Source organism: Nicotiana tabacum, chromosome 18 (genome assembly GCF_000715075.1).
Source record: "Nicotiana tabacum cultivar K326 chromosome 18, ASM71507v2, whole genome shotgun sequence".
NCBI classification, from domain to species: domain Eukaryota; kingdom Viridiplantae; phylum Streptophyta; class Magnoliopsida; order Solanales; family Solanaceae; genus Nicotiana; species Nicotiana tabacum.
This window is the reverse complement of record NC_134097.1, coordinates 123476748-123548836: the sequence shown is the minus strand read 5'-3', so window position 1 is coordinate 123548836 and position 72089 is coordinate 123476748. Positions and strand designations below refer to the sequence as shown.

Sequence of the window (72089 nt, the reverse complement as noted above, 5' to 3'; positions counted from 1 at the left end):
CACAACTCCACTCTAGATAGACACCCGACTCCAACTTCTAGCTCCCTGTGTAAATAGATCCCGGCCTTAATCAGGTAAAAGCTTCTTCGACCTCTCTCGCTACTCAATAGTAGTGCATGGTTGGCCTCGATCAGCATGCCACCGAAAAGGGATGTTGATTTTTGTATTGACCTGGTGCCGGGTACTCAGCCCATTTCTATTCCGTCGTATCATATGGCATCAGCGGAGTTGAAGGAGTTAAAGGAGTAGCTTCAGGAACTCCTTGATAAGGGGTTCATTCGGCCTAGTATATCACCTTGGGGTGCGCCAATTCTATTTGTGAAGAAGAAGGATGGCACTATGAGGATGTGCATTGATTATAGGCAACTGAACAAGGTAACAATTAAGAACAAGTATCCTTTGCCTCGCACTGATGATTTATTCGACCAGCTTCAGGGAGCGAGAGTGTTCTCCAAGATTGATCTCCATTTAGGTTATCACCAGTTGAAGATCAGGGACTCGGATATTCTTAAGATAACTTTCAGGACCGGATATGGTCATTATGAGTTCTTGGTGATGTCTTTTGGGCTGACCAATGCCCCAACAACATTCATGCATTTGATGAACAACGTGTTCCGGCCTTATCTTGATTTGTTTGTCATAGTCTTCATTGATGATATTCTGGTGTATTCGCGTAGTCAGAAGGAGCACGCGGAGCATTTGAGAGTTGTGTTGCAGAGATTGAGGGAGGAGAAGCTTTATGAAAAATTCTCCAAGTGTGAGTTTTGGCTAGGTTCAGTGGCTTTCTTGGGGCATGTGGTGTCCAGCAAGGGTATTCAAGTTGATCCGAAGAAGATAGAGGTGGTTCAGAGTTGGCCCAGACCATCCTCAGCCACAGAGATTCGTAGCTTTCTCAGTTTGGCGGGTTATTATCGCCGGTTTGTTCAGGGATTTTCATCCATCGCATCACCCTTGACCAAGTTGACTCATAAGGGTGCTTCATTTGTATGGTCGGATGAGTGTGAGGAGGGCTTTTAGAAGCTCAAGACAGCCTTGACTACAACTCCAGTGTTAGTTTTGCCATCAGCTTCAGGTTCATATACCGTGTATTGTGATGCTTTGAGAGTTGGTATTAGGTGTGTATTGATGTAGGAGGGTAGAGTTATTGCTTATGCTTCTCGTCAGTTGAAGCCCCATGAGAAGAACTACCATTTTCATGATTTGGAGTTGGTTGCCATAGTTTACGCATTGAAGATTTGGAAGCATTACTTGTATGGTGTGTCTTGTGAGGTGTTTACTAATCATCATAGCCTCCAGCACTTGTTCAAGAAAAATGATCTTAATTTGAGGCAGCAGAGATGGTTGGAGTTGCTAATGGATTATGATATCACTATATTGTACCATCCGTGGAAGGCCAATATGGTGGCCGATGCTTTGAGCCGAAAGGCAGTGAGTATGGGGAGTTGGCATATATTCCAGTTAGGGAGAGACCTCTTGCAGTTGATGTTCAGGCCTTGGCCAATCGGTTTGTGAGGTTAGATATTTTGGAGCCCAGTCGAGTATTGGCTTGTGTGGTTTCTCGGTCTTCCTTATATGATCGCATCAGAGAGCGCCAGTATGATGGTTCACATTTGCTTGTCCTTAAGGATAGAGTCAACATGATGATGCCAGAGATGTGACCATTGGTGATGATGGGGTGTTGAGGATGCAGGGCCGAATATGTGTGTCCAATGTGGATGGGCTTCGGGAGTTGATTCTGGAGGAGGCCCATAGCTTGCGATATTCCATTCATCCGTGTGTTGCGAAGATGTATCAGGATTTGAGGTAGCATTATTGGTGAAGGAGAATGAAGAAAGACATTGTGGGATTTGTAGCTCGGTTTCTCAATTGTCAGTAGGTGAAATATGAGCATCAGAGACTGGGTGGCTTGCTTCAGCGGATGGATATTCCAGAGTGGAAGTGGGAGCGGATCACTATGGACTTTGTAGTTGGACTCCCACGAACGTTGAAGAAGTTCGATGCTATTTGGGTGATTGTGGATCGACTAACTAAGTTTGCACACTTTATTCTTGTGTGTACTACCTATTCTTCAGAGCGGTTGGCAGAGATCTATATCTGGGAGATTGTTCGTTTTCATAGTGTCCCAGTTTCCATTATCTCAGATAGGGGCACTCAGTTTACTTCACAGTTTTGGAGGTCTGTGCAGTGAGAGTTGGGTACTCAGGTTGAGTTAAGCACAGCTTTTCACCCTCAGATGGATGGGCAGCCCGAGCGCACTATTCAGATATTGGAGGACATGTTGCGTGCCTATGTCATTGATTTCGGAGGGTCATTGGATCAGTTTCTACCGCTTGCAGAGTTTGCTTATAACAACAGCTACCAGTCGAGTATTCAGATGGCTCCGTATGAGGCCTTGTATGGGAGGCGATATAGATCTCCAGTTGGTTGGTTTGAGTCGGGCAAGGCTAGGCTATTGGGGACACATTTGGTGCAGGATGCTTTAGAAAAGGTGAAGGTGATTCAAGAGAGGCTTCGTACAGCGCATTTGAGGCAAACGAGTTATGCTGACACAAGGTTCGGGATGTGTCCCACGTGGTTGATGAGAAGGTTCTGCTGAAGGTTTCGCCCATAAAGGGTGTTATGAGGTTTGGTAAGAAAGGTAAATTGAGTCCTTGGTTCATTGGGCTTTTTGAGGTGCTTCAGAGGATTGGGGAGGTGGCCTATGAGTTTTCTTTGCCACCTAGCTTATTGAGTATGCACCCGGTATTTCATGTTTCTATGCTCCGGAAGTATATTGTGGATCCGTCTCATGTTCTGGATTTCAGCACGGTTCAATTGGATGGTGATTTGACTTATGATGTGGAGCCAGTAGCTATTTTGGAGCGTCAGGTTCGAAAGTTGAGGTTAAAGGATATAGCTTCAGTGAAGGTGCAGTGGAGAGGTCGGCCCGTGGAGGAGGCTACCTGGGAGACCGAGCGGGAGATGCGAAGCAGATATCCTCACCTGTTTGAGGTTTGAGGTTTCAGGTATGTTTCTTGACTCATTCGAGGACGAACATTTGTTTAAGTTGGGGAGGATGTGACGAACCGGCCAGTCGTCTCATGAGTTACCGCTCCGTTTCCCCCATTTTTGCTTCTTATTGCTTTGTTTATCGGTTCTAGGAGTGATCGGGTTGGTTGGCTCGGTTTCGGAAAGGATTTGGTAAGGTTTGAGACACTTAGTCTCTTTTGAGGAAGCTTAAGTTGGAAAAAGTCAACAGGATGTTGGCTTATGAGTTAGAGGGCTCGGATGTGAGTTCTGATGGTTCAAATAGCATCGGGATGTGATTTGAGACTTAGGAGAGTGATCAGAATGTATTTTGGAGGTACGGAGTAGATTTAGGCATGAATTGGCGAAATTAGATTTTTGGCGTTTACCGGTTGATGGGTGAGATTTTGATATAGAGGTCGTACTGGAATTCCGAGAGTTACAGTAATTCTGTGGTGTTATTTAGGATGTGTGTGAAAAATTTCAGGTTATTCAGACATGGTTTGGTTAGGTTTTTGATCAAAAGTGGAATTCGGAAGATTTTGGAAACTTAGGCTTGAATCCAATGTGTTTTGGTTGATTCGGTGTTGTTTGAGGTGTTTTGAAGATTGGTATAAGTTTGAATAAGGTCTTGGGATATGTTGGTGCTTTTGATTAAGGTCCCGGGGGCCTCAGGGTGATTTCGGATGGTTGACGGAGAGTTTGGAATGTTTGACGAGCAACAGATTTTTCTGCTTCTGGTATTTCCGCACCTGCGGATTGGGGACCGCAGGTGCGATGCCGCAGATGCGAGAAAGGGAGCAACAAAAGCGGAAAGGATCTAGGGAGGCAGAAACCGTAGAAGCGGTAAGGAGGACCGCACCTATGATGGCGCAGGTGCGGATATTGAATCACAGATGTGAAAAATGGGAACTTAAGTGAGGATCGCAGATGCGGTGGATTGACCGCAGATGCGAAAATGCCTGGGTCAGAACATATAAATTGTTTCCTTCACGATTTTTGAGCTATTTCACCATTTCTAAGTCGGCTTTGGAGCTTTTTGGACGATTTTGAAGGAGGATTTCAAGGGAACTTCATTGAGGTAAGGATTTTGGACCTAAAACTCGTTTTTATGGTATTATTTCACAGATTGGGCTTGTAAATAATGGAATTTAAGGATCAAAGTTTGGGGAAACTAGGGCTTGGAACTTAGACCTTTGATTGAGAACTTAGACCATTTGGGGTCGGATTTAAGAACTTTTGATATGTATGAACTCGTGGGGAGATAACGAATCTATTGATGTAAAAATTATCGAATTCCGAGATGTGGTCCCAGGGGTCGGGTTTTGGTAATTTCGGGATTTATCTTGTAAATTAATCATTTTCGCTTGGGCTTCGTTCCTTTAACATATTTTGACGCTGTGATTCTGATTTTGGATAGATTCGACGCGAGTGGAGGCCGATTCGAGGGGCAAAGGCATCGCGGGCTAGAGATTTGACCGGTTTGAGGTGAGTAATGATTGTAAATGATGCTCTGAGGGTATGAAACCCCGGATTGCACATCTTTGTGCTATATTAAGGTGACACACACGCTTGATGACGAGCGTGGGGTCGTGCATTGTTGGGGATTGTGACTTAGTCCATCCCGATTGACTATTTTATCGTGTATTTGACTGAAATCTATTTGCTATCATCTTGTTTTGGGGTGAATGCCATATTTGGACTTCGTGCCAACTATTTGAACCCTTAGGGGATTTTTATTGATATTTCCTCACTGTTTTGACTTTATATTTAAACTCAGTCATGTTATATTCCACTATTTTCATAACTCAGTCATGTTTACTTTGTTTTAACACTGAAATGATCTTTTAAATGACATTTTGAGCTGAAAATCATGTTTGCTATTGCCCGAGTGGCTTGTGAGGATTTTGACTGAGTAAGGCCGAGGCCTAATTGTGAGGAAACCCTGATTATGATTATGAGGCCGAGGGCCTGAGATATGTACGCCACGAGATGGCTTGTTGATATGAGGTCGAGAGCCTAGTGATGATGCCACGAGATGGCACGATATTGTGCTTGGGCTGAAAGGGGCCCCTCCAGGAGTCTGCACACCCCCAGTGAGCGCGAGTACCCATTCCGATGTGAGATATAGCCCGAGGGGCTGGTATTGTTGACATTGTGCCCGAGGGGCAATCCTTTATGTGCTTATCTATCTTATTTGTCTGTCATTTACCTGTTTAATTGTTGAATAGGCATTTCTTGAGGTTTAAACCAAACTTATACGATTTTACCTATCTTTACTGAACATTGTTCTTACCTGTTTTATTGCTTCATTATAGCCTATAATGTGCCTTATGTGATTTCATGCTTTCAGTCTTTATTTATGATTATTACTCACTGAGTTGGAGTACTTACTTTACTCCCTGCACCCTGTGTGCAGATTCAGGCGTATCTGGTTCCGCTCCCGAGTGTTGATCTTTCCAGCAAGCGGATCCGAAGATTCTCTATGTAGCTGCAGATATTCGCAGCCCAGAGCTTCTTCCCTATCTTATTTCTCCTTGTTTTAGTTTATGTATTAAACTATGTAGATTTTTTCTGAGTATTCTAGATTTTTAGATGCTCATGACTAGTGACACCCCGGTATCGGGCTGTGTTGGGTTGTATTCCGCAAATTATGCTATTATCTGCTACTTTGAGATTCTATTTATTATGCTTTAGACTTATTCCTTATGGTTTAACTTTTAAAAATTGAAGTGGGAAGTGTCGGCTGGCCTTGTCTTCACGAGAAGCGTCATCACGATCAGGTCCAGATTTAGGGTCATGACAAGATTCCTTTGCTAATTAGTTGATGTAAAGACTTAGTTATTTATTCTCAATATTAAAGGAAATAATTTATATTTTATGTGATTCAAATTTTTAATATTAGCTCATCCTGAATTTTAAATATTTCATTTTTATTATAATTTTATCGATCCAATAAGAATTATATTTTCAAATAGTTGAAAATTCAATCACTATTTCACTTTTGGATTTTTGTGTGTCACTTGTTTTAAAATAAAATTCTACGTTCCGAAGCCTTAAAAATCTCTCTTAGCATTACCTCAATTTGCGTGCATAGTTCGGGCCTAGCTGGAAAGCCTAAATGTGAAAATCTGTGAAAAAATAATAAATTTTGACTATAAAATGAATTAATTTGACTTCGGTCAATTTTTTGGGTAAACGGACCTGGACCCATAATTTGATGGTCCCGGAGGGTCCGTAGGAAAATATGGGATTTGGGCGTATGCCCGGAATCGGATTCCGGGGTCCCAAACCCGAGAAATGAATTTTTGAAGAAAATTATTTTTTGAAATTGTTTATAAGGTTTGGGAATGAATCTTGATTAGAACAAGTTGGTATTGGGCCCGTATTTTGGTTACGGCGCCTGGTACAGGGCTTATATATGATTTAAGATAATTCTGTGAAGTTTGGTAAGAAACGAAATCCGTTTGACGTGATTCGGACCTTAAATGCAAAATTTGATGTTTAAAGAAGTTTTGAGAAATTTCATTGATCTTGAGGTTTAATTTGATGTTCATGATGTTATTTTGGTGATTTTATTACACGAATAAGTCTGTAGGATGTTTTTGAGGTTGTGTGTATATTTGATTTGGAGCCCCGAGGGCTCGGGTGAGTTTTGGATAGGCCACGGGGTGGATTTTTAGACTTAGAAAGTTGCAGATTTTAGCTGGTGTGCCTAGGCCTGCAGGCTTCGCACTGGCTCGCAAATGCGAAGGCTGGATCGCAAATACGAAACCAGCCCAGGCCTGTCTTGCTCGCAAATGCGAGGCTTCGATCGCAAATGCGAAATTCCCATGTTTAGCCTTGGGTCGCAAATGCGACCCTTTCTTTGCAATTCCCAGCTCGCAAATGCGAGCCTCCCTTCGCATTTCCCAACCCAGCAGAGGTCGGGGTTAGCAATTGCGAACCCCTGTTCGCAATTCCCATATCTGAGGCCTGCAACTTTTATATTTAGACTATTTTCAACCCATTTTTCACATCTTTTCAAAACCCAAACTCCTTAGGTCAATTTTCCAAGAACAACTCTTCTTCCAACTCGATTGTAAGTTAATTTTAACTCATTTTCTTCAATCATTAACATCTTTTAACATAATTTCAACTCAAAATCAATGATTTTCATGGAGAAATTGGGTGTTTTGGGTAGAACCTAGGTTTTTCAAAAATTGGGGATTTAGACCTCGATTTGAGGTCCGATTTAAAAAAAATCATATATTTGGGTTCGTGGGGGAATGGATAATCGGGTTTTGGTTCGAACCTCGAGTTTTTACCATGTGGGCCCAGGGGCGATTTTTGGCTTTTTGGGTAAAACTTTGGAAAACTCATTTTCATGCATTGGGGTTTATTCATTTAGCATTTATTGATGTAATTAAGTAACTTGTGGCTAGATTCGAGCGAATTGGTGGTGGAATCAAGGGGTAAAGCTATAATTGAAACGTGAATTGTATTCGTAGCATCGAGGTAAGTGTTTGGTCTAACCTTAGCTTGAGGAATTAGGAGTTGTGTCTATTTGCTAAGTGTTAATTATGGAGTACGACGTATAGGCATGGTGACGGGTATCTATACGTCGGTGTCAAGCATGTCCATGAGTCTTGTGTTATAAATTGTTATGACTCGGTTGTGGTTTATTGTGTCTCATATGTTATTATCATCATTGTTCCCTTGCTGAGATATTTGTTTGATATTATTGTTCCCTTGCCGGGATTCCTTGTGATTATAGTTGGTTTGTAAATGGGAGCGGGTGGTACGCCTACCACAAGATATAATGAAATAGGAGCGGGCAATGCATCAACCACAAGATATAATAAAATGGGAGCGGGTGGTACGCCTACCACAAGATAAATAAAATGGAAGCGGGTGGCACGCCTGCCACGAGATAGGTGAAATGGGAGCGGGTGGCACACCTGCCACGAGATAAATGGAATGGGAGTGGGTGGCACGCCTGCCACGAGATACAGGAAATGGGATGGGGTTGCACGCCTGCAAGAAGATGTGAAAAGAAAGTGAAATCTGCCTTTGTTTTCCTTATTCTTGTTAGTGGTTGGATTTTGATTCCTTTATAATTCTCTTGATATTCTGTTTTTACCTGTTATTCCCCGAAGCATGTTTCTCCTTCCCATCTTTGCTTGTTTATTCCTGCTTTACTTTCTACTATATATTATATAACTGCACAGGTTTATTTGGTAGTCTGGTCCTAAGTCACTACTTCGCCAAGGTTAGGCTAGACACTTATTAGCACATGAAGTCGGTTGTGCTGATACTACACTCTACACTATGTGCAGATCCTAGAGTAGCTCTTGGACCATAGTTGGTACCTTCATTCCACACGGAGATTCAAGGTAGACCTGCATGCGTCCGCAGGCCCTGGCGTCTCCCTCTATCCCTATTACCTTTTTCATTTTCCCTTATTTTAGAAACAGTGTATTGTTATTTCTTCAGACTTTGTATGCAATAAATCTTAGACCGCCTGTGACACTGTGACACCAGATTTTGGGTGATTAAGGCTTGAGTAATTGTAATAGACATTGATTTCAGATATTTTATTATTGTCTTCCGCTTAAATTTAAAGTTCCGCTGTTTATACGTTATCGCCTTATATTTGTTAAAAAGGAAATAATTGGTTAATGAAGTAATTAGTTTGAAGGTTTGGCTTACCTAGCTCACATTAATAGGCGCCATCACGACTCCCGAGAGTGAAAAATTCGGATCGTGACATTGTGTTTGCAGGTTGTTAGTATTATTGACTTTTGACAATCACCTCTCTCTCTCATATATTTTTAGTTATTTGTTCTAATTGTTGAGTGTAGTTTTCAAATATTATAAAAATATCAATGAACTATTTGAGTAGAAAGGAGTTCAAACATAATATAAAAATATATTATGGTTTATATATTAAATTTAAAATCAATATGGAAGAAATTGTTGTTACGTTATATTGTTCAAATAAAAAATAGTTATATAAAATAAAATTTTAGTTGATTTTAACGTCCTAAATATTAAATCACTATTTCTACGTAATTCAAATAGGAGGGATTGGATGATTTATCATGATTTTGTGAATGATAAAATATAAAATCATACTATTACATTATACAACTCAAAGACGTAAAACCCCAATTTAATATAATTGACATAATTCAAGAAAATCCTAGCGTTATTTAATCTTCATAACTCAACAAAGATGTGTAATATAATAAAACGTTATATTTTGGAGAAACTTTACTATAATAGTCATGAATGTAAAAAAGGAAAGAAGGAAATAAACATAAATTTGCATTCTCAAATAAGATCAAATAAAAAAGTGAAGTAGTAATGTAGAACTTTACAAAGAAATCTAAATCACATTTCTTAACTATTTTAAAATCCTCATTATTTCTATCTTCCTCTTTGCCGTTTCGACTTTTCCTTGTTTTTACTATAATTAAGTTATAATGTTCAGTAATGAAAGACTTTATATAAGGTAGAGTTTTAATTGATTTTGAAGTCCTAACAATTAGGATTTTCTATATACTTTGAATAAGGAAAGATGTGATAAGAAATAATTTAAAATCTTAAATATTAGAAAAATAATTTAAATGACCACTTTGTCTAATATGAAATCTAATTTTAAAGGGTAAAAAAAGCAAATGACATTTCGTTAATGTAATGACCCAAGAGGTCATCACTTGTTTTAAAATAAAATTCTGCGTTCTAAGGCTTTAAAACCCTCTTTTAGTATCCCCTCGATTTGCGTGCACAATCCGAGCGCGTAACCGAAAAGCTTATATGTGAAAATCTGTGAAAAATGATAAATTTTGACTATAAAATGAATTAATTTGACTTCGGTCAATGTTTTGGGTAAACAGACCCGGACCCATGATTTGACGGTCTCGGAGGATCCGTAGGAAAATATAGGACTTGGGTGTATGCCCGGAATCGAATTCCGAGGTCTCAAGCCCGAGAAATAAAGTTTTAAAGAAAATTATTTTCTGAAATTTGTTTAAAGAGTTTGGAAAAAAATTTGATTAGAACATGTTGGTATCGGGCCCGTATTTTTGTTTCGGCGCCCGGTACAGGTCTTATATGTGACTTAAGATAATTCTGTGAAATTTGGTAAGAAACGGAATCTGTTTGACGTGATTCGGACCTTAAATGCAAAATTTAATGTTTTAAGAAGTTTTGAAATATTTCATTGATTTTGAGGTTTAATTCGTTGTTTAAGGGGTTAATTTGGCGATTTGATCGCACGGATAAGTCATACGATGTTTTTGAGTTAGTACGTATGTTTGGTTGGGAGCCCCGAGGGCTCGGATGTGTTTCGGAAGGTTTTTGAACTCATAAAAATTGTAGGTTTTTCAGTTTCTGGTGTGCTGGTATTTTCTCCTTTGCATTCATGAGGGTCACGCGAACGCGATGAGTTATTCTTGCTGAAGGAAATTTCCTTCTACGCAAATGCGAGACCCAGGTCGCGAACGCGAAGCTTTGGGGGGTCTTCCCTTCGCGACCGCGGGCCTGGTATCGCGAACGCGAAGGCTTATGAGTCTGAGCAGGGGGAGGGGTATTATACCTACGCAAACGCGATCCCCTGGATGCGAATACGAAGGCTCGAGGAGTTAGTACCCCGAGAACGCGAGCCCATTTACGCGAACGCGAAGGTCTCTCAGGTCTAGCTCATCGCGAACGCGATGAGCCTGTCGCGAACGCATAGACCAAATTCACCCAGTTATTTTTAAGTCCAAAAATAGAATGTATTACGGGAATTCCACCATTTTTCATAAACTTCATCTTCTCCACACCACTTGGGCGATTTTTGAAGAGGAACTTCACCATAGCTTCATAGGTATGTAATCCTAAGCTCGTTTTCTTCCATTTTTATCAACACCCACTAGATTTTTAAACCTAAAATATGAGATTAAGGGTAGAAAATTAGGGATTTGGGTAGAGTTAGGGCTTTTTGATCATTTGGGAATTTGACCTCGTTTTGGAGTCGGGTTTCAAAACAAAATATATATTCGAGCTCGTGGGTGAATGGGTGATGAGATTTTGGTCCGAACCTCGTATTTTGACCAAGCGGGCCCGGGGTCAATTTTTGACTTTTTGGGAAGAATGATGGGAAAGCTATAATTAAGCATTGGAATTGGATTGTTTAGCGTTTATTGATGTTATTAGGTCGATTATGTCTAGATACAATTGATTTGGAGTCAAATTCAAAAGGAAAGGCGATGTTTGAGGCTTGAGTTGGACGTGGAAGTTCGAGGTAAGTGTTCGGTCTAACCTTAGCTTGAGGGATTAGGAGTTGTGTCCTATTTGCTATTTGCTTCTTGTTGAGTACGACGTATAGGCATGGTGACGAGTATCTATACGTTGGTGTCGAGCATGACCGTGAGTCTTAAATTGCAATTTATTTTGTGTTCTTAAATAGTACTACAAATGCTTTAATTGATGATTCTTGATATTGAGCAAGGATTAAGTTTGTTTTCGTGGAAATTACTTATGATTGAGTATTGGTGTTAGCTGAGATGAGTAGAAGTTGGGTTAAGATTGGTTATAGCTGTTTTTCCCTTGTCGGGACATAATTACTTTTACTGTCGAATCCCTTGCCGGGATAGTGTAGTTTATTGTTGATCCCTTGCCGTGACTCTTGGTATGGTTGTTGCTAAAGGTATATAAATGTTCTGTTGGATGGGTTGCATGCCGCAACAATACTATATATGGAACGGGTTGCACGCCGCAACAATGTTATGTTGGATCGGGTTGCACGCCGCAACAATACTATATATGGAACGGGTTGCACGCCGCAACAATGTTATGTTGGATCGGGTTGCACGCCGCAACAATACTATATATGGAACGGGTTGCACGCCGCAACAGTGATATAAATGGATCAGGTTGCACGCCGCAACAGTGTTAAATGATAGGGATCGGGTTGCACGCCGCAACATTGTTATTATGGTTTTGTTGTAAATCTTGAATTGTTCTCTATATTTCTCTTAAGTTTCTGCTGGATTCGATATTTCCCCCGTAGTATGTACCCCCTCCCATGTTAATTGTTTATTCCTATTTATTTTTCCGTTGTATATTATATAACTGCATAGGTTTATCCGGAGTCTGATCCTAGCCTCGTCACCACCTCGCCAGGGTTAGGCCAGGCACTTACCAGCACTTGGGGTCGGTTGTGCTGATGCTACACTTTGCACTATGTGCAAATTCCGGAGCAACTTTTGGACAGTAGCACTTGGGGAGCCTACCTTCAGTCTAGCTAGAGATCCCGAGGTAGTCCTACAAGTGTCCACAAGCCTAGTGTTCTCTTCTACTTTATTATGTACTCTGTTTTCATTAGATTTCAAGACAGATTGTATTTCTTTCAGACATTTGTTGTAGTAATAGTAGTCTGTCCGTGATATTGTAACACCGGATTCCGGGTAGAGATGTGTGTTGTGATTATCGTACTGGTTTCGGTTATTATATTAGATTAAGTCTTCCGCTTGATTTCAGTTATCGTTAATATCTAAATGTTGGATACCTGTTAAATTCAGATTGTTAAAAAGGGTTAAAAATGAAAGAGTTAGAAATTTCTATGTTTAGTGGCTTACCTAACTTCTACGAGTAGGCGCCATCACGACTCACGAGGGTGGGAAATCCGGGTCGTGACAAGTTGGTATAAGAGCTCTAGGTTGCATAGGTCTCACAATTCACGGACAAGCTTAGTAGAGTCTGAGGGATCGATACAGAGACGTCTGTATTTATCCCCTAGTGGCTACAAAGTTAGGAAAAACTTCACATTTATTCTTTCCTGTCGTGCAGTTTGGTTTCGCAATGTTAATTGAATTTCTACTCTGTCCTTTCGCAGATAGCTAGAACACGCGCTTCCTCATCCAATAACCAGCAGCCAGAGCCCCCAGCAGCAGCTCCCACGAGGGGCAGAGGGCAAGGCCGAGACCGTGCTAGAGACTGAGGTAGGGGTAGAGCTCAGCCCCGAGCAGCATCACCAGTAGCGGAGCCTCAGGTTGACTTTGATAATGAGGTTCCGGCCCCAGTAGTTTCGGTAGGCCTAACTCAGGTCCCAGAGGGGTTTATTGCTACCCCAGTTCTCCAGGATGCTCTGGTCCGTCTAGTAGGCCTTATGGAGAGTGTTACCCGAGCAGGTTTGCTTCCTGTAGCACCAGCCGTATCTCAGGCTGGAGGGAGACCAGACTCCTACCACTCGCACTCCGGAGCAGGTAGATCCCCAGTTCCAGACTCCAGCAGTTCAGCCAGTTGAAGCAGTTCATCCGGGTGTGGTAGCTCAAGCCGGTGATGGAGCAGCTATGTCTGTCGATGCCTTGTGGAGGTTGGATAGGTTCACCAAGCTCTTTACTACTACTTTCAGCGGTGCAATTACTGAGGATCCCCAGGATTATCTAGACAGCTATTATGAGGTTCTCGGGAACATGGGGATAGTTGAGACCAATGGGGCTGATTTTGCTACTTTTCGCTTGTCGGGATCCACCAAGATTTGGTGGAGGGATTTTTGTTTGGCTAGACCAGCCGGATCGCCAACTTTGACTTGGGAGCAGTTTACTAGCTATTTCTGGAGAAGTTTTTCCCCATCACTCAGAGAGAGGCCTATCGGAGGCAGTTTGAGCGTCTCTAGTAGGGTTCCATGACTATTACCCAGTATGAGACCAGATTCATCGACTTGGATCGTCATGCTCTTGTCATACTTCCCACCGAGAGAGAGAGGGTGAGGAGGTTTATTGATGGACCTATTCAGTCGATTTGTCTTTAGATGGCTAGGGAGACTGGGAGTGAGATTACTTTCCAGGAGGCGACCAATGTGGCCAGGAGAGTGGAGATGGTTCTATCGCAGGGAGGTGGTCATGGGTCGGACAAGAGGCCCCATCATTCAGGTAGATTTAGTGGTGCCTCGTCTAGAGGCAGGGATTCGTATGGTAGAGGCCATCCTCCTAGGCCTTTTCAGTCTGCACTTCAGGTTTCTCACGGTGCTTCAGGTGGCCGTGGTTCTCACATGCAGTATCCTGATTAGCAGCCCTACAGTGCACCACCAGCTTCTATCAATGCACCACCACTCCAGAGTTTTCAGGGTGGTCATTCAGGTCGCCAGGTTCAGTCTTAGTTTCCTCAGCCGCAACAGTCAGGTGGATTTTTTGAGTGTGGTGAGTATGGTCATATCAGGAGGGCTTGTCCGAGGTTGGTGGGTACTTAGTCGCAACAGCAGGGTTCCCGTGCTATGGTTCAGGCACCAGGTGTTCCACAGGCCGCCCAGCCAGCTAGAGATGGGGGTAGAGGTGCTAGAGGTGGAGGTAGAGGTGCTAGAGGTGGAGCTCAGATTGCTAGAGGTGGAGGCCAACCAGCAGTAGGCCATCCCAGGGATGTAGTTTAGGGCGGTGGGGCCCAGCCCCGATGTTATTCTCTCCCAGCCAGGCCCAAGGCTGAGGCTTCAGATGCAGTTGTTATAGGTACGGTTCTGGTTTGTGATAGAGATGCCTCAGTGTTATTTGATCCAGGGTCTACGTACTCCTATGTGTCATCTTATTTTGCACCGTATCTGGTTATGCCTAGTGATCCCTTGAGTGCCCCTGTATATGTGTCTACATCGGTAGGTGATTCTGTTATGGTAGATCGAGTCCATCGCTCTTGTATAGTCATGATTGGGGGTCTTGAGACTCGTGTAGATTTGTTGCTTCTGGACATGGTTGATTTCGATGTTATATTAGGGATAGACTGGTTATTACCTTACCATGCTATCTTAGACTGTCATGCCAAGACTGTGATCTTAGCCTTACCGGGTTTACCTCGTTTAGAGTGGAGAGGGACTCCTGGTCATTCTACCCGTAGTGTTATTTCTTATGTGAAGGCTCGGTGTATGGTCGAGAAGGGGTGTTTGGCCTATTTGGCATATGTTCGTGATCCTAGTGCTGAGGTTCCTTCTATTGATTATGTGCCCGTTGTTCGTGAGTTTCCTGAGGTTTTCCTTTTAGACCTGCCGGGTATGCCACCCGACAGGGATATTGTTTTCTGCATTGATTTGGTTCCGGGCACTCAGCCCATTTCTATCCCGCCATATCGTATGGCCTCGCCTGAGTTGAAAGAGTTGAAGGAGTGGTTGCAAGACTTGCTTGAAAAGGGTTTCATTAGGCCGAGTGTTTCACCTTGGGGTGCGCCAGTGTTGTTTGTTAAGAAGAAAGGATAGATCGATGAGAATGTGTATTTATTACCGATAGTTGAACAAGGTTACAATCAAGAATAAGTATCCATTGCCGAGGATTGATGATTTGTTTGATCAACTTCAGGGTGCTAAGGTATTTTCGAAGATTGATTTGAGATCTGGCTACCATCAGTTGAGGATTAGGGCATCCGATGTCCTTAAGACAGCCTTTCGCACTCGGTATGGGCATTATGAGTTCTTGGTGATGTCATTTGGGTTGACAAATGCTCTAGCAAATTTTATGGATTTGATGAACCAAGTGTCCAGGCCTTATTTGGACTCGTTCGTGATAGTCTTCATGGATGATATTTTGATATATTCCCGCAGCCGGGAGGAGCACGAGCAGCATCTCAGAGTGGTTCTTCAAACTCTTAGGGATAGTCAGTTATATGCTAAGTTCTCGAAGTGTGAGTTTTGGTTGAGTTCAGTTGCATTCCTGGGTCATGTTGTATCGACAAAGGGTATTCAGGTTGATCCGAAGAAGATTGAGGCAGTCAAGAACTGGCCTAGACCAGCATCAGCTACAGAGATTCAGAGTTTCTTGGGATTGGCAGGCTACTATCGTCGGTTCGTGGAGGGATTTTCATCTATCGCAACCCCGATAACCAGGTTGACCCAGAAAGGTGCTCAGTTCAGATGGTCGGACGAGTGTGAGGCGAGCTTTCAGAAGCTCAAGACAGCTCTGACTACGGCACCGATGTTGGTTTTGCCCACAGGTTCAGGGTCTTATACAGTTTATTGTGATGCATCTCGTATTATACTTGGTGCAATGTTGATGCAGGATGGCAAGGTCATTGCCTATGCTTCGCGGCAGTTAAAGATTCATGAGAAGAACTACTCAGTTCATGATTTGGAGTTGGCAGCCATTGTTCACGCATTGAAGATTTGGAGGCATTATCTGTATGGCGTGGCATGTGAGGTGTTCACGGATCACAAGAGTCTTCAGTATTTGTTCAAGCAAAAGGAGTTGAATTTGAGGCAGAGGAGGTGATTGGAGTTGTTGAAGGACTATGATATCACCATCTTAAATCATCCGGGAAAGGCCAATGTGGTGGCTGATGCTTTGAGTAGGAAGTCAGCCAGTATGGGCAGTCTTGCTTTTATTCTGGTTAGTGAGAGACCGCTTGCTTTGGATATTCAGACTTTGGCCAATCAGTTCGTGAGGTTGGATGTTTCTGAGCCTAGCCATGTGTTAGCTTGCACAGTCGCTCGTTCTTCATTATTGGAGCGTATCCGTGATCGGAAGTATGATGATCCCCATTTGTGTGTCCTTAGAGACACCCTGCAGCACGGAGGTGCCAAACATGTTACCTTAGGTGACGATGGAGTTTTGAGACTGCAGGGTCGAGTTTGTGTGCATAATGTGGATGGACTTTGAGAGTTGATTTTAGAGGAGTCCCATAGCTCTCGGTACTATATTCATCCGGGTGTCGTGAAGATGTATCAGGATTTGCGGCAGCATTATTGGTGGCGGAGAATGAAGAAGGATATCATTGCATATGTGACTCGGTGTTTGAATTGTCAGCAGGTTAAGTACGAGCATCAGAGGCCCGGTAGTTCATTTCAGAGGATTGAGCTTCCCGAGTGGAAGTGGGAGCGGATCACTATGGATTTCATCGTTGGACTCCCGCAAACTCGGAGGAAGTTCGACACAGTATGGGTCATTATTGATAGGCTGACCAAGTCAGTGCATTTCATTCTTGTGGCAGTCTCCTATTCTTCTGAGAGGTTAGCTGAGATCTATATCCGGAAGATTGTTCGCCTTCATGGTGTGCCCGTATCTATCATTTCGGATCGAGGTACGCAGTTTACCTCACGCTTTTGGAAAGCAGTTCAACGAGAGTTGGGCACGCAGGTTGAGTTGAGCACAATGTTTTATCCTTAGACGGACGGGCAGTCCAAGCGGGCCATTCAGATTTTGGAGGATATGCTCGAGCTTGTGTCATTGACTTTGGAGGCTCGTGGGATCAGTTTTTGCCTTTAACAGAGTTTGCCTACAACAATAGCTACCAGTCGAGTATCCAAATGGCTCCTTATGAGGCTTTATATGTTAGGCGATGTCGGTCTCCAGTTGGATGGTTTGAGACGGGAGAGGCTCGGTTGTTGGGTACGTATCTGGTTCAGGATGCCTTGGACAAGGTCAGGATTATTCAGGATAGGCTTCATACAGCTCAGTCCAGGCAAAAGAGCTATGCCGACCGCAAGGTTCGAGATTTGGCTTTCATGGTCGGTGAGCGGGTATTGCTTCGAGTATCGCCTATGAAGGGCGTGATGAGATTCAGGAAGAAGGGCAAGCTTAGCCCTAGGTTCATTGGCCCGTTTGAGATTCTTGATCGAGTGGGAGAGGTGGCTTATAGACTTGCATTGCCGCCGAGCTTATCAGTCGTGCATCCAGTGTTTCATGTGTCCATGCTTCGAAAATATCATGGCGATCCATCCCACGTGTTAGATTTTAGCACTGTCCAGTTGGACAAGGACTTGTCTTATGAGGAGGAGCCGGTAGCTATCCTAGACCGGCAGGTTCGTCAGTTGAGATCGAAGAGTTTTCCTTCTATTCATGTTCAGTGGAGAGGTTAGCCTCCTGAGGCATCGACCTGGGAGTCCAAGTCCGATATGCGAAGCCGTTATCCCCATCTTTTCCCCGACTTAGGTACTTCCTTCTTTTGTCCGTTCGAGGACGAACGGTTGGTTTAGAGGTGGAGAATGTAGGTCATCACTTGTTTTAAAATGAAATTTTGCATTCCGAGACTTTAAAAACCTCTTTTAGCATCCCCTCGATTTGCATGCACAGTCCGGGAGCGCAACTAGAAAGCTTATATGTGAAAATCTGTGAAAAATAATAAATTTTGACTATAAAATGAATTAATTTGACTTAGGTCAATGATTTGGGTAAACGAACCCAGATCCGTGATTAGATGGTCTCGGAGGGTCCGTAGGAAAATATGGGACTTGGGCGTATGCCCGGAATCGAATTCCGAGGTCCCAAGCCCGAGAAATGAATTTTTAAAGAAAATTATTTTCTGAAATTTGTTTAAAGGATTTGGAAATGAATTTTGATTAGAACATGTTGGTATCGGGCCCGTATTTTGGTTCCGGCGCCCAGTACAGGTCTTATATGTGATTTAAGATAATTCTGTGAAGTTTGGTAAGAAACGGAATCCGTTTGACGTGATTCGGACCTTAAATGCAAAATTTGACGTTTTAAGAAGTTTTGAAATATTTCATTGATTTTGAGGTTTTAATTCGTTGTTTAAGGGGTTAATTTGGCGATTTGATCGCACGGATAAGTTCATATGATGTTTTTGAGTTAGTACGTATGTTTGGTTGGGAGCCCCGAGGGCTTGAGTGAGTTTCAGAAGGTTTTTGAACTTATAAAAGTTGCAGGTTTTTCAGTTTATGGTGTGCTGGTATTTTCTCCTTCGCGTTGGCGGGAGGACCCTCGCGAACGCGATGAGTTATTCTTGCTGAAGAAAATTTTCTTCTACGCGAACGCGAGACCCAGGTTGTGAACGCGAAGCTTTGAGGGGTCTTTCCTTCGCGAACGCGGGTCTGGTATCGTGAACGCGAAGGTTTATGAGCCTGGGCAGGGGGAGGGGTATTACACCTACGCGAACGCGACAACCTGGACGCGAACACGAAGGCTTGAGGAGTTAGTTCTCCGCGAACACGAGCCCATTTACGTGAACGCTAAGGTCTCTCAGGTCTAGCTCATCGCGAATGCGATGAGCCTGTCGCGAACGCATAGACCAAATTCGCCCAGTTATTTTTAAGTCCAAAAACAGAATGTATTACGGGAATTCCACCATTTTTCATAAACTTCATCTTCTCCACACCACTTGGGCGATTTTTGAAGAGGAACTTCACCATAGCTTCATAGGTATGTAATCCTAAGCTCGTTTTCTTCCATTTTTATCAACACCCACTAGATTTCTAGGCCTAAAATATAAGATTAAGGGTAGAAAATTAGGGATTTGGGTAGAGTTAGGGCTTTTTGATCATTTGGGAATTTGACATCGTTTTGGGGTCGGGTTTCAAAAAAAAATATATATTCGGGCTCGTGGGTGAATGGGTGATTGGATTTTGGTTCGAACCTCGTATTTTAACCAAGCGGGCCCGGGGTCAATTTTTGACTTTTTGGGAAGAATGATGGGAAAGCTATAATTAAGCATTGGAATTGGATTGTTTAGCGTTTATTGATGTTATTAAGTCTATTATGTCTAGATACAATTGATTTGGAGTCAAATTCAAAAGGAAATGCGATGTTTGAGGCTTGAGTTGGCCGTGGAGTTCGAGGTAAGTGTTCGGTCTAACCTTAGCTTGAGGGATTAGGAGTTGTGTCCTATTTTCTATTTGCTTCTTGTTGAGTACTACGTATAGGCATGGTGACGAGTATCTATACGTTGGTGTCGAGCATGACCGTGAGTCTTAAATTGCAATTTATTTTGTGTTCTTAAATAGTACTACAAATACTTTAATTGATGATTCTTGATATTAAGCAAGGATTAAGTTTGTTTTCGTGGAAATTACTTATGATTGAGTATTGGTGTTAGCTGAAATGAGTAGAAGTTGGGTTAAGATTGGTTATAACTGTTTCTCCCTTGTTGGGACGTAATTACTTTTACTATCGAATCCCTTGCCGGGATAGTGTAGTTTATTGTTGATCCCTTGCCGGGACTCTTGGTATGGTTGTTGCTAAAGGTATATAAATGTTCTGTTGGATGGGTTGCACGCCGCAACAATACTATATATGGAACGGGTTGCACGCCACAACAATGTTATGTTGGATCGGGTTGCATGCCGCAACAATGTGATATTGGATCGGGTTGCATGCCGCAACAGTGATATAAATGGATCAGGTTGCACGTTGCAACAGTGTTAAATGATAGGGATCGGGTTGCGCGCCGCAACAGTGTTATTATGGTTTTGTTGTAAATCTTGAATTGCTCTCTCATATTTCTCTTAAGTTTCTGCTGGATTCGATATTTTCCCTGTAGCATGTACCCCCTCCCATGTTAATTGTTTATTCCTGTTTATTTTCCGTTGTATATTATATAACTGCACAGGTTTATTTAGAGTCTGGTCCTAGCCTTGTCACCACCACGCCGGGGTTAGGCCAGCCACTTACCAGCACATGGGGTCGGTTGTGCTGATGCTACACTCTGCACTATGTGCAGATTCCAGAGTAGCTTTTGGACAGTAGCACTTGGGGAGCTTGCCTTCAGTCCAACCAGAGATCCCGAGGTAGTCCTGCAGGCGTCCGCAGGCTCGACGTTCTCTTCTACTTTATTATGTACTCTGTTTTCATTAGATTTCGAGACAAATTGTATTTCTTTCAGACATTTGTTGTAGTAATCTTAGTCCGTCCGTGATATTGTGACACCGAATTCCGGGTAGAGATGTGTGTTGTCATTATCATACTGGTTTCGGTTATTAGATTAGATTAAGTATTCCGCTTGATTTCAATTATCTTTAAATATTGGATACCTGTTAAATTCAGATTGTTAAAAAGGGTTAAAAATGGAAGAGTTAGAAATTTCTATGTTTAGTGGCTTGCCTAGCTTCTACGAGTAGATGTCATCACGACTCCCGAGGGTGGAAAATCCGGGCCGTGATAACTAAAGGCTTTCGTGCTTTTAGTATAGTACTAGTCTATAGGTACGCGCGTTGCGCGTGTACCCTATATTGATGAGAATTATTTTTTTAAAATATATAAATTGTTCAAAACATGGTTTTAGTCACAAAAAAAAATATTAAGTAAAAGTTTGAGTTCTTAAAAATGATAAATATTGATCATGAAATTGACACATATATAAAGAATTTTATTCATTTATTCATGACCTTTTCTAATAATATTTATTTAAGTAAAAAATTAAGTTAACGTATACAAAAAATTTTATTAGTACTTTGAAATTAGTATATCTTATGAATATTACATTTGTCTTAATAACCATGTATATTATGATTCGTTGGGTAGTAATCAATAAAAATGGAGAATTAAGTTGATAATTTTATCATAATATTATAATTGATTTCAAAATTATAATTATTAGGAAAAATAATTAAATGTCAATGTTATCCTATTTGAAATTTATTTTTAAGGGTAAAAAGGTTTATTAATATTTCGCTCTAGGCTTTGTTCTTCAAAAGTTATGCATTCTTGCTAAAACTGAAAAGTTGAATATACAGAATTTGAATATTCATCAATTTCAAAAATTTTAAATTTTTATTTTATATTCGAATATAACTTTTAGTAAGTATACTTATATATTGAGATTAGATACACACGCAATGCACGTACTGTGAATTTTACCAAATACAGACTCCTAACTAAAAAGAAAATTGTGTGTGCGATTTAAGCAAAAGATTTAACCAAAAAGATCTCCTAAACCTAAAAGATATTAATTATAAAATAAACAAATTTAATACTCCAACATAGGGGCGAAAATTTAGGCTAGGCAGAATTTTTTTTAACTACAAAAAAAGGTCTCCAAAACCTTAAAGCTTTTAACTACTCCAACGTACGTAGGGAGTAGAACTGTGACGACCCAAAGGGTCATCACCTGTTTTCTTATTCATTCAGAGCTTCCGAGGCCTTGAAAACCTTATTTACAGTCGCCTCGATTTATGTGCGCACTCCGGACGAGTAGCCGGAAGCTCAAATATGAAATTTTGTGAAAATTTGCTAAGTTTTGATATTAAAATGAATAAATTTGACTTCGGTCAACATTTTAGGTAAACGGACCCGGACCCGTGATTTGATGGTCCCGAGAGGTCCGTAGAAAAATATGGGACTTGGGCGTATGCCCGGAATCATATTCCGAGGTCCCAGGCCCGAGAAATGAATTTTTGAGTAAAATTATTTTCTGAAAATATTTAAGGAAAATGGAAATGAAATTTGATTAGAAAGTGATGGTATCGGGCCCGTATTTTAGCTCTGGCGCCCGGTACAGGTCTTATATATGGTTTAAGCACTTTCTGTAAAGTTTGGTTGAAAACGGACGTCGTTTGACGTGTTTCGGACTCAAAATAGAAAATTTGATGTTTTATGAAATTTGAAAGATTTTTTGGATTTTAAAGCTTAATTCGTGGTATATGACGTTATTTTGGCGATTTGATTGCACAGTTAAGTTCGTAGGATATTGTTGAGTTAGTTTATGTGTTTGGTTAGGAGCCCCGAGGGCTCGGAAGTGTTTCGGAGGTGTCTCGAAGTGATTTCGGACTTAGGAAAATTGCAGAAAATTGCAGAAACAGTACCCATGAATAGTACCCCGTGAACAGTAGCCACGAATAGTACCCCGTGAACAGTACCTATGAATAGTACCCATGAACAGTACCCCGTGAATAGTGTAGTGAACAGTACCCGAACGTGTGAACAGTGCCCCCGACATTTTCTGGACAGATTCTTAAGTTGGGAAAATGGATCCCATTTTCCATTTTTATCAAAATGGAGCTCGGGAAAGGCGATTTTCGGGAGATTTTCAGATAAAACAACGGGGTAAGTGTTCTTAACTTAATAAAAATCTTGAAAACCCTCTTGATTTAATTTGAAGATTTGAGGATCGAGTTGATGTCGGATTTTGGTAAAATTAGTATGGTTGGACTCGTGGTTGGATGAGGTTTCATATTCCATAATTTTTGTCGTGTTCCGAGACGTGGGCCCACGGGCGAAATTTTAGTGCAATTTCGATTTTTTAATGGAAAATGTAGAATTTCATATGGAATTAATTCCTATAATTTTTATTGACTGAATGGAATTGTTTATGACTAAAGTTGAGAATTTCGGGCACGAATTCGCGAGGCAAAGGCTTGTTGAAATTTTGAATTGGTTGCAAAGCGAGGTAAGTGTTTGGTCTAACCTTAGCTTGAGGGATTAGGAGCTGTGTCTTATTTGCTAGATGTTAATTGTGGTGTACGACGTATAGGCATGGTGACGAGTATCTATACATTGGTGTCAAGCATGTTCGTGAGTCTTGTATTATAATTGTTATTACTCTATTGTGGTTTATTGCGCTTCATATGTTATCATCACCATTGTTCCCCTGTCGGGATGTTTGTTTGATAGTATTGTTCCCTTGCCGGGATGTTTGTTTTGATATTATTGTTCCCTTGCCGGGATGTTTGTTTGATATTATTGTTCCCCTGCCGGGATATTTGTTTGATACTATTGCTCCCTTTGCCGGGATGTTTGTTTTGATAGTATTGTTCCCTTGCCGGGATGTTGTTGAAATATCATTGTTCCCTTGCCAGGAAGTTGTTATATTGCTATTGTTCCCTTGCCGGGATTCCTTGTGATTATTGTTGGCTTGTAACTGGGAGCGGGTGGTACGCCTACCACAAGATATAATGAAATGAGAGCGAGTGGTACGCCTACCACAAGATATAATGAAATGGGAGCGGGTGGTATGCCTACCACAATATATAATGAAATAGGAGCGGGTGGTACGCCTACCACAAGATATAATGAAATGGGAGCAGGTGGTACGCCTACCACGAGATACATGAAATGGGAGCGGGTGGCACGTCTGCCACGAGATACAGGAAATGGGATCGGGTTGCACGCCTGCAACAAGATGTGAAAAGAAAGTGAAATTTGCCTTTGTTTTCCTTATTCTTGTTTGTGGTTGGATTTTGATTCCTTTATAATTCTCTTGATATTCTGTTTTTACCTTCTTTTTATATATTTTCAATACTCCAAATTTCAACAATTGTTACATTTTTTAACTCAATTGATTTCCCAACTAAATTTTCCTTAAACCGTTTGAGGTTGTACTTTACTTAAAAAGGAATTTCTACTATGTTTTGATTTATTGATTTCTCGTATTAAAAGTAAAGGATTCATTCGATATTGTACTTTAATTAAAAAGGGTATCGTCTTTATCAAATGATTTCTACAAATAACTTCATCTTTTCTTGTTGATTTTCTAATTGGGTTGGAAGCTGTACTCTACTTTATGTTAAGTGAATGAGGCGTCACAAGGTGACATTTACTTGAAAGAATTATATTCGAAAGATGCTTATTTGAAAGATATTTTATTTAAAGGAAATATATTCTAAATATATTCATTGAAAAGTATATTATCTTAGAGATTATTAATTGAAGGATTTATAGGCGAAAGATTTACATTTGAAGGACTTGATAAATTGATTGCACTTGTGTCTATTATTTGTTGAGAAACATTTATGGTGTTCTTGTTGCCTACTATTTATATCACTGGTTGATCATTGTTGACATCATTGTTATCTGCTTCCTATTATTTTGTATGCTATATTGCACAGGTTTATTTGGTAGTCTGGTCCTAGCCTCGTCACTACTTCACCGAGGTTAGGTTAGGCACTTACCAGCACATGGAGTCGGTTGTGCTGATACTACACTCTGCACTATGTGCAGATACTGATACCGGAGTGCTTGGACCGCAGTGAGGGTGCTGTCTTCAGCCCACACAGGCGACACGAGGTAGTCCTGCAAACGTCCGCAGGCCTTGGCGTCACCTCCTATCCTTTCCTTTATCTTGTTTCCTTTATTCATTTCAGAAACAGTATTTTTTTCATCTTTCAGACTTTGTATGTAGTATTCTTAGACCGTCTGTGAAGCTGTGACACCAAATTCTGGGTAGGATTGTATTTAGACTTCCGCAGTTTTGTATTAAGATAAATTGTCAGATTTTGTCTTCCGCTTAATTATTTTTGCTATTTGCATGATATCTACTCATCACTGATAATGGTTTAAAACTGGAAAAGGTTAAGTAATTAGGATAATTTGGCTTGCCTAGCTTTCACCAGTAGGCGCCATCATGACTCTCGAGGGTGTGAAATCCGGGTCGTGACAAGAACGAATAAGAAAAAATTTAGGCGAAATTTTATTAACTTTCCTAGACTGTTAATAATAAGAGAATAATTAAATAGCTATTCCTAAATTATAGGAGAATTAATTAAATAATTATTTCTAAATATTAATGAAATACTCAAATTACTAAGGATTTCGTGCTTTTAATATAGTATAGATATAGATAATAGATAGATAGATATAGATATAGATATAGATATAGATGAGGGATGGTGGTTGAGGCAATTATTTATAGATGTAGCACGTGACCAAATTTACTATTTCGTAAATTTAGATAATAAATTTGGACTACTTCACATTATTCAAAGACAAATTTGGTCATTTTCCCTTGTTAAAAAAAAGCTCACATGCTAAAAAGTTTATGCCGTTAGTTAAAAGGACAAGGCTAGCCTACTTTTGTAACAACAAGGTTATATATGACCTCAACTATTAATTTTGAGAGTAAATTTGAGCAATTTTTTAAATTCAAGGGCAAATTATGACTATTTGGTAAAAAATAATACTTCTACGTTTTATGTGACACATTTTTTCTTTTAGTTTGCCACAACAAGAATGGCATCTTTATATATTTAGAAACAACTTAATTATAAAATTATTATTTTATCCTTAACAAAATAATTTATAAATCAAACAAATATTTGTAGTCTATTTTAAACCATAAATTTAAAAAGAAATCCCCTTAATTCATGCCTGGTACATTGCCACATAAATTAGGATAAACACATTAGTACTCAGAGCCTGTTTGGCCATGAAATTTCTTTCACTTTTTTTCGAATTTTTTTTATTTTTTTTCAAAATCAGTGTGTGGCCATAAAATTTTTAATTTTCACTTGAAGATGAAGTTTGGAATTTTTCGAAAGTTTGAAAACTCCAAAAAAGCTATTTTTCAAAATTTTCACTCATATTACTCATAAAAATTGAAAAATAACCCAAATTATATTCATGTCCAAATACAACTCTAATTTCCAAACACCATTTTCACTTAAAATTATTTTTCACCTTTTTAGGAATTTTACAATTCTTATGTCCAAACGCCCACTTAGTACTAGCCCGTTTGGCCAAGCTGCAAAAATCAGCTTATTTTGAGAAGTGCTTTTTTTAAAAGTGTTTTTCTCAAAAGTACTTTCGGTGAGAAGCAGTTTGTGTTTGGTTAATTAGTTTGAAAAGCACTTCTGAGCAGCAATTAGTGTTTGACCAAGTTTTAAAAAACTGCTTCTAAGTGTATTTTTATCAAAAATGTTTCTCAAAAAAATGCTTTTGAAGAGAAGTTACTTTTTTCTGCTTCTCCAAAACTACTTCTGTTTCTTTTCAAAAGCACTTTTTTTCCTTCCAAAAGTTTGGCCAAACACCTTAATTTTTGGCCAAAAGTGCAAAAAATGAAGCTTGGCGAAACAGGCTAGTAGTAAGCATTTTCGCTTGGCTTTGCAGTACGACGTCGGCACAGACAAAAAATCTCTTCTCCCAACTGAAGATTTGATCATCAACTTCCTTCCCTCTCATCTGCTAACACAAAAACCAGAAACACACTTTACGGAACCAAAATCCCCTTTGCTCCTACAATGCCAATTCTAGCCATGTCACTACCAAAACCCAACCTTTTCTCTAATCTTCCCACTGCTCCACCCCCCACCCACAACCCCAACTCAACCCCACTACCTCACCCACCCATCCCTATACCCAAATATCCACCACCCCAAAAGAAACCCCACAATTCTCAAAAACCGCCCAAAAAAACCGCTCCAGCTTTTAAGACTCACCACCACAATTCCAACTACCACAAACCCGTTAAACCGGGTCAAGTCATCACATCCGACGGCGACCGTTCCGTGGTCGTTAAAGATAACGGCGTGTCCTACCGTCTCCCAGGTGCCCCATTTGATTTCCAGTTCAGTTACTCTGAGACTCCAAAAGCTAAACCTGTTGCTATTCGTGAACCGGGTTTTTTGCCTTTTGCTCCTCCTACTATGCCTAGACCGTGGACCGGGAAAGCACCCATGAAGAAATCAAAGAGAAATATTAAGCTTTTTGAGCCGTTGAATCCTCTAGTAGAAAATAATGATGGGATTAAGCGTTATGAAATGTTTAGGGCTTATGAGCTGATGGGAAAGTTTGAAGGGAGGCCAAAGGAAAAGGTGTTGGGTCCCCCATTAACTAAGGAGGAAATCCGTGAGCTATTGAAACCTTGTATAGCTAGTAATCGTCAGGTTAATATTGGTAAGTTTACTTGGAATTTTAGGTAAGGAAATGTGTTTGCAATGAAACCAGACAAATGAATCTTACAGCTTGTTTGGATTGTTGTTACATGTTTCATAATGTATCTTATTGTATTGTACTGTATTGTTTGATGAATACCACATTTGGATAGATTGTATTGTTTGCCGTCGTTTTATGATATCACGCACCAACAATATGAAGAATAAACTTGCAATATTGCCGGTTAGGTAAGGAAATGCGTTTGAAATGAAACAAGACGTGTATGAATCTTAGTTGACAGACTAGTTATGCAGATATTATAATGTAGGAATTTTTATGGGGTAAGTGATAATGTGAAATGCAATGAATAATAGTGTAGGAATTGTTATGCTGCGTACTTGGTGAACATTTTGGTCTTTAGGTGTTCTTATCTAGTTATTGCTAATACACATATTCTTACTCCACATTCTATCATGCATAAAGTATTACATACATTTCTGCATAATTTATGCCAGTATTAGCAATGCAAAGTTTAATACTTTCAACAATGCATTAGTTATAGTGATTACTACTCCTAACTAAAGCTTCGTTAGTGATCCAGAGATAATTTTATCTTATGTGGTCAACCAAATTTTTGTATTATTTATGCGGGATTTATGCTAGGGTTGTTTGTGTTTATGTGGTCAATCAAACTTCCGCCAAGTTATTATGCTTACTCGCTAGTGCTATGTCACTTTTGCTTCTTAGCCGCCTGCATGTCCCTTCGTTCCCTCTGCCTTACAAGAACTTATAAGAATACCTAAGCCAGATTAGTGGTTTTTGCAAACCAACCCAAAACTGATTTGGGATTGAGACATAATAGATAGTTATTGATTGTTGTTGTTGAATGGTGAACTTTTGTTTTTGTATTGCTGCTTTTTTTTGCTGCCAAAGCTCAATTTTGCTCATGTATATTTTGGAATGTTGAGCCAATTAAAAAAAAGAAATAGGCAAAGTGTTTTTTTTTGTTTTTTTTTTTGGGTTGGGGGCGGGGAGAGGGAGGGGAAGGAGCTTCTGAGGTCAACTTGATTGCTAATTGTTGATAGCATCTTGTTTTATCTAAGGACTTGTGAAGGATTTTATTTAAGTTGGATTGTTCTGAATCCATTGCCCGATTTTGCACATGCTCTGCTTGCTAATTCAGAACGACTTTTCTTCATTCTTCCATTCATTTTGTACTTTTTCCTCTCTCAAAATTTTGAGCATGCAACAATTTGTGCTTTTGGAATTTTCTTATTGAATCTTTGAATTTAATAGGTCGGGATGGATTGGTACATAACATGTTAGAGTTAATACATACCCATTGGAGAAGGGATCCGGTTTGTAAAGTTCGATGTTTAGGTGTCCCCACTGTTGATATGAACAACCTATGCAAATGTCTCGAGGTTATCCATCGATTAAACTATTGTCAAATATTGTTGAATTTTTGGTCATGTCTTTTTATTAAGTTTACTATATACACTCTAAAAGGGTTTCCGGCTTGCCATCTGCATCTTTATCACTATTAGGAGAAGACTGGTGGAAAGATCATACATAGAATGGGTGGTGTAGTTTATCTCTTTCGGGGCAGGAACTATGACCATCGTACTCGTCCAAAGTACCCACTGATGTTATGGAAACCAGCTACACCAGTTTACCCAAAGCTTATACAGGACGCTCCAGAAGGATTGACCAAAGAAGAAGCTGATGAACTGCGAATCAAGGGAAAAAAGCTACCCCCTATCTGTAAATTGGGTACGTCATCTACCTAACCACTCCGACATGTGCTTGTATCTGATTTTAAATTTGAGCTCTGGCTTTCATTCTGCTATTGAGGTTATTGGCAACAACAAACATGTAATATTGTTGGGTCACTTGCAACTGATAGCAGAACATCTGATCATGTTACTGTTAAGTAATGAATCTCCTACATAATGCTGTTCATAGGATGCTCTGCACCACCTTCAATCTTTCCCGTCTTTTTGATAGCCAATATTTATGACCATGTTGAAAATAAAAGCATCTTTATCCACCATCTTTTGCTTCTAGTTCCTGACCACTAACTAATTTTTGTTGAAGGAGAGAGTATCTAGAGCTTTTGTTTTTCTTGAAGCAACTGAATGTATGCCAATGTATCTCTTATTTTCCAATCCGTGAACCTAATAAGTTTAAAAACTTTGTGGGTTGGTTGTCTAAATCTACATAAGACACATTTTGCTATATAAACAAAGTGAAAGACGAGGTCCTCCAATTTCATTTTCGACTGGTCTGTTTAATTAGAAATGTTTATGTGCAGTATCTTTTTTTCCTTGTGTAAACTAGCTTTATATGCATTTCCTGTGGTTATGATCAGTTTTCTGCACTTTCCAACTAGGCAAAGTTTTCACATTTGTATATGTGTGTACGTTGGACTTCTCATCGCATTTTCTTGCATTCTGACTCATTTTGAAGAACTTGGGTATCTTCCTTTGCAGCTAAAAATGGAGTCTACCTTACATTAGTTAGAGACGTGAGAAGTGCATTTGAAGCTTCTCCACTTGTGAAGATTGATTGCCGGGGGATGCATGCAAGTGATTATAAGAAGATAGGAGCTAAGTTAAAGGTTTTGTTTATTCCTCGTCTTATTCTTTAATTATACAGTCGCTTGATTTTTATATTGCTGTATAAATCCATGCATGACTTTGGCTTTTGTGGAATTAGGTTCTTGACACGTGCATCATGAGCAATGCAGCAGTATAAAATATTTCTTAAGATCTCTCTTACATATTATTGCACTATTTTACTATCCTTCAGAGGTTATGCAATTATATTACAAGACAAGTAGCAAGATTTAGTAATATAGGAGCTTGCATTGTGTTTGGGCTTGACTTCAGTTATGAAATATTTAGCTAATCAAGCAAGACCCTGTAGCCTCTGAGATATTCCGGTTAAGATTAAGGTTTTTCTTGTGAATTAGAGATTAACAGCTTGTTTGTTTGCAAAGCATCTAAAAGTTTTGTTTCAGTGCAAAACATGACTTGATGGAAATCAGAATTTAATATCCACATTCTATAAGAGAGAAAAGTATCTATCAAATCTTGGGCATACTCGAACAGCTCTTCTGTTTTTTGGGTACTTCTGTTCTTTACATTAGATATGGTCTTCACTAATTTCTACTTCCAATGACAGGAATTAGTCCCGTGTGTGCTATTATCATTTGATGATGAACAGATATTGATGTGGAGAGGGAAAGAGTGGAAACCTATGTACGGTAATGCCCCTGCTGTTGTGTCCTCCAGAATAGATGGTGTCACAGATGAAATGAATTCTTCAGAACGTCCAGGTATGCATGGAATACTAACACATTCGCTTACCTTGAATTGGCTTATACATGTAGCTGGTTGTCTGAACAAATTGCCTGTTCTCCACCTTTAACATGCGTGCTGGTAGTTGTTTAATCATATTTGGAGAATAGACACTGTCCACATACAAATACACTGTGATTATACTAGCCTATTATATTGTCTCATCAGAGTTGTGGAGAAACCAGACGAAATACTGCCAGGTTTTAGCCACGGGTCTATGTTTTTCACTGTTTGCATTGCTTGAAGTTGCCTGACATTTAAGTTTTGCTTTGTGCAACTAAGGTTCACATTGCGATAGAAATACTATACTTGCTTACTAAGTCTCACCTCTTTGGAACTTTAGACCTCTTTTTTGCAGACTCTAAATCGATTTTGCTAACTATAGTATTTATATATTTGTTACACTCCCAACGCAGGCACGGCCAAAGATCGTTCTAAAGCAGTTGCGAAAACAGTGAGTTCAAGCCCTAAAATGATGTCCCTGTGGAAGAATGCAGTCAGTTCAGGCAAGGCACTATTACTAGAAGAGATTGATCTGAAACCTGATGATCTATTGAACAAGGTGGAGGAATTCGATAACATTTCCCAGGCCACAGAGCACACATATCCTGCTTTGGTTTTGTCCAGTAAACATATACCTGAACAGTCAGGAGTGATGTGGAAAGGTAGTTCTGATGACGACAATGACAGCGACGATGAGATAAGTGATGATGATTATGAGGATAAATATAACATTAACAACTCAGTTGAAGCATTAGAGTCAAGAGTTCCTAAAGGATTTTTACCAGTTGATTTAATAGTAAAGGAGTTTAGTGATGAGGAGTAAACAAGTAGAAAGAAAATAAAGTAACTTGAATGGTAGGTATAGAGCCACAAGCAGCAAGATTTGTAGAAGAAAATGAAGAATGGAGCAAAAGGATTTGGAGGACTTTCTGCTCTTTTCTTGGTCAATTGTTCTGACATTGGTCTTTCCTCTGCAATTTTGGAAGAATGGTGGATGCCCAAAATGTGGAAGTATGAAATAACGTGCCCAGAATAAAGGGCTCTTATTTTTTCTGTTTTTTTTTATATTATATATCTGTCTGTACAGTTGTATCATGTATAATTTAAGAAATTAACAAGTTGAAAAATTATGCAATAGCATCCATGTAAAATAGTGACCTTGTCCATCTAAGGTTGTGTCATTAGAAAAAATAATAGGGAGCATATGTATGAGATATCCTAATTCCTAACACTTGCCCAGAGTAAGATAAGCATCCCTACCAAAAAATGTGAATTACTTGTGAAAGTGCACAGTTTGCCAATTAATTCGTGAAATTCCATCTTAAAATGCCTGGATTTGTTACTCCATGAAAGAAGAATTAACAATGATATCGTTTCTTAATTTTTACATTAGACATTTATAGATACAGAAACAAACTTTGATGAGACAAGCATTTATCAAGAAAAGTTTGTTCTTATATGGCATTTGAAATTAAATTACGACAATATTTATTAGTATAAGATGTACATTGTGGTATTAAATGTTTGCTTACACCTCTCAACATTTTGCTTCAAATAATTCATATATTGTCTAAGATGGTGTCTAAAGGGGAGCCTTGGAGCAACGATAAATGTCTTCGTGTGACCTATAAGTCACAGGTTCAAGTCGTGGAAGCATCCACTAATGATTGCATTAGGGTAGAGCGTCTATATCACACCTCTTGGGATGCGGCTGGACTGCTTTTTTTTTTTTCTTTCTTTTTTCTAACGATGGTAATATTATTGTTGTGAACCTCATTGGGTACAAAATTAGTAGAGTAGTAATAGGAGTGCGTTTGATAATTTAGTCAAAAGTTGAATTTCTATTTTATCTAGTGCCAAGTCAAACACATAAGACTTACTTGGTGAATGGCAGAGAGAAAAAAAAGGTCCTTCACTAGTGTAGAACAAGACAGAAAACAACATAGAATGGATTGGTGGTGTAACAAAGAGGGAAGCAAGATGGAGAAAAGCCCCTATCATTTATTCAATATCATTTTCCCCCATCTTCAGGCCCATAAGGTACTCCTATATCAATTGTATCTAACTAATTAGTCTCAGTTTATAAATATCCAGTTTAATTCTTGTACTTACTCTTTCCCTATTTTGCTAATAATTTGCTATGAAACTAATATTATCAATCTTCTTTCATTAATGCCCTACGTTGTACCCACAAATAATTGAACAGAAATACATCTTTTTGTTTGTTTTAGCAATCCTACATTGACCATGCATATACCTCCAATTTTGCTCTCTGGATTTCCCATCTCTTTGATCCTAGCTCTTTCATGGCTGCAGCTTAGGATAAACAAAAATATTTGAAAGAAAAAAGAGATTTTTTTTGATTGATTCTTCAAGATTTTTTCTGGGTATGTTCTATTTTCTTTCATATTGAGTAAATTGTATGTGTTGCATGTATTCTTTGTGCGTATGTGTTGCCTACAGACTGGAATATGTGTTTTTGAGAGCCAAGAGCATATTCTCAGATTTCACACAACATTTAAAATATTTATTTTAGTGATATAAAAGAAATTATTTGAGTAATTATTGAAAATTTAATTTTATATTGTAACATTGTATCAACGTTTTATGCATGAAAATACTTTAGTGAAATTCTAAATTTTTTTCGGGAAGTTGTATAAAAATAGAGCAGTGTCAAATATTTTAGAATGTTCAAAATGTACAGACTGATGAGGGCGGACAGTGTAAGTGTATTATGCCATGCTTATGTTGTTTCGTATCTTGATGTTGTCTTCTAGTTTTGTTTTTAAACAGTGTTAACATCCTTTTTATGATAATATAGCAATGCTCGCCTATAATCAATGTTAAGGAACTCTCGTCCTTGCTTTTTTTAGTTTTTCTGAAGTAATCCTGTTCTAGGATCCTGCTATCTGCACCTTGAATTTCTTTTTTTAGCTCCGTACATTATCAAAATCGATATAAGAGGATCAGGTTGAATCTCCTTTGTCGGAAAATTATATTGTGCAAATAGAGTAATAATAAACCTTTTTGTATACATATAGAAATTGTTGAATCCTCTTAACATAAGGAAGCTTCTAGTGTAGTGGCAAAGATAGTTTAAACATTTGTTCAGGTCGCAATGGCGAAGCTAGCAATTTCCCCAAGGGTGTTCAAACTTGAAAGAAGTGAAAAAAATTCTCCGACAAAGGGTGTTCAATATATATTATATACCTCTAAAATCTAATATTGTACCTATATACACAGTGTAATTTTTCGATGAAGGATAATCAATTGACCACCCTTAGGACAATGTGGCTTCACCCCTGTCAGATCGCACCTTCAAATCCTATGTGTGGCGTTCTTGCATTTTTTGAATCCCCTTGTTAGTATTTTTGGCTCCGCTATTGATGGATATCATAATGAGTTATCACCAACATCATTCCTAAATTGTAACAAACTTCTAGTAAATTATAACCTATACTAAACCACAGACTATTTTGATTCCTTGTTACATAAAAGGAGTTCTTTAAATTGGTAGGTAATGAATACTTGCTTCTCGTGCTGCAAGCTCTGAAAATGGAAAATAGTTACCTTCAATTTGAGATAAGACATCGTAGTGTCTGAATTTCTTGAATTCTAGCTATAGTTATTGTTACAAAAGAAATATAAACTCAAGCTTTGAACGATTAATATTTACGATAATGTTCTTAACAGGATCTTCATATAACATACTTGGCAGCAAGTCATGATAAGACATACAGCCACTCCAAGTTATTGGTTGACGTGGAGGTTCTCAGTCTTGGGATCGGGGCTCCTTGTAGCTGTAGGTATTTCAGCACTCTTAATATGGAAGTTTGAAGGTTCGCCAAAATGGAGATACCAGGAAAGAGATAATAATAATAATAATAAGAAGAAGAAGAGGCCGGTTGGGTTCTTGTACAAAGACGAAGCTTGGAGTACATGTCACAAAGCAATCAGTCCTGTTTGGCTGCTTTCTTACAGGCTAATTGCTTTCATTTTTCTTCTCTCAATGCTTGTCATGGATGTTGTTCTAAATAGTACAGATATATTCTTTTTCTATACTCAGTAAGCGACATCTCCTTCTTATTTCCCCATATTTCTTCTTGGCTTGATTCTGTTTTGGTTCACTCTCTTGCTAACCGACACTTTTTGGTAATATGCATATTGTGGATTCTGTCAGTAATCCTTTCCCTCTGTAGTACTACTCAACTCCTAATCAAGTTTAGGTTTTCTTAAAAATCAGAATAAATGTGTGCTAGAAATGTTCACTTCCATGGTCGTGTTGTCACTGTCTCTTTAGTTTTGCCTTTTCTTATTTGGTTTTCATTCATGATTAGTTAATATCCTTAGGTCCTGTTGATCAAGTTTCCCTATGATATAGATAGAGTTATACTAGAAGCCTTATTACCTCTTGCAATTATAACTTAGCATTTGAAATACTAAGATAACAATGCCTAATAAATTTCACTTTTACTAGTCCATAACTATTTAACATGCTCATCGCGTGATGCTTAGTCTTATTTTTTGCTTTTGATTATTCTTTTTGTGCTGAACAGGTGGACATTCTCTTTGGTCACTCTGTATTTTGGGGTATGTTACTCAGCAATTGAATCATCTTTGCCAATTCATTTCTGGATATGATCTGGTGGATGTGAATGTCTTAAGATGCATATATAAAACGAAAGTGTTTCTTTCCTCCTGAAAAGGCATACTAACTATCTCTTCTTCATCGCTAAATAGTTCAGGAATATTATTTCATATAATTACAACATTATCATCTCTTCTCCTTGCTCATTTAGCTTCAAGTTTCCCTTATTTCTTTAACTTGGTTATGTTCTCAACGAAATGGTGTAGTTAGGGTCTTCACTCTCCATCTATGGATGTATCCAACATCGGCGCAAGGGTGTTGCTGGTGCGAAAGTTGCCTGTATCGATGAAGAGAAAAACGACGCCCCAACTCTTGAGAAGAATGCAAGTTTACCTGGCATATCCAAGGACTTGAGTTCCAATGAGGAAACTGATGATAGAGAAGTTGCAGGACGTTTGGGCTATGCCTTTCAAATAATTTTTCAGGCATGTCCTCTCAAGATATATTCACCTCGGATTTGTTTTTTCAAAAGTATGGTAAACCTATGTTGCGCGGACTCACCGCACCCGTGTCAGATCCTCCAAAAATGCATTATTTTGGAGGATATGACACACAGTTGGCGACATTTTCGGAAACTCCGAGCAACATAGTGTTAAACAGAATATCTAGTTTTAATCTTCATTTCTTCCTTTCCTTTTTCTTTATACTCTATCTACTTAACCATTACCATACTCATTTATGGCATAGGTAACTTATTATCGTCATTCGTCATAGATATTTGATAAGTTAGTGTTTCCCTTCCTTATTGCTACTGGAAAGTAAGTAAACAAATACAAAGTGGTACTGTCTTTTGGCTAATTTTCTTCTTGTTGTTTTGTTTTGGTCTTGTTCAAAAACTTTTAGATATGTGCGGGTGCTGTGGTGCTTACAGATTGCGTTTATTGGCTTCTTATCTACCCATTTCTCACGCCCAATGATTACAGGTTACAATTTGTAAGTCCTAAGAACTGTGGTTCCCTTTGTTATGTCTTCTTTCTTTATGTTTTACTGGCTTGATCCTATTTCCCTTTTACATTTTGGTTCAATTTGTGGCTTCTTGTATTATTATGCAATAAAGCCTGGCCATGCACTGTAGTGCTAAGTCCAGAATGATGTTCTGGTATACTTTGCTACTCAACTGTTCTAATTTTCGGGTCATTAGCTACCCACATCTAGCCTTTAAAATTTGACAGTTTCTTTTACAATCAAGTCTCGTTTTTCCATTCCTGATTGCGTGGTTGTTCTCACCGTCCTCTATTTTCTTTAGTTTCTGGACATATTTCTACATGCATGGATACTGAAATCCTGAACAGAAGAAAGCTAAGTGCTCTTAGAAGACATGGCAGTACTTTAACTTCACCATTGCTTACTTATGCATCTCTACTATTAGCAGTTCCTCAATTCTGAACTAAAGGAAAAAGTTGTATATTATATGAAAGGAAGGTTTCTATGTCTATACTTCCACTGCAGAGTATGACGGAAAAGAGCATATCTACCTGGATTAGTATTTATTTGTGCTTTGCACATAGTTTAAAAGATGATTAACCTGTGTTCTTCTTTCCCCTTTCTCGCTATTTATACATAAGTTGATGTTCTACCCGTCTGTGCAGCTGGTTGTTGGTATGCATTCTGTCAATGCCATTACCCTGCTTGGCGACGTGATTTTGAATTCTCTTGTAAGTTTGCATTTGTGACTGGCTTAAACTATAAACGTATCCTATGCCCATATCTTGGCTAACATGATCTCTTGCCTCTTTCCAGCGGTTCCCTTTCTTCAGATTTGCATATTTTGTACTTTGGACATGCACATTTGTCGCGTTCCAGTGGCTCGTTCATATGTGTGTCTCAAAGTGGTATGTTTGCTTTCAACATGCTATTCATTATCATTTTATTCAGGAAAAAAGAGCCATTTAGGCATATGCTGTTACTAATAGAGTTCAATTCCTGCTGCAACAGGTGGCCTTATCCCTTCCTGGATGTTTCATTCAAATACGCTCCCTTAGTGTATGTGTGCAATCTTTCGCGTTTATGCTTTTAGTTATTGCAGATATATACCCTCTATGATACATAGAAATGAGCCAGGGGCGGATCCACCTCCCGACCTACGGTTTACGTGAACCCAGTAGATTTTGTCCAAACAGTGTAAATGTGTTCGAAAAATTTACTAACTAAATGTTTTAATGTGAACCCAGTTACTATTGAAAATTTACTCGAGGTCGTTGCAGGAACCCATAAGCATCAACTCCTAGATCCGCCTCTGATTAATGAGCTATTGCCCCTTAGTGTGCGTTACTCACTCTTCATGGTTGCATGTCGTATCCTCCAGAAGTAGTACATTTTTTGGAGGATCCGACACGGGTGGGGCAGTATTTTGGAGAGTCCGAGCAACATAAAAATTAATGACCCGAGTTATTCATAAGCTTATGAAGTGCTTATGCTATTTGCCAAATGTGGAACTGCAGGTATTTGATGGTTGGTGTGTTTCATCTCCCTTGCTATGGTCTGTTTGCCTTGGTAATAGCATTGAAATATTGGTTAGCAAGATTATTCCGGTGGGTGAGTCGGAAGCTATCTGGAGACAGTAAATGAGTTCAAACACCAATCAACAAGTCAAGCATTATTATACACTAGTATTCTTAAATCAAATTATCTTCTTCTTTTTTTTTAATTCTTAGTGCTACTCAAATAAATGAGTAGCACAAGCTATTATATACTATAATTTTTATCACATCCCCGGGTTCTTATCATGTATATAATTTTTTTCATTTATATCCTCGAAACAAAACGAGACTAGAAAGAACACGGGAATTTTCCTATCAATTATTATCCAAGGCAAAAATGCTTTTCCTGTTTGCAAATGCTGGGAGCAACTTTTGGGGCTGCCGGCTGGTATGACTTACAGAAAGTTGATAATCATCAGATCACAAAAGAATGTACCAAGACCAGTTTGTCCTTTTTTTCCCTTTGGATTTAACCCTAATTCCCTTATGTTTTATTTATATTCTGGTTGTCTTGTAAAATAGTTAGCATTTGTTTCGACCTCTGTATATAATTTCTCTCTGAATTATACACATATGCTAAACTTATACCTATTCTATCATCTTACCATGATCCCCAGCTGCCTCTTGAGTTAACTATTTATTATAGAAAAATCTAACAAAATTTCTAGCAAAGATTTTAAAAGATCATTATGTTTAACATTATTGTCGTTTCCTATTCCATTCTTTGATGTAGTGGCTTTATTTTGTTTCCGACTCCATAATGGTATTTAACATTTCCAAACGTGTGGAAACATGACAATTAGAGAAACATAAGAGTTTGTTGGACAGTTAGCTCTAAAGTTATGTTTTCTTAAACAATGATCATACACTACTGTGATTAACAAAAGAGAGAGTTTATAATAGTCAATAGTAATCGCGATTAACAAAAAGAAATTTACTCAAAAGAAAGTGAAATATTTCCAAGTTAAGCAAGCCAATAACTCAAGAGCAATTGCTACATTTTCCAAAAAAAGAATCTAACAATGACAAAGATATTTTAGGCACGACAAACATAATGTTAAGGTGGATTTAAATATGCAAGATAAAGAGAAATCTCCAAACTCTGCCCCTACTTTGAATATGTTTTCCAAGTTGATGTCTTTTTACATCTTTCTGATAGTATTATGAGCTTCCTGGACAACGACAAAAAAAAAAAAAGGAAAATGAAAGAAAACCCAACACCTATTTGCTTGAGAAGTAATTCAAGGTTTCACATTCTCTCTGATGAACTTCTCCAACTGAGAAATTTCTCCGGTCAAACCAGAAGCTTCAGCAACAATTACTCTGTTATGGCACTGCGAAAAAGCAAATGCTTCTCCAGGTACACCAAGCGTAAATTCATTAGCGATATCTGCATCAGATACTGCAGTCCTTGATGTACGAAGCTTGTCGCTGGCTCAATAAGAAAATCAACAAGTTATAAAACAGAACACCAGAAACAGCACTTTAACTAAAAGTTCTGCCATGGTTATAATACAGTGACCTAATGGGTACCCGAGTAAATAAGTAAAATAAAGGATACAACAAAACTTCATGGTGCTGCTATGATATTAACAATTTATAAAGGGTCTCCTAGTTCATTACCAGAAGAAAACGAATAAAGCATGCAACATATTTCACGGTGGAAAGGTTAATTTCAACTCTCTAGAAGGATTTTATTCTTATTTTCTATGTGTACGGATCAGAGTTACGCTTTAACCATACATTATATATGTATGCTTTAGGATAGTCTTCCTCATGTATGAACGGGTAAATTGGTGTTTGTTCTAAGAATAAATGCCATTGGATAGTGTTGCCGTACATTTCTTTCTCCAGCTGTTTCCTGATGAACTCCGTTGTATGGGCAGTTACTTTGTCAACCTTGTTGCAAAGGAGGAGCACTGGAACTTTTTTCTTGACTACACTTGCCTTTGTTAAGATCTCATATAAGTACCTGTATGCAAGAGGGATCATGATATGCAAAAGTCAGTTGTCAAATATCCAAATGCAAATTAACAACTGCTATTATTAAAGCAATATAAGCAGCAAATGATCAGTACTCTGAAGCAGCACGGCAGTTTGGTAAAAATTCCACAGAATCCACCACAAACACAACGCCGGCTGCTTGAGGCAAGAATTCATCCAGCTTCGGCCGAAGGCGAGAGTGCCCTGGGACATCAACAACGTGAATAGGCTTAACTTTCCCTTTCTGCAGCATAAAGTAAAACAGGTCCAAGTATGAGATGTGAAATACGTGAAGGAATTCAGTAAATCAATTACAAAAAACATGTCAAGACAAAAAAGGTAGACCAGTGGCAATTAACAAGATCCATCTTTGCCTTCTGAAGGTGGAGATGACAAGAATGCTGGGGAACTAGTAGAATGGGAAAAGGCGAAACAAGAGAAGACAATGTTCATTACCTTGTCTTTTTCGGAGTTTAGAATAAAACTGCCTTCATTTGGTTCCATTGACGTCACTGTACCCTGATGGGCTGAACCATCTCTAAGCTGGTGTATGCCACATCTAAACAGTTTAGATAAACTCCAAAAAGATTATCCCAGGTCTCATGTCAAAGAGTTACCTGGTAAAAAAGATAAGTTTTGCCGCTTCCACTAAGCCCAGTGAGTACAATGGTGTTAGATGCTGTACGCTTGAAAAGGCGAACTGCAGATAGAATAGTAAACAAAAGGAAATTCTTCATATTTAAGCCTTCAACGAAAGTTAAAATGGATGAGCAAAAATCTAAAACTAATATTATATGAAACCATTCACTGAGGATCATCATAGTGGCATAAGGGTGAAATAGAATTTTACGAAAATGTGGCATCAAATAGAAGAAAAGAAGAACCTAACACAGTCAGTCCTTGCACTCCTTTTTTATAATTTTCTTGGATGTTCTAGGAGAAATGTACGAAAGATGAAAATGTAACGCATACAATCAATATAGGATGGTTAAAACTAAACTTAAGAAAGCAAGAGGAAATTTTTGCAGAACAGGCAGCTTAAGGCCGCTCCCACAGGCAAAGCTACTTAAAAATTTATCAAAATAGTCGAGACGATAAATATCATAGAGAACAAGAAGAAAGGAAGAATTTCCGGGGAACGCCTGAAAAATTGTCGGAAGAATGCTAGGCAGGATGGTGTCACTGAATGAACCAAAAAGGCACCCTTAAATGATGGCCAGAAAGAGACAAGAGTAATGCACTCGTGAAGAGAAGGAAATTTTTTTGGGCAGACAGACGGCATAACACCGCTTGCTGGTAAGTAATAAACTCTAACACCATGAAGAAAAAAGAAGAGAAGAAAACACTTATTGAATTTTGTTACTAGCAATATACAAGAGGACACTATGTAGGAGTTTTAATTTACATGAGATATGGGAAGTTTTATAAATCTCCGGTTTCTGATATTCTCCTTGCTTATAAAATTTGGGTTTCTGACATTCTCCTTTTTATAATTTTCTTGGGATGTTCTAGGAGAAATGTAAAAAAGATGAAAATGTTACACATACAATAAAAAGAGGATGGTTAAAATAGAGAACTGCTACTGAGTGTTATGTGATAAGGATGCCTACCAAAGTTAAAGTAAAGTTCTATAGAATAGTTGTGAGGCCATCAATGTTATATGGGAGTGAATGGTAGGCCTCAAAAGTGCGACATGTTCACAAGATAAATGTCACAAAGATGCAGATCCTAATATGGATGGGCAATCAAACAATATTAAACAAGATTAAAATGATATATTCAACAGAAGGTGTAAGTCGGGGGCAGATTTATAGGCAAAATTATGGGGCACGTGAACCCATGGTCTTTACGCAAAATTAGATAAATGTACATATTTTCTAAAATTGGTATAATATTAATTGGCGGCACCCATGCTCCAAGAGGGTTGTGGTGCACTTGGTTGAAGGTAAAGTTATTTACCAAGAGGTATAGGGATCAATTCTCACTTAATACATTTTTTCCTCCATTTTTTTAGTAGTGCACCCATGTACTAGAAATCCTAGATCCGCTCTGGTATAAGTAGCACACATAGAGGATAAAACGAGAAAAGGTCACTTCAAATGATTCAGTCATGTCCTAAGTTGACTTCCAAATGCTTCAGACTACAGGTGTGAAACCATTGTGAGTTCAGGGGTTAAAAAGGGATGAGGTAGACCCAAAATCACATGGCAAAAAATTGTCTCAGAGGACCTACAATCTTTTGAAATCCATGCAGGCCTAGTGAAAAATAAGGCACGATAAAAGAAAAGATTAATATAGGCGATACTAATTAGTTGGAATTAAATTTTTAAAGTGTTAGTATATTTACTTTAGATCCATTGCTTTCTAGGAGTCTTAAGTCATGCTAGAATTGTATATGGCAGTAGAAAATATAGAAAACTTCTAGTGTTTTTTTTTTAAATTGTTATCTTACATATTATTGCAATGAAGTGAGCTTAAAAGGATAACATGAACATTAAGAATTCATATGGCCGACCCTAACTTGCTTGGGATTGAGGCATAGTTGTTGTTGTTGCATTCTTAAAGAAATTCTTAATGATAAATTTTTGTTTCCGCCAATGATACCAAAATTGATATCTAATCGACAATTGAGCAGAGAATTAAAAAGAGGAATCACCAAAATAACAGTTGATTAATAAAAGAAGAGGGAGTGCGATAGGTTGATGGCTAGCAAAAGCTAACCAAACTATGATGATTCCTCTCTATGCATACAAAAGATTCATAAACCGATACCAACTAATTTGGGATTGAGGTGTCATTCACTAAAAGAATACAACTTTGTTTTTTGTAGTTTGACTAAGATATGCTAACTCAGTTATGTAATCAAAATTTTGCAATCACACAATTTTCTTCCAACACCTTCAGACACAAGCAAACAAAGAAAGGAAAACCTAAAACAAGTTCCAACGCCAAATGAAGAAACCTTTGATTTCCCAAGTCAAACTCAGAAATGAAAATTCAAAAGAATTGGACACATTGACACACCCATGCGAAAATTTAACAAAGAATTAAGGAAAACAATGTAATATTGAAGGGATATTTGAAAAGCTTACTGATAAACAAGAAAATGAGGGTGAATAAAACAACTCCAAGTGCAGTATAAAGTTGAACAGGAGGTGTTTGATGGATGAATTCTTCAACTTCATGTAACCATTGCTGCATTTGACTTTTCAATTGTTCCACTTTCTCCTTATCCATCTTCTTTTCAAAATTCTTCACTCGAATTTAATCTTACCCTAAGAAAGAACGAGACTTTCTCCATTAGATTACAAAAAAATTACAGACAGAAACAGGGAATTAAATAGGAATTGAAATTTATTGAAAGAGGAATATCTCAAGGATCACCGGAAACTCGATACCCACCGGCAATCCAGAGGGCCACCGATGCCTGAGGAAACGAAGAGTGTAGCAAAGTAGTTAACTGAGACGGGTTTATCGATAGGAAATTGGGCTTTAGAATCTGCACAAGTTTTGGGCCTCAGCCCACCAATTTTTGCTAGCAAATAGCACGGGCTAGCCAGTTTTCGGACTGGTCATTCAAAAATAGCTAGCGTTTGCCAAGTCAATAAAAAATAACCACTATTTTGCTGCAACAGAGATCGGTCCAGCATAATATACTGGAGTTCGGTGCACATGTGTATAAACTTCCAGCATATTATGCTGGAACTCCAACACGCAGAAAGTTCCAACATAATATACTAGAGATTCGAGCACCTGTGTATGAACTTCCAGCATATTATATTGGATCGGTATACTTTGCGGGAACTCCAGCATCCAGTATACTTATGCTGGAACTCCAGTATAATATACTGGAGTATCTTCCGGATTTTGAACAGTGTTTTCGTTCAGATTTATCTTTACATAAAAAAATGGCTAAATTTCGATTACTTTTGAAAGTGTGGGTATTTTTGAATGACCACTTGTAAATCTGACTATTTTTTAAATTCTCCCTGGAAATGTATTAGACCGAGTTCTTAATTTAGATATATTTTAACTTCAATTTATCACATTCTGAGTATGATATGGAAATTTAACCTCATATAGCAAAGATATACACCTTATTTATTATAAACTAAAATTATTTTAAAATATTATTTTTTTATAGCTACCTTTTATATTTTATAGCAAAATAGATATTTATGATATATACTACAATTGAAGTGTGAAATACGTTAATTATATTTTTTCTCTCTCTTTCAATTAGCACACGACTCTCTTTGAGCAAAATACCTGCTTCTAATCGTGAATTCTCTGACCGAATATTTTAGGGTTACTGCATTTGAAAATACTTCTAAACTGTTGGGAGAAAAGGGGAAAGATAGAACTTTTCTTCAAAATCGAATTCCTCCAAGGAGGGGCTCGTCGCTCTGAGACTAAGGCCATTGCGTGAGGAGAAACAACGATGTCGGAATAATCCGAGTAGAGCATAGGTACTATAACATGAACGACTGACACTACAATATTTTCTACGCCAGAGAAGATTTGACGGACGGTTTTTTCTTCGTCTCCATTTCTAGTTTTAATACAATGTATACAGTATTTTGCTTGGCCGAAAAACGCCATCTCCGACGACTTTTCTTCTCCTCTTTGCTATTTAGTCACATACAATAATACAAATACATTATATTTTGTACAAATCCACTCAAACACATTGTATTTTTATAAAATATTTTTTTGCCTGTATTTATATATTTCGAATGTCTGTATTTTTTTACTCCAGTTGAATACACTTGTATTCATGCATACTATATATGCAGTATGCATGAATATAGGATATAAACATTGAAATACACTGAATACAAAAATTGAAATAGAACAGAATATAAATGAATACATTTAATTTTAAAATACAGTGAAATATAATCAAATACACTGAATATAAATAAAAATACAGTGAATACAACCAATAAAATATACTGAATACAACAATAATAACATGTATTAGGAATGACAAAAATATTGTTAATATAAATATATTTGAATACACTGAATACAAAATAGCGAATACAATAAATACATACATTGAATCTAATGAATGCGACATTAAAAAACAAAATATTGAAACACACCAAAAACAATAGTTATATATAACTGAAAAATCATTCTAATTAATTGGGTTGATAATGAGGCGTGCTAGAATTTATTTTGTTGAGTTATATTAGGAGTCTATCACGTTAATTGATACTATTTTCGTTATTAGACCGCTGGACAGACCTATTTTTAAGGTGATTGTCGTTCCTGTATTTATGAATGCATGACGCGAATACATGTGAATACAGTCGCGTACAACTGTAACCTCCTATTTTTTAGGCGACTTTTGCTACTGTATTCAAGAATACAATAGCGTGAATACAACGAATACACTATCGTAACAACTGAATAGTAATTATAGGAATTAACTATGTATGTAGTAGCTATAGGAAGTTAATAGCCACAAAACAATAGTGGATTCTGAAAATTATTGTTAAGTCTAATATGTAACTTAGAAGGTAAAGTAAAAAATTTGCTATAATCGGTTAAAGAATAGTTGTAAAAGTTCTTTAATCAGTGCATATCTGGATATAACATAAATTATTATTCTTCCTCTGTCTTAATTTATGGGATGCATTTATCTTTTTAAATTGTTCCAAAAGAATTATATCTTTCTGTATTTAGAAATAATTTAAATTTAAATTTCGTAAAAGAATGATTTATATTATACAAGTATATATGACTTATTGTAAATCACATGTTTTAAAACTCTCTTTCTTAAATTTTATACCTAGTCAAACAACATCGAATAAAATTAGACGAAATGGGTGCTAATTATGGGCCAAGTCAAGCCATTTTGAGTTCTTCTTATTATTATTTTTATTTTATTTTTTTACTTTTTGTTGAACGTGAAAGAAGGTTCAATGAAAATTAGCGCGCCGAGCTGCCCTTCAGGCAGTACCTTATAATAGCTGATACCTATTTTCTCCAAATGCGTCCTTCAAAAATTGATATTGAGAAAGAAAGGGATCAGACAATGGATAATTCAAAAAGGACATAAGATTTTTTTGGATCCAAAATTAATAATTTGATATTACAGAGAAGTTTGAATTTATAATGATGTGGCTATTAAGGGGATAGTTAAGTATGATCTTTGATTCTGTATGAACCTGTTAAAAATAGAAAGTTGGAAAAGCATAAGGCTTGGGAGAAAAAAGAGCATTAATTAAAAAAATTCAAATACAATTCCGACCTACAGGAATCGAACCAGTGACCTAAGGATTATACTGCTTGGTAATTCCAAGCAGAGTCCTCCGCTTTACCAACGGAGCTAAGGTCGGGGATAATGCCTGTATCACCATTCATAATCTGATATACTTCGTATTTAGAAAGCCAAATAGTTGACGCCATTTTTCCTTAAATGTTTATCCATGTTTTGAGTTACTAACTATTTTACTGTGGATAATTGATAAATCCAACTGGTTTATACCTTTAAATGTAATCGGATCAGATAAGACTCCGAGAGAGCAGTCCTACTCAGCACATCCAATTTCACTTTGATCAACAACTTGATGGTATGACTAGATGGTTTAAGGTATTGGTTTACTAAATCGACGTACAATACGTCTTAATCATTCGGCTGGAAAAAAAAAACTTCATGAACTCGCAATTTATAGGCACCTCTTCAGTATTTCAATTAATAATCAAATCATTGTCCTATGAGCTAAATGATATACAACATAACAATACGAGTGACCAAAATGTTATTCGCAAGGATATGATTCACATTATCATAAACTGGTAAGTTAAAACTTGTGGGAAAGAATAAGAAAGGTGGCGTAGAAGACAAATATAGAGACCCAAAAGTCCAAAACATTGCCTTAAAAACAGAGAACCTAGGGGGGACAAAATATGTCATTTGGCCAATTTTACTCTGCAACCCGTGACCACTGAATTATTGAATTACTACTACTACTCTCTTCTTTCTCTTCCCTTTCTAACGTAGTAACGTTTCACCATTAAAATACAACATTAAAGTTTCTGACACATCCTCGCTGTCTCCAAGCTGGTCCTTTCCATATTCTCTCTCCCACTTAAGGGTAAATACTGCATCCCCTCTCCTTTCCCATCTTCTTTACTATATCTCCTCATTCATTGAATCACAGACTCTACAATTCTTTTTCCCACAAATGCCAGTAAGAAAATACAAAAATTCAATATCATTCAACTTGAACATAAACCGGTGTTGCCAAAAGCGAAAAACATAGGAATTTTAAGCTCAAAGTGCAATTAAACTTCAATCTCTATTTATGAAGAAAGGCGCAACTAAAAATTAAAATGCTTATGTAATTCAAGAAAAATAACAAATTCACTCCTAATATTTGTTGTTTAGTACTGTCATGTTCAAGATAGAACTCATGGACATTGAGGCACATCCCTTACTGTCTTACCTAGACTTAAAAGCTTACACGAGACGAATCGTCCTCCTTGGCTTAAATGCACCATATATGAGCCTTTGATAAGGCTGACATGAATATTGTATTATCTATTTCTTTCTAACTTTCTACCTTTCGTATATTTGAGTAAAATTTCTACAAAGATATAAGAACAAAAAAAACAAAGGAATTGTACAGCAAAGCAGAAGCATCCACACTGCAGACCATGCGCATTTTCTCAACCATCTTCTGTCTCTTCTTATTTCCCCCATACCATACCAATAAAACAATAATATTCCTTCACTTCACATGTGCACAACAGAAGCTAATGTCCACCCCAAGCCGCATCTACAACCAATCACATCTTGCCAATTCAGCTTACAATAAAATCTCTCTAATCTTGGACCCCACTTACCAATTTTCCTAACTCTATATACATAAAAAGTGAAAAATATACAGAGTTGTCCTGTCACTCTCTCTCTCTCTCCTTCTTCTGCTAAAAATAAAGAACAGTCCAATACATCCATAGCTGTCTCCCACATTTACACATTTCCACGTCGATTAAAGAGCCTTTCTTAGCTGGCAGTAGATTCTATCCCCATAATATGCTCCACACCTGGCAAAATTCTATTCGTTTGAAACTCTTGACCTGCGATGAGACATACTCAACTTCTGAGTCAAAGCATGTAAAACTTGCCACGTGGCGTCTCCCTCTACCGTCCGATCATGGAACAAGAGGGACCGTGTAATTCTTGGGTCCCACAGCTTCTGTTGTATGATGCTTAAGTTGGTGGCAGCCACGTGTTCAAGAATTGAACCAAGCTTTCCGACGTCTTTCTCCGCCACCGTGACGGAGATATCCGCCCACGGCACGGCGGAGGAAAACGGCAGCTCGATGCCGTCGGCGATGATCACCGGTACACAGCCTAAAACGACCGATTCCACCAGTCTTGGACTCCATGGGGCCCACCCTAATGGACACAAACAAAACGTTGACCGTAATATCTCCGACTGGTAACCGGCAAACCTATGCCTCTTCAGGTAAAATCTCCGATCATTCCCATATTTTTGTAATATAACTGTACGAACTTTCCTGACAATGAAAGGAGAAGATAAAACGGTAAAAGGTCATTATCGACATTTCATAATAAAACAGACCAAAAAGATCGTTCACGGAGATAAAAAATTACACTTACTTGCTGTAATAACGTCCGCTGACATTGTTAGGGTGGACTTCCATTTTACCCCTAAAGAACGCGAAAATATCACGTTTACCATTGACGTCCGACGTGGCCAGCGTTTTCCGTACACTTTCCGGCGACACATACGGCGGAATAACAACATGTTCTGCTCTTTGACATGGGTGATCATATTTAACACCAAACGTTTGTAATATAATCGAATTTCTCAAAATTTCAGGTATCCCATCTGCCATAGCCACATCCTCCTATTAACGAAAACACATAAAGATCAATACTTTAACCTTAAAAGACCATAAAGATGAAAACATCATCTTATTTTTTGTAGGAAAAACAAAAAGATTTCTTCTTTATAGAAAAAATAACAGAACAGTCAATGAAAGCTTCATTTTTGGACTTACCAACGTGTGAAAACAAGCTCCAAAATCATGAGAAGCGACAAAGACATGGTCAGAACCTAAACTACGATTCCAAAATGGAAATTGTGAAGATATTAGCTCAACAGCTGAACCAATAAGAGAACGAGCGTGACCAATAGCTGGGAATCCATTAACTGTGCTAAAATTGCAAGAAACATAAACGGGTACGAAGAAAAAATCAGCTTCCCACGGGTCAAATGTTCGGACATCGCTGTTTAACAAAGCTCTATGTATTGCCACCTCAGATGCAAACAAATGGTTGCTACATCTTTCATTTGTTAACCAATCGCTATTATATTTTGTTGGTAACTCGTAAACGTAAATCTTTAAACCATTCAATGAATCTGAAACAAACAAACAAAATGAATAAAGATTAATACGAGTATTAATGTTAGCAAAAAATAGAAGATTAATAATGTGACGTAATTAATTACCTTGGTGGTGTTTAGGGTATTGAAGAAGAGCTGAAGAGTTGATTGATTCAATGAGAGCACGTGAAGCTTTAGATTGAGAAACGGTAGTTTTAGAAATGAAGGAGATAGTATTATTAGGCTTGTGATTAAAGAGAAAAGAAGCAAAGAAGTAAAAAGAAAGTGAAAACCAAAGCACCCATTTGAAATATCTGTAACAAAAACTTTTCTCTGATGTTCTAACGTTTCTGCTATTATTATGTAATAGCCTCATTCTTACATAGAAACCTCTGTTTCTATTGTTTGTTCTTTTTGGTTCCAACATTTAAATTTCGTTTCTCCCTTCTTAAACCCCTCGAAAAGAGAAATGGTGTGTAGCTGGTGAAATGGGGCTGTCGTTTTTGGTATTGAAGTGGAGATGAAGAAACAGGGGATGGTTTGTTAAGAGTTCGTTTTAACTTGAAGAATAAAGAAATGAACGAATATGTCACAGAAAAAGAATTGACACCTAAAAATAATTAAGTATTGGGGTTTGGTTCAGTTTCTGTTTCCCTAGGAAAAAAATAATAATGGAGGTCATGAAGTTGCAGAGATGGCAGAGAGAGAAAGTGAGAAGAGAGAAAGGGTTTACTAATACAGAAGGGTCACATTGTGATGGAGCAGAATGAATAGCGGCATGGCTCTCGGTTTCGAAGTTGGCTTTTAATATTATGTGTTCTAAGTTTAAATACCAAAATAACCTTTAAGTTTTGAATTTTTTGTTTTTTTTGGTTCTATTAGTTGTCTGTATCAGAAATTCGAATTCGTTCAACGTAAAACTAATTAAAGGATAAAGCAATTTTTTTCATCACCATTCTCGATATTAAGAAAATATTGGATGAATCAACCTTTGAATATGCAAGTTTCAACTATAATATCGTGTGGAAGGTCAAACACTCAAGTTTTTAGTTGGTAAGTATTGATAGGCAGGGGGGGAGGGGGGAGTATTGATAATTGAGTTATATTTATGATCTCATTTATTAGCCATTTCACATAGTTGGAATTAATACTACTAAATTCTTGATAGATATAGTAAGATCCTAGTATTAAAACCTTGGACGGTGAGATCCAGATCTATACAAGTGTGATATTTTGAAAATTGATCTAGCCTTTGAACGTTACTCTCTAGTTTAGTCAAAATTATCAACTTGTTTCTACAGATTTCACATAAAGTGTGAAATATTATGTAAACGTGTAATTATTATTCAAAGTCTGAATTTGAGGGCTTTGGTTATGTTGTTAGATTTGACTAGTATTAGTACACATGCGATGCGCGGACACAAATATCACATTAGAATTTGAGTTATTGAAATTACCTTAAAATTTAAAACTTCCATATAACATGTTTCTTTTTGTTTATATTTTTATTTTATATATGTAACAATCTAACTCCTTGATTTAGTACTTGTATTTTATTTTGTGGTCAATATTAAATAATGCTAAACATATCATGTTTGTGATATGTCTTGTTTGAGCATATTATTTAACAAAATTCTTACTACCACTTTATGTTTCACAGCAAATTCGAATAAGTTTTATCCTTCTACATTTTCACCCAAAACAACTCTCTCTTTAATCTTTGCTTATAGTTATTGCATTATCTATTACTTAATAATGTTATATTCATGTGATCTTTTATTAGCTTACCAATTGACTTGATATCTTGCTTATTACCCTTTTGATAAACATATATAAATATAATTTTTTTATTCCTAAAATTTAATTTATTTTTGTACTTTTTTCCTCTTACTTGGAACTCTATTTTCATTAAATCTTTCAATAATATTTTTGAGTATTATTTAATTATTTAATATACTTATAGTTAATTAATTCAAAGTATAAATATTCTCACACTATCTCTATTTTCCTCTTTATACATCCTCTTCCCTACTATGAATTTTTTATTAGTTTTTTTACATTAATATTTTACCAATAAACAAAATATATAATATCACATTTTATTTTAAGTTATAACTTTGAATTAGTTTAAAATATTAATTGATAATTTTTTTATTATTATATTTTAAATCTATTGAATTTTCTTATAATTATTTTTTGTATCACGTGTAGTTAAATTTTCTTTCTCTTCTAACGTTAGGATACAAATAGACTTTAATTTTCGTTCATAAAATTACCCACATGAGATATTTATTTTGTATTTCGTTAGTTTTAATTTGTTATCCAATTTTTAGTTTTTTATTTAGTAAAACTTTAATTTTGTAGTCCTATCCATAGTTTGAGTGTTTCGCCATAATTTTAATCTAAATCTCAAGTTCAAATCGTCTTTCCCTTCTATTTCTAATATTGAATATTTTTAAATTTTTTATTATTGCTATTAAGTTACCTAATATATAGTATTTTATTTTCTTATGTGGCTTTCGTTAACATGCCTCTTTATTTTATATCATAATCTATTTATATCCTTTAATATCATTATATAAATCGATGTATGATTTTTTTAATCTTGAAATAAATATTTATTTTATTTAAAATTAATACCCAAAATTATCAAATTGTTTAAGCATTATATATTTACTTTATTTTATTTTTTAAACCAATTCTTAGTATAAATAACCTCACATTATCTCTAATTTATAATAGTTTGATTTTTTTAAAGTTTTTAATCTATTAAACTTCAGTTATGTGGCCTTATCCACGTCATGGCCATTTTTTATCATACTTAAAAAAAAATTATATCAAATTTAAATAAGTTTTATCCTTTTTTGTTCTTTATGATAGAAATTTTGATTTTTTCTCTGTTTGTTTCTCATTTTGCTATTGTATATTCAATACTTAATATTATTAACGTTTTTTTTTGGTAAGTAAAATTTGTTATTTCACGAACCAAGTATAATCTTTACAATTCGCATTCATTAGGATCTTGGACATCATACCCCAAGTCCTATACTTTCTCGTTTTTCCTAATTACAGACAAAAAAATAAAAGGAAACTCTGTAAAGCAGTCTAGTACTATCTCAAATTTTAGGATACTCTTTCATCTCCTGTAGCTTGCTATCTAGCTTCTTATATTTACTACCACAACTATGAATTTCCTGTGATATTACCCGTATGATGGCCTTATTTTGCCTAGCCTTCCCTTGAAAGATCCTCAAGTTCCTCTCATTCCATATGTGATAGACGCATGCTACCAAACAGATTCTATACACATTTGAATTTGCAAATTTCCCCTTTGCATGCACCTCTGCCCATTGAACTTCTTCATTTTACCCTTTTGCTTTCCTTTGGATTCCTTGTCATTCCAATAAGCTATCCCAGATTTGTGATGTTACTCCACACTTAAAGAACAAATGTTCTGCACTTTCTAGTTCTCTTGCACACAATGGACACGATAGATCATCAATTTGACTCCATTTTGCCACTCTATCTCTTGTTAACAGCCTCCCATGTAAGTTTAAGTATAGTATGAATAGCCATCTAGGAGCTCCAGAGTTGTTACAGATTAATCTTCTCCATGAGCATTTTGGATAATCACCCTGGAACTTCTTGTACATCTTTTGTATGGTGAAGCCTTGCATCTGATTGAGTTCTTCTTCTTGTATCCCCACTTCTTCCAAATATTCAGCAACCTTTAGTATCTTCTGTACAATCCAAGACGCCTGCATTGGTTTGCTCTTCTACAGACTAACTCTCCTTCCATAGTAACAATGTATCCATTTTACCCATAGTTTATCCTTCTTATTGCATATGTTCCACAGCAATTTGCACACAGCTGCCTTGTTCCACAATTGGATGTCCATAATGTTCATCCCCCCTGCTACCTTTGGCATACAGATTCTATCCCAGGCAATAAGTGCCCTATGTGATACATCAACACCTCCTGTCCAGAGGAACCTTTTGCACACACTCTCAATCATTTGTATCAACTTCCTAGGTAATGTAAAAATCTGAGACCAGAAAGTTTGTATTGAGAAAAGAACACTTTTAATAAGTTGTAATCTCCCTGCATAAGACAAAAACTTTGAAGTCCAGCTAGTAATCCTGCCAATTATCTTGTCAATTAGTGGCTTGCACTGAGTTATTGATAGCCTCTTTGTACTGAGAGGGACCCCTAGGTATCTTATAGGCAGCTCACCCTTTAAGAAACCTAGATGATCCAATATATCAAGTTGCAATGTCTGGTTCACTCCCCCAAAGTATACACTACTTTTCTCCACATTTGCTTTCAGCCCAGAAACCTTAGAGAACATTTGAAAACTAGCATACAGTGCTTTCACAGACTCCATGTCTCCTTTACAAAACAAGAGCAAATCATCTGCAAAACTGAGTTGTATTATATTTAGCTTAGCATATTTTTGATGGAATTTGAAAGACTTGTTCCCCTTAAGCCCATTTAACATTCTTGTGAAGTATTCCATTACTAGCACAAACAAAAAAGGGGACATGGAATCTCCCTATCTCAGTCCCTTCTTTGCTGGAAAAGGCTTCATAGGATTACCATTTATAAGTATAGAGTAGGATACTGTAGTTACACATTTCATGATCCATGTAATGAACTCTTGTGGAAAGCATAGTTGGTCCAGAATTTGCTATGAGAAACACCACTCAACAGAGTTATATGCCTTATTCATATCAATCTTCAAACAACATCTTGGAGTAATATTCTTCCTGCTATAACCTTTTACAATCTCATGGCTTAGAATGATGTTGTCTGAAATTATCCTCCCTGGTACAAAAGCTGATTGGCTATCATCAACCAAGTAGTCCATCACCTGTTGAAGTCTGCTAGTTATGATTTTGGATATGACTTTATAGATGGTAGTACAACATGATATTGGCCTAAACTCTGAGATTCTTAATGGATTTTGCACTTTAGGAACTAAAGTCACTATAGTGCAGTTGATTGGTCTGTACATTTATGAAGTTCTAAAGAAGTCCTGAACTGCACTTCATCTCCTATAATTGCCCATGTCTTTTTAAAGAATAGTGGATTATACCCATCACACCCTGGAGCCTTTGAGTCATCTATGCCTTTTAGTGCTTGGACAATCTAATCCCTTGTCATAGGTTCTATCAGTTTTACTTGTTGTGCTCTTGTCAGTATGCTTCCTCTCTTCATCACATCTGGTGTAATTGTTGGGATCTCCTTTGCAGCTGTTCCTAATAGTTTCTGATAGAACTGAATGATTTCCTGTTGTACTTCCTCCTGATTCCGAGTCTGCATTCCTGTTTGGGTGACTAGCTTTATAATCTTCTTTTGAGCATTCATGTTCTTTATACTAGCATGAAAGAAAGCTGAATTTGAATCCCCTAGTCTCAACCATTGGATCGTGGACTTTTGTTTCAGTATACCCTCCTCAATTGTACTTCATTTTTCTAGCTTGTCTTTTAGATCCTTTTCATCATTCTTCAAACTCTTTGTATGGTTTAGGTCTCTTATTAGCATCTACATCCTCTGTAACTCTCCCCTTATGAGTGTGATCTTCCCATGAATTTCGCTATACTCCTCTTGATGCAGCTGCTTCAGCCCATTCTTAAGTTTTTTAAGCTTCAGCTAGATTCTTTTCATTGTTGGTCCTTGTATGTTCCTCTCCCATGCTGCTTTAACTATGTCTTCAAATTCCTTGTGCTCAGCAAGGTTGTTGAAAAATTTAAAAGGTTTTGGACTGTTCTATTGTTCCTGCTCAAAATAAAGACACAAAGGTGTATGGTCAGAAAACAAAGGGTCCTGCACCACCACCTCCAATTGCCTCATATTCATCATTCATCCATCATTTACTAGTGCTCTATCTATTTTGCTATGTACATGACTATTTGTTCATGTAAACTCCCTCCCAACATATCTAAGTTCTGTCATTCCTGTATTTTCTAAGAAATCATTGAAATCCCTTATCTCTGCTTCCATAACAGGGTTCCCATTGTACCTATATTCCCAACTTTGTATTGCATTATAGTCACCCATTGCAATCCAAGGTCCCTTTAGCTCCCTATGCAACTGTGTTAACTCCTCCCACATGTTCCTTCTTTGTTCAATAGTGTGCAGCCCATATATTGCTGAAAATCAGAATTCTTCCTTGCTCTCAATTAAAGTAATCTTCCCTGTGATCATCTGCTCAGATTTATTATGCTGCACAAACTCCACTACTCCTGGATCCCATACTACCCATATTCTTCCTTTTGTACTAGCTACATAATTGTCATTCCACTTCCAGCTCTGTGCAATTTTTTGTATGATTTTCCTTGCCACATCTTTCTTCACCTTGTGCTCAATAATAGCTATTAAGCCTACCTTATTGTCTCTAATATATTTGTCGCACCTCCTTTTTACATACCCGAGAGGGTGCAAGGGAGTTTTCTCCAATTAAAGGACAGTCGAAACGGGATTTGTTTGTTTGTTTCAGAGTCGCCACCTGGGAATTTTAAGGCGTCCCAAGTCACCGGTTTTAATCCCTGAATCGAGGATAATATGACTCTGTCTATTTAACAGTCTGCGCACCAGAAATCCGGATAAGGAATTCTGTTAACCCGGGAGAAGGTGTTAGGCATTCCCGAGTTCCGTGGTTCTAGCACGGTCGCTCAACTGTTATATTGGCTTGATTATTTTGATTTGTAAAATACATTTTTATTGCATGATTTTATTGTTACCGCTTCTATTTATATTTAAAGACCCTTCTTTGAATTGAATCACGCGTACGTGTATTCGTGTTATAAATTATATTTTTTTTAAAAACATGCGGAGTTGTGTCACGCGCACGTGTACACAATAATATAGATAATATTTTTATTATAATAATTATTTTTGAAATTATGCTTTAATAAAATCAAGAACATTCGCCCTTTTTGTATAATTAAGTAGTGAACCTCACATCTCGGTTTTTTATGAAATTAATAATGATATTCTCCGAGGAATCCCTTTTATTAAATATTCGATCGAAGTTGCGCGAACGCATAATCCGAATTGCTTTTAGAAATATAATTAGGTTACGCGAACGTATCCCTAATCACAAAAATATTCTTGATAAGGTTCTCTACAAATTGTTATTATGTGTTGACCGCGAGCCTTGTTTTACACATATGAATCATATACCTCAAATTTTAAAGAATTAATGACGTGAAAAAGAAAACAGACAATACGTATCTAAAACTAACATTTTTCGTGGATACAACCTTTGGATGTCCATAAATCGAATCGTGTATAAAATTGGGAAAGAACTTAAAATGGTAAACAAATTAATATTTTCCGCAGAATCTTCATTGTTTCATTTAAGGCGAACTCTTTTTCTATATATCTTTTACATAAAATGCCACGATTCGTTTATAAATCCTATGTCCTTCTCATGTATTTGTTTTAGTCCAAAGTTGCAATGGTTTGGTTAATGTTTGCAATGGAAGATAAGAGTCAAGTTGATAAGAAAGAGAACTATTATACAAATTGATTCAATAAAATTACATCACATGCAATATAGTTGTACGTTTGAACCATTCCTAATATTGTATCAACTCACCTTCCACATATGATTATATATATACTCATCATCATGCCATATATGAACATACAACTTATATCAATCTAAACGAAAATCAGATTTTTTTTTACAAGATATACTAATAATGTAATTTATTGATACTTCCATTCTACTTTACATTTAGCTAACAATATTACGGGATGTAATTAATGGCCCATTTTATGCCATGTTCCATACCTTGGTATTTTAATCATGACTTCACTTAATGAAAATTCCGAAATAGATGATATTATTACAACACTTAAACGAATTTTAAGAGGTAACAATTATCTTATATTCATTACGCCAAACGTACTACTATATTAATCAACTGAAACAAAAACCAAATTTTTAACTAATGAACTTGAACGAATGGAAAACAGAATTATAATTCCCGAACTTCATTAATTTGTCATGTTGAAGTTTTTCGTGACATGAATTTACAAATATGTACCTGATATTGGAAGCAAAAGAAAATGAAGATGAGAATCAGCAGCAGTAATAACAGTACAACAGCAATAACTGCCCAGCAACAGTAACAACCCAGTAACAGACCGGTGGAGTAGTAATCCCAAAAACAAAAGCTTTAAGCTTTAAATGAAACAACAACCATTAATACTAATTTCAAACAAAGAAAGAAAGCAGTAGATTTTTAGTTTTTATTTTTATTTTTGAAAGCTTAAATATTTTTCGGAATTTTTCTCTCTTCTATTCTCTGTCTGTTTTTTCTCTCTATCTGTGTGTGTATTTTTTTTCTCGTATCTCTCTTTATTGTCTCCCTTGTCTTGTGTTCAAGACTTCATATATATAATCTCATCCCATAAATCTTTCAATTAATTAAAATCAATACTTTTTCTCTACCCAACTCATTATCTTCCCACTCATCCCCATTACATTAAATAAACATATCACACCACCCCATTTCATTTTGTCCCCCATGCCTAACATAAAATAATGCAAGATTCCCCCTTTAAATTAAATCTTGTCCCCCCCTTTATATTAAATAACCATATCACAACCCACCCCATTTTATTTTGTCCCCCATGCTTCATATAAACAATTACAAAATGTACAATTCCTAAACTACCCCTCTGACCCTATTACAAATTACTATTTTACCCCCGAAAGTACTATAAATTACCAAACTACCCATCATCTATAACACATCAATTAATCAAACTTAACCAAAATATAGACAATATGATCAATTTCTAACAATATTCAAACAACAATATGAACACAGATGAACATCATAACAACAATATCACATGAACACGATTTTAACAACATTTCAACAACAAATCACATGAACACAAATTGAACAACAAAGAACAACTAAAATTTGATTGAACAATATTTTAGCAACAAAACCTATTTTTGGATTTAAACAACAACAACAATCAAACAAGTACATTTAGATTAAATTCAATAATATTGAACTTAAAATCAACTCTAACAACATTACAACAAACAATTCTTATATTAAACTTTAAACAAGATTATGAGAACAATTCAAGCAATAATCATAAATGGTAAACAAGAAATCAAACTATACAAAATTCGGATTCAAGATCATCCAAACAAAGTATGAACATGAATGAATCTATTTTAACACAACAAACATGACGGATTAAACGATTAAATCAATATATTCCTTTAACACAACTAAATTCTTTTTAGACAAATAACAAGATCGACGAATAAACAATTATGAACTTAAGCTTGAACTTAACAATATTAATAATTTCTAACAATACATAAACTCATGAAACAAATTGAAGAAATAGTTAATTAAATTTCAATTTGAATCTAACAAACATCAAACTAACAAATATTCACTTAAACAATAATACAAACATGAAATGAATATGAAAACAACTAATTAAACTTCTATTTTGAAATCTGAAAATTAATTTAACAAAACAACATGAACACACTAGAAAATTATTTCAACGATGAATCAACGAACAAGACAAGGATTAAATCATTTAACGATTTTGGATCCGAAAAATATCAAACAAAAATAAAACTTAGAACAACTAACCGGAGATGAACAACGACGAACTCGAACCATGTATGGACTGTTTTGACAAATATCAACCAAAGCTCGAACAAAAGCTTGAACTCGACTTTATTGAGTAACGTCGAAACAGTAGCAATAATTTACGCGAAGCAGAAGCAACGTTTGGTTGTTTGGTTGAGATAGAAGCAGCAGCGACGGGGCTTCGAACAACAAAAGGAACAAACAACGGGGTGGTCGACGCACAAGCAGAAGCAACTGGTGGCGACGAAGGACTGTTTTGCCGGAGAAGATGAAGCTCGACCAAACGACGACGAACTAGAGCAACAATGGTGGACGAAGAAGATGAAGTGCTTGGGCAACAGCTGTTTGGACGATGAGGGTGTGTCGAAGAAGAAGGTAAAGGGCAGCCATGGATGCTTGGTTGGAGCTTTGGAGGAAGAAGAAGAAGATAGGAGAGGGGGGGGATGGTTTAGATTTTTTCTTCTTTTTTTTTTGTTTTATTGTTTGTAAGATAATAGAGGTGTTGGGTTATGGACTGGGTCGACCCAGTTCGAAATGGACTGGGTCATAGGGAAGATTGGGCCATTTTTTGGGCATGTGGCTTGAAATCGAAGAAGAGGCCCAATTCCGACTTTCTTTATATTTTCGCTCTCTTTTCTTCTTTTATTTCTTCTAAAACTAATCTATAAAATATTTAAACTATTATTAAGAATTAAATTAAGTTATAAAAGCGCAAATTAACTCCCAATAACAATTAACGCACAATTAAGTAATAATAAAGCATAAAATTGTATATTTGGACATTAAATGCTAAAAATGCAAACGATGCCTATTTTTGTAATTTTTAATTTTTGTAAAACAAATTTAATTACTAACAATTTTAGAATTAAATCCTACATGCAAAATGCGACATATTTTTGTATTTTTTTATTAATTTAGCAAATAAACACGCACAGACAAATACAAATAATTATTCAAAATATCACAAAATATCACAAAATTGCACACCAAAGAAAAATCATTTTATTTTTGGATTTTTTGGGAGTAATTCTCATATTGGGCAAAAATCACGTGCTTACAATATTTCTTTATTTCTTTTTGCTTATATACTTTATTCAATCCTCTAACATTCCATGTTACTATCTTCATATAGGTATGAATGGGCCATCCTCCTCCTGCATCACTTCCCATCTATTCTTACTACTAGCTCCCACACTTATCTGTATTGAAGTTGAAGGATCTGGTGAATTGCTCTCATTTGCTATACTTATTCCCCCATGTTTTGAGTTTCTTGCTGTAGATTTATTCTTCACTGTCTGCCAACCTTCCTCATCCTCCTGTCTTTGTGGTGACAAATCTTCCTGTGGCTTTTCTATTCCTTTTTGCTTTTCATCCTGTTTTTGAACTTGTATAATAGTTGCTTTGTCATGCTTCTCTTCCACTTGTTCTTTCCTTCGCCAAAACTATTGTGACTTTTGGTCTCTTCCTTTTTGCTTTATTTCTTCCTTCTGTAGTTCTTGGCAGACATGTCCCAATTGTAGACATTTTGTGCAATACTAAGGCATTCAATCGTACCAAACATCTTGCTCAAACTCCCTGCCATTAGGATCTTCTACCATAATCTGTTTTGGAAGTGGCTTAGTCACATCCATTTTCACTAGAATTCGAGCATATGAAATGCGCTCAACTCTAGTAGTACATGCATCTGCATATATATAGGTATTCCCAAAGTACTCCCAATTCGACTCAATGAATCATCTTCCTAACAATTAAGAGGTAGTTTAGGCAATTGGATCCATAGTGGTATAGTTTTCAACACCTCATTAGCAAAGTCAAAAGTCGCAGTCCACACTTTAACCACCATAGGCTTGCTATTCATCATATATGGCCTTGAATAGAGCACACCATCTCTATATTCTATTGTGTCAAATTTAACCATAAAATACCCATCATTATGAAGGTATATTGATGGTTTTGCAGCAAAATTCCACTGAAATGAGACAAATCTTTCAAACGCAGCAATAGTAGGAGTTTCACCCACTACATACACAATCACAGCCATTCTCCATTTCTCAGTAGCTCGCTCCACAACCTCTTTGTCTAATTTAGCTACCTTGACCCCATTTTTAATTGTAGGGGCAATATACTGTAAATTCATACCTCAAGTAGCTATTTTATTTTCAGTGAATAGGCTCTTCCATTTCATCTTTGCAGTTGTCGCAGCTGGGATCTCCAATTTCCTCTGAGCTCCAGTTTCCCCCATACCTTTCCCTGCTCCATTCCTCTCAGCTTCCTCAATTACAGCAGCAACACTCTTGTTAGGTTCTAATTGAGCTGAATTTGAGCCTTCTATAGTCAACGGTGGTGTTTTTGCTCCTTTTGCTAAATCTGGCCACTGTTCCATTGGTTTTTCTGTTACTGTTTCATTGATTTTCTTAGCTTTCTCATCAGATTTTTCAGCTGGCTCTCTATCTACTTCCTTCGCTGCTAGATCTCTCAGATCCACAGTAGTTGCATGTCGTCGAGGCCGGCCTCGCGGCATTTTCCGGTGAAGTTGGCGCAAGATAGCAAAGTCGCACTATCCTAGCGGCACTGAGATATTTATATATATTATTAACGTTGTCATATGCTTTTTATTAGTTTACTTGAATTTAATATCCACTTTATCACATTCATTTTAATATAATACAAATAAAAAATAAAAATTATTTCAATAGTAACTTTGACTCTATTGCTCATATTCTTAATTATGAATTTTCTTATCATATTAAAAAAAAAAAAGTCCCATCTCAAATTCAAATATATCTTATTCTTCTATTTTCTCCATTGGACCACATTTCCAAAAATCATCTTATACTTTCAAACTTAACCTAGCAATACTCAATTCAAATATTAATCGTAAAAACTATAATTGTTGCAATAATATTTTCACTATTATTTTAAGAAATATTTATTTATGTATAAAATATTTATTGTCCGAATTGTCAACATTAATATAACCTCATTATATATATTACTATTTAATTATTTTTTCTGCCATAATTGAATTATACACAAAATTTAATTAAAGATTACTATAGTAATGTATATTGTTCACAAATAAGGTCAGATACAAAGTTTGTACTAAATAAAAAATTATTATTCCAACTTAAAATTATTGTGTAAGATAAAAAATAAGAATTTAATTAATTCTTTCTCAAAAAAAGATACCTACCATAACTGAATTATATACAAAATTTTAATTAAAGATACCTACAGTAATGTATACTACACCCAAATAAGGTCAGATACAAAGTTTGTACTAAATAAAGAATTACTATTTCAACTTAAAATTAATGTGTAGGATACAAAACGAAAATTTAATTGATTCTTTCTCAAAAAAGGATACCTACCATAACAGAATTATGCATAAAATTTTAATTAAAGATACCTACAGTAATGTATATTGTACCAAAATAAGGTCTGTTACAAAGCTTGATCAATTAATTAAAATTCGTCCCTACCATAATTTATTTCGTCCCTACCATAATTATACAAAAAAAATGTTAACTAAATTATACTACTAATAGAGATTTGTATCGTAATTAAAAAATAATTCTTATTGAACTACTACTTCCATTAATTATGTTTCTATTAATAATTCAAATTTTTATTGTTGTCTTAAAATTTTTAAGTGGCTTTTTTTTAGCTTGTCACTTAGCTTAACGTCATGCTTCACTACTCTCCTTTTAATATAATATAATATAAATTTGCATACTTAAAAAAATCAAGCATATGAGGTTTTGAAATATTTTCTCAATCTCAAAGTGGAAACAAACGGAGTAGATTTGATATCTTTGTTATTTTTGAAATTAGGAGTATTAGTACTACTCACTCCACCTCATCTGGACATATTTATGTGGTTAGGTTTGAGGTAGATTTTAGAAATTTTGTTCAGATTTATATCTATATTAAAAAATTATTAAAAGTATATAAATATTTAGCTCATAATTCAATCCGATAGTTTTGTCATTATTATACATTAATTTAAGATCGTTGTAGGCAAAGTTCAAATCTAGAACCTGCGTCTACTCACTTCTTGTTGGTGTTTATAGCTTTAATGAGGAACATTTTATATTTTCAAAATTGAATTAAGTTAACTCGAGAGAAAATGTTATTAAAAGAAAAAACAAAAGAGGGGATGAGGGTAAAGTAGAAAACTAGAAAACGATAAAATCTAACAAAAAAGATCGTTGTAACAAAATCTAACAAAATTGATAAAATAATGACGAAACAATCCGATAGTTTCGTCATTATTATACATTAATTTAAGATCGTTGTAGGCAAAGTTCAAATCTAGAACCTGCGTCTACTCATTTCTTGTTGGTGTTTATAGCTTTAACGAGGAACATTTTATATTTTCAAAATTGAATTAAGTTAACTCGAGAGAAAATGTAATTAAAAAAAAAAACAAGAGAGGGGATGAGGGTAAAGTAGGAAACTAGAAAACGATAGAATCTAACAAAAAAGTTTGAGAAAGAGTGTATCTGAAAAGTGACTTTGAGAGACCAGCTAGTTCAACTTTGTTTTTTGTTTTTTTAATTATCTATTTCAAGTGTTGTACTTAAAAAGTTGATATAATTCCATACCCAGAGACACTGCACACGAGAAGGGCAGTTACAAAAAAGCTAAATTCACTGGCGAATTTTATTCCATAGCATCGCTACTATATTTGATTTTTGTATTTGTTGTTGTCTTTTAGGTTGTCCAAACATAGGAGAAAAATTCCTTTACTTGTCCTCATGCCCTGTTATTAGTTGTTAAAAAGATAACTTTAAACGATTTTTTGAAATTAAAATTATATATAAATTAATATGCATTTAAAATTAAAGCTTTCTTACTGAAAAAATACAGTGTAAGTACTGTATTACAAGTAGTACATATCAAATTGATCTCATCTTTCATGCTTTCCTGATCTGACAAGCAAATTCGTAATCTTGTAGAATCAATGAATCCAAGAAAATTAATCCATAAATTCTCGATAATAAACCATCTCAAGTCCATTTTTTCTTTTTTGGTAAGTAAATTTTTCATTTCACAAACCAAATATAACATTACAGCACATCTTTGCTAGGAACTTGGACATCATGCCCCAAGTCCTATATTCATCAGATAACTCTTCCTTGTAAGACAGTTTGTTATTGGCAAGTTGGAAGTGGGACGTTTCTTTCTCGTACCGTGCCTGTTAGCCTTGGAACTGATCATTATGAAATAGCGCATAACAGGTACGAGATTGACTCAACAGGCACGAGATTGACTCAACATGCACGAGATTGATTTAACAGGCACGAGATTGACTCAATAGGCACGAGATCCTAAAGTTAATTATTTTTTAACAGAAAAATCAAATTTATTTGAATTTTAAATTCAAAATTCGAATAGATAGTCGTGTCTGTTTGTAAAACAAGACATCTTTTCTGAAAGGGTCTGTTGGTTGCCTATAAATACATAAGAATTCCAACGAAATGATATAGAAAATCACAAGTGTTATTGCAGGCTTTGTTGTATCCTGAAGAGAATCGTTTTGTATTTTCCCTAAATTAGTATACAGGCGATAACTCTTTAAGGACATTCGATTTTCACGCCTCAAAGCCAATTTTGTTTATTATAAAATAACAATCTTAAAGAGTTATTCTGCTATGGAGAAATTGATGTCTGTTGTTGAGAATCCGAAGGAGTTCATCAAACTTGATCGCTTTGATGGAACGAACTTTACCCGTTGGAGAGACAAGATGATATTCTTGTTGTCCGCTCTCAATATCTACTATGTTCTTGATTCTGCCTTGCCTCCGATGCCTGAGCCCATAGCAGAAGATTCTGACGTAGTCAAGGAAGAAAGGAAGAAACGAGAACATGATGAACTGTTGTGTCGCGGCCATATTCTGAATACTTTGACAGATCGACTCTATGATCTTTACTGCAATCTGAAGTCACCAAGAGAGATTTGGACTGCTCTACAAACTGCATACCATAATGAAAACCGAGGTATTGACAAATTCCTGGCTCCGCAGTACTTTGAATTTAAAATATTTGATACTAGGCCTATAATGGATCAGATTCATGAACTGCAAATCTTAGTATCAAAACTAAGTGATCTTGAAGTTAAAATTCCTGATGCACTTCAAATAGGTGCTATTCTTTCGAAATTGCCTTCCTCTTGGAATGACTATAGAAAGAAAATCCTACATTATATGGATAAAATTGAACAATTTCGTACTCACATTCAAATTGAAAGTGAGACTCGTGCTCGTGATGCTATTAGTCAGCCTTCGAGTTCCGCAGTCAATTTTATCAGTCAGAATGATTCAGGAAGTGGGAACAAACATCTGAAAGTTTCCAAAAAGTCTTCTTTTAAAAAGAGAAAGAACTTTAGTCGTCATCATTGTGGAAAGAAAGGCCATATGATTCGGGACTGCAGATATAGAAAGGCAGGAATAAATTTCAATGCAGGCAATACCGAAAAGTCTAGAAAGATTAAAAAATCTAAAAATTCTGAAAAGGCAAACGTAGTGGAAAATTCTGCCCAAGGACTGGTTGCCATGGTTTCCGCAATGCAAATTGGTATGGTCACAGAGTTGAATGTGGCTACCGCTGCTACAAATACTCAAGACTGGTGGCTAGATTCGGGTGCTACTATTCATGTCTGTTATGACAAGAAGATGTTCAAGACATATGCAGAAGTGCAGGATTCTGAACAAGTCTTGATGGGAAACCATGTTGCGGCAGATGTTGCTGGAAAAGGAAGTATTGAGATTAACTTCACATCTGGCCAGAAGTTGACGTTACTGAATGTGTATCATGTTCCTGATATGAAGAAAAACTTAATGTCTGCTGCTTTGCTGTCAAAGAAAGGCTTCAAGATAGTTATTGAGTCTGATCATGTAATAGTGTCTAAGAATGGAGTTTTTGTTGGAAAAGGCTATAACTGTAACGGCATGTTCAAATTGAGTATTAATGAAATAAATTATGTTTCTGCTTACATCGTTGAGTCTGATTCTTGTTTATGGCATGCTAGACTAGGACATTTAAATTTTGGCTCCTTGAATTATATGTCCAAAAATTGTTATATCTCATGTAAAACTCAACATATAAAATGTGAAATTTGCATACAAGCAAAGATGACTAAGAAACCATTTCGTAAAGTTGAAAAATCCACAGAACTATTAGATTTAATACATTCAGACTTGTGTGAATTAAATGGAGAATTAACTAGAGGAGGCAAAAGATATTTTATTACTTTTATAGATGACTTCTCTAGATTTACATATGTTTACCTACTTAGAACTAAGGACGAAGCTTTTCAAAAGTTTAAAGAATACAAGTCTGTTGTGGAAAATCAAAGGAGTAGGAAAATTAAAATTATTCGAAGTGATAGAGGCGGAGAATAGTTTCCTAACGAATTTAATAAGTTCTGTGAAGGGCATGGCCTAATACATCAAATGAGTGCCCCTTATACTCCTCAACAAAATGGGTTAGCGGAAAGAAAAAATAGAACTTTGGTGGATATGGTTAATGCTATGTTACTTAATGCACATCTGCCACATAATTTATGGGGTGAAGCACTACTAACTGCATGTTATATTTTAAATAGAGTACCTTCAAAAAGTATGCATATTTCGCCTTATGAGCTTTGGAATGGTAGAAAACCAAATTTAAATTATTTTAAAGTGTGGGGGTGTATATCCTATTATAGAGTACCTGACCATCAAAGAACAAAATTGGGTCCTAGAGGAATTAAAAGTATTTTTGTAGGATATGCACAACACTCCAAAGCTTATAGACTGCTAGATCTAGAATCTAATGTCATTATAGAATCTATACATGTTGAATTTATTGAAAATAGATTTATAAATGACAATGTTGATGAAATGACTGAAATAAATGGAAAACGTATTGATGCTAATAAATTGTCGCTTTCTGAAATTATTAAAACTAAGGAAAGAAGTGATGATATGCAGATAGAACCAAGGAAAAAGCCAAAGAATAAGAAAAGAAAAACATCTTGGTTCTGATTTTATTTCTTCACAATCTATAGTATTTCTTGTTGAAGGAGATAGGACAAAGGTTTGTAATCAAATTCCAATTGTATTAAATGTTGAAGAAGACCCAAAGACGTTTCAAGAAGCAATGTCTTCTAGAGACGCTGCTTTTTGGAAAGAGACCATTAATGATGAAATGGACTCAATTATATCCAACAACACTTGGGTTTTGGTTGATCTTCCTCTTGGATCAAAACCTATAGGTTGTAAGTGGGTCTTTAGGAGAAAGTACAATACAGATGGTTCTGTCCAAACCTTCAAAGCAAGATTAGTTGCAAAAGGTTTCACTCAAAAGGAAGGCATAGACTATTTTGATACATATGCTCCTGTTGCAAGAATAACATCCATTAGAGTCCTTTTATCCTTGGCCTCTATCTATGATCTTTACGTACATCAAATGGATGTTAAAACAGCCTTTTTAAATGGGAACCTTAGTGAAGAAATATATATGCAACAACCTGAAGGTTTCGTTCTTCCGGGAAACGAGAAGAAAGTTTGTAAATTGATAAAGTCTCTTTATGGTCTTAAACAAGCGCCTAAATAGTGGCATGAAAGATTTGATAGTGTAATACTATCAACCGGATTCATACATAATAATGCAGACAAGTGCATTTACTCTAAATTTACAAAAGAATATGGAGTAATAATTTGTTTATATGTCGATGACATGCTGATTTTTGGTACGAATCTACAAGGAATTACCGAGACCAAGAAGTATCTAACCTCAGTTTTTAAAATGAAGGATTTAAATAAAGTTGATACTATTTTGGTAATCAAGGTCAAAAGAGATAACAGGCAAGTGACTTTGTCACAAGCACATTATATAGATAAAATCCTTACTAAATTCAGTCATTTAGGAATAAAGGGGTATAATACTCCTTATGATTCTAGTGTTAAGCTAACTGCAAATACTGGAAGAGCAGTAGCACAGTTGGAGTATGCAAGTGCGATAGGTAGTATGATGTATGCAATGCATTGCACTAGACCCGACATTGCATTTGCTGTTTGTAAACTTTCAAGGTTTACCAGTAATCCAGGTAATGATCATTGGAAAGCAATAAGTAGAGTACTTGGATATTTAAAATATACAAAGCACTTAGGCATTTGCTATAATGGTTTTCCTAATGTATTAGAGGGATATTCTGATGCAAGTTGGATTACAAGTGTTAATGATAATAAATCCACATCAGGATGGATATTTACTCTAGGCGGTGGAGCCATTAGTTGGGCATCCAAGAAACAAACATGTATTTCCCATTCTACTATGGAATCTGAATTTATTGCATTAGCAGCTGCTGGAAAAGAAGCAGAATGGCTGAGGAATATGTTACTTGATATAAAGTTGTGGCCACAACCTATGCCAGCCATTTCCATATTCTGTGATAGTGAGACTACAATGTGTGTTGCTCACAATAAATAATGGTAAATCGAGACATATAAGCTTGAGACATGCTTATATCAGAGAATTAATTACAAATAGAGCTATAGCTATAATATATGTGAGATCAAATAAGAATTTGGCTGATCCACTTATGAAGCCATTAGGTAGAGATGTAGTACAACAAACTTGTGGAGGGATGGGGCTGAGACCCTTAAATTAAATACAAGGAATAGGAACCCCACTTTGAGTTAGTATTCACTCTAACAATATAAGTTCAATGGGTAATAACAAGTTACTTGTATTGTTTAAGCACTGATCTCCTCTTTAGGAGCCATAATTCTATTGTACTACTTACTGTTATATGAGGAGTTAAGGAGTTGTTAAATGCTTGTTATAACAGGGGCATAAAGACAAACTCCAAAGTGCATACTGTTACATGAAGAGGTTGATTAATCTTAATGGAATTATTAATGTCTGGAGTAACAGGGACATAGTAACTAATTCCACCTATATGAATATTGAAGTGGTGCCGCTTCTAGTAAGATTTAAAGGGTTGATCTTGTAAATATTCATGAATTCAGGATGAGCACATGGCCGTAAACGTGCTAAAGCGAATACTGGATTTTCTAAGCTACTTGATAACACTGTGTGTGTGGTACTTTCGGTTTTGGCACAAGGATTTGTGGTTCAAATCTTAAGATACCATTAACTTCGTCAAAACTTTAATATACTTACACTAAAGGAAAGTTCAAATCTGTAAAAGATACTTTCAATTATTCACAAGTGTTATGAAGTGAAATAACAAACTAGTGGGGGATTGTAAGATAGTTTGTTATTGGCAAGTTGGAAGTGGGACGTTTCTTTCTCGTACCATGCCTGTTAGCCTCGGAACTGATCATTATGAAATAGCGCATAACAGGCACGAGATTGACTCAACAGGCACGAGATTGACTCAACATGCACGAGATTGACTCAACAGACACGAGATTGATTCAACATGCACGAGATTGACTCAACAGACACGAGATTGACTCAACAGGCACGAGATCCTAAAGTTAAATATTTTTTAACAGAAAAATCAAATTTATTTGAATTTTAGATTCAAAATTCGAATAAATAGTCGTGTCTGTTTGTGAAACAAGACATTTTTTCTGAAAGGGTCTGTTGGTTGCCTATAAATACATAAGAATTCCAACGAAATGATATAAAAAATCACAAGTGTTATCGCAGGCTTTGTTGTATCCTGAAGAGAATCGTTTTGTATTTTCCCTAAATTAGTATACAGGCGATAACTCTTTAAGGACAGTCGGTTTTCACGCCTCAAAGCCAATTTTGTTTATTATAAAATAACATACCTACTCTACCATTGAGTTCTAGAATGAATACAAATTAGGCTATCCTCAATCTCTAGGGTACCGCTTCATAGCTGGCAGTTTCCCAGTTAACTTCTTATTCAGATTTCCTCGACTATAGACTTCATGTGCTATCAGACGTATAATGTTCTCCTTCTGGATTTACCTTGGAATATCCTCAAATTTCTTTCCATCCATATATGATAAATGCACGCGAACATGCACAGTCTATACATATTTGCCATTGCTGAATGACCATTTACATGAACCTCTGTTCATTGAACTTCTTCAGACCATCCTTGAGTCCTCCTTGTGATTCCCTGTCATTCCAATAATCTCTCCCACATTTGTGGTGTCATTGCACATTTAAAGAACAAATGATCAACTGTTTCCGGCTCTCTTGCACGTAGTGGATATGTCAAATCTTCAATCTGACTCCATTTGTCTGTTCTATCCATTATTTGCAATCTCCCTTATAAGTTGAGATACAATATAAACACCCATCTAGGAGCCCCATAGTTGTTACATATCAGTCTTCTCCAAGAGCATTTAGGGTACTCTCCTCGAATCTCCCTGTACATTTTTTGGATAGAGAAGTTCCTTATTTGTCCAAATTCCCTCTCTTGTAAGCCCACTTCTTCTAGGTATTTTGTTGCTTTTAAGATCTTCTGTACAATACAGGATGCTTGCTTAGGTTGATTCTTCCACAACGTGGTTCTTCTCCCATAGCAACAATGTATCCACTTCACCCATAGCTTATCCTTTTTGGTACATACATTCCAAAGCAGTTTGCATATAGCAACCTTATTCCAAGCTTGAATATCCATTATATTTAGTCCCCCATAAACTTTTGAAATGCAGAGTTTTTCCCACGCAATTAGTGCCCTTTTCGAAACATCCACTCCTTCTGTCCATAAAAATCTTTTACAGACACTTTCGATAATTTGAATCAGCTTCTTTGGTAGAGTAAAAATTTGGGACCAAAATGTCTGTATTCAAAAGAGGACACTCTTGATTAGCTGTAGTCTCCCCTTTAAGGAATCCTAGTTGGTCAAGTATTTCAAGTTGTAGTTGTTGGTTAACTCTACCAAAATACACATTGCTTTTATCCACATTTGCCTCCAGGCCTGAAACTCTTGAGAACAGCTTAAAACAAGTATACAAAACTTTCACTGAAGCCATATCACCTCGACAAAATAGTAGAAGGTTATCTGCAAACCCAAGTTGTACTATGTTCAACTTTGCACATTTAGGGTGAAATCTGAACTCCTTATCCTTATTATCCTTCACTCCATTTAGAACTCTTGTGAAATATTCCATGGCTAGTACAAATAGGAAAGGGGATATAGGTCTCCCTGTTTGAACCCTTTCTTTGCTGGGAATGGATTAATAGGATTACCATTTATGAGAATGGAATAGGATACTGTTATGACACACTTCATGACCCATTGAATGAATATCTATGGAAAATTCAGTTGCATTAGAATCTATTCTAGAAAGCACCACTCCACAGAATCATATGCCTTCCTCATATCAATCTTCATACATCATCTAGGTGAGATAGACTTCCCGTTGTACCCTTTAACTAGTTCATGACTAAGTATGGTATTGTCTGATATTACCCTGCTAGGAACAAATGCTGTCTGACTATCATCTACTAGATAATCTATTACCTCTTATAGTCAGCTAGTGATAATTTTGGATATAATCTTATATATGGTGGTGCAACGGGATATTGGTCTGAACTCAGCTATTTTGGAAGGATTTTACACCTTTGGTATCAAAGTCATTGTGGTGAAATTAATTGGCTTATATATCTCAGATGTTCTCAAAAACTCTTGGACGTCCTCAATTAGTTCATCCCCTATAATTTCCCATGTCTTCTTAAAAAACACTGCATTATAACCATCACACCCTGGGCTTTGGAATCTTTTATACTTTGTAAAGCCTAATAGACTTGTTCTTTAGACACATGAGCAATTAGCTTCAATTGTTGGTTTCTTGTCATCACATTTCTTCTCTTCATTACATCAGGTTCAATAGCTGGAATTTCCTCTACTGTTGATCCCAGAAGCTGCTTATAAAATTGAATGATTTCCTGTTGCACCTCCTCCTGATTTTGGGTATATGTCCATATCTGAGTGAGCAATCTAGTGATCTTCTTTTGAGCATTTCTATTCTTGATACTTGCATGGAAGAAAGCAGAATTTAAATCACCTAGCTTTAACCATTGAATTCTTGACTTCTGCTTGAGAATGTTTTCCTCTACCATAACCCATTTTTCCAGCTTCTCTTTCAGACATTTTTCAATGCTCTTCAATTACTCTGAGTGATTAGGAGTTCTCACTTACATTCACTTGTTGTAGCTTCTCTCGGGTAGCTTGGATCATTTCAGGAATTTTACTATACTTTTCAACATTTAACTGCTTCTAGCCTTGTTTCAGCATCTTTAACTTCTTCCAAATACTTTGCATAACAGGGATCTGCATATTTACTTCCCAAGTTTCCTTGGCTAGTCTTTGAAACTCATTATGATCT

General features: G+C 36.7%; 4 protein-coding genes across 7 annotated transcripts; 2 read left to right on the top strand and 2 right to left on the bottom strand.

The window, feature by feature from the left end:
- Positions 1-26466: 26466 nt before the first annotated feature.
- On the top strand, positions 26467-31766 carry LOC107773382 (CRS2-associated factor 2, chloroplastic). Its single transcript, XM_016592807.2, has 6 exons — positions 26467-27287; positions 28563-28690; positions 28814-29039; positions 29759-29886; positions 30453-30606; positions 31045-31766. Exons 1-6 carry the CDS (start codon positions 26633-26635, stop codon positions 31452-31454), a joined length of 1701 nt encoding a protein of 566 aa, XP_016448293.2. The 5' UTR covers positions 26467-26632; the 3' UTR covers positions 31455-31766.
- Positions 31767-32497: 731 nt separating this feature from the next.
- LOC107773383 (uncharacterized) lies at positions 32498-38369 on the top strand. Of its 3 annotated transcripts, none has more exons than XM_075237227.1 (9): positions 32498-32671; positions 34350-34696; positions 35188-35221; positions 35486-35704; positions 36123-36212; positions 36869-36934; positions 37020-37111; positions 37215-37262; positions 37721-38369. In XM_075237227.1, exons 1-9 carry the CDS (start codon positions 32519-32521, stop codon positions 37845-37847), a joined length of 1176 nt encoding a protein of 391 aa, XP_075093328.1. In that variant the 5' UTR covers positions 32498-32518; the 3' UTR covers positions 37848-38369. The 3 variants fall into 3 exon arrangements, with proteins under 3 accessions (XP_075093328.1, XP_016448294.1, XP_016448295.1); XM_016592808.2 differs by having other exon boundaries at positions 32502-32671; positions 34325-34696; XM_016592809.2 differs by lacking the exon at positions 32498-32671 and adding an exon at positions 32712-33018 and having other exon boundaries at positions 34325-34696.
- Positions 38370-38678: 309 nt separating this feature from the next.
- On the bottom strand, positions 38679-43232 carry LOC107773384 (uncharacterized). 2 transcript variants are annotated; one of them, XM_016592810.2, is made up of 7 exons: positions 43145-43232; positions 42835-43017; positions 40360-40442; positions 40199-40285; positions 39838-39986; positions 39600-39731; positions 38679-39190 (listed from the first exon to the last, which is right to left on the bottom strand). In XM_016592810.2, the coding sequence occupies exons 2-7, from the start codon at positions 42977-42979 to the stop codon at positions 39001-39003; spliced, it is 786 nt and encodes a 261-aa protein (XP_016448296.1). In that variant the 5' UTR covers positions 42980-43017; positions 43145-43232; the 3' UTR covers positions 38679-39000. The 2 variants fall into 2 exon arrangements, with proteins under 2 accessions (XP_016448296.1, XP_016448297.1); XM_016592811.2 differs by having other exon boundaries at positions 43127-43203.
- Positions 43233-47058: 3826 nt separating this feature from the next.
- Positions 47059-49901, bottom strand: LOC107773385 (putative glucuronoxylan glucuronosyltransferase IRX7). Its single transcript, XM_016592812.2, has 4 exons — positions 49240-49901; positions 48788-49149; positions 48384-48634; positions 47059-48280 (listed from the first exon to the last, which is right to left on the bottom strand). The coding sequence occupies exons 1-4, from the start codon at positions 49538-49540 to the stop codon at positions 47815-47817; spliced, it is 1380 nt and encodes a 459-aa protein (XP_016448298.1). The 5' UTR covers positions 49541-49901; the 3' UTR covers positions 47059-47814.
- Positions 49902-72089: the final 22188 nt, after the last annotated feature.

Bases quoted from the DNA above. Each gene is read 5' to 3' on its own strand.
- LOC107773382 (XM_016592807.2), top strand. From the start codon at position 26,633: ATGCCAATTCTAGCCATGTCACTACCAAAACCCAACCTTTTCTCTAAT. The intron at 28,691-28,813 runs GTTATCCATCGA...TATCACTATTAG, and splicing joins ACCTATGCAAATGTCTCGAG to GAGAAGACTGGTGGAAAGAT. The intron at 29,040-29,758 runs GTACGTCATCTA...CTTCCTTTGCAG, and splicing joins ACCCCCTATCTGTAAATTGG to CTAAAAATGGAGTCTACCTT.
- LOC107773384 (XM_016592810.2), bottom strand. From the start codon at position 42,979: ATGGATAAGGAGAAAGTGGAACAATTGAAAAGTCAAATGCAGCAATGG. The intron at 40,286-40,359 runs GTAACTCTTTGA...GGCATACACCAG, and splicing joins AAACTTATCTTTTTTACCAG to CTTAGAGATGGTTCAGCCCA. The intron at 39,191-39,599 runs GTACGGCAACAC...TTATTGAGCCAG, and splicing joins AAACAGCTGGAGAAAGAAAT to CGACAAGCTTCGTACATCAA.
- LOC107773383 (XM_075237227.1), top strand. From the start codon at position 32,519: ATGGCAGAGAGAAAAAAAAGGTCCTTCACTAGTGTAGAACAAGACAGA. The intron at 32,672-34,349 runs GTACTCCTATAT...CATACTTGGCAG, and splicing joins CCCATCTTCAGGCCCATAAG to CAAGTCATGATAAGACATAC. The intron at 37,112-37,214 runs GTATGTTTGCTT...CTGCTGCAACAG, and splicing joins CATATGTGTGTCTCAAAGTG to GTGGCCTTATCCCTTCCTGG.
- LOC107773385 (XM_016592812.2), bottom strand. From the start codon at position 49,540: ATGTTGGAACCAAAAAGAACAAACAATAGAAACAGAGGTTTCTATGTA. The intron at 49,150-49,239 runs GTAATTAATTAC...TGTTTGTTTCAG, and splicing joins ATACCCTAAACACCACCAAG to ATTCATTGAATGGTTTAAAG. The intron at 48,635-48,787 runs GTAAGTCCAAAA...TTTCGTTAATAG, and splicing joins GAGCTTGTTTTCACACGTTG to GAGGATGTGGCTATGGCAGA.